At 40.7% G+C, this 72,089-nt stretch overlaps 1 protein-coding gene across 1 annotated transcript; it reads left to right on the plus strand.

Moving 5' to 3' along the window:
- The first annotated feature begins 24,386 nt into the window (after window positions 1-24,386).
- On the plus strand, window positions 24,387-51,174 carry LOC120045894 (inhibitory synaptic factor 2A-like). Its single transcript, XM_038990823.1, has 3 exons — window positions 24,387-25,567; window positions 34,949-35,020; window positions 50,991-51,174. Exons 1-3 carry the CDS (start codon window positions 24,387-24,389, stop codon window positions 51,172-51,174), a joined length of 1,437 nt encoding a protein of 478 aa, XP_038846751.1.
- Window positions 51,175-72,089: the final 20,915 nt, after the last annotated feature.

The raw sequence follows: 72,089 nt of genomic DNA on the forward strand, positions 1-72,089 counted from the left end.
GTATGATGGCGGCAGCATCATTCTGTGGGGATGTTTTTCAGCGGCAGGGACTGGGAGACTAGTCAGGATAGAGGGAAAGATGAACGGAGTCAAGTACAGAGAGATCCTTGATGAAAACCTGCTCCAGAGCACTCAGGACCTAAGGATGTGACGAAGGTTCACCTTCCAACAGGACAACGACCCTAAGCACACAGCTAAGACAACGCAGGAGTGTCTTTGGGACAAGTATGTGAATGTCCTTGAGTGGCCCAGCCAGAGCCCGGACTTGAACCCGATCAAATGTCTCTGGAGAGACCTGAAAATAGCTGTGCAACGACGCTCCCCATCCAACCTGACAGAGCTTGGGAGGATCTGCAGAGAAGAATGGATGAAACTCGCCAAATACAAGTGTGACACACTGCCAAAGGTGCTTCAATAACATACTGAGTAAAGGGTCTGAATAAGGTATTTATGTTCTTTATTTTTAATACTGTTTTGTCATTATGGGGTATTGTGTGTAGATTGAAGAGGGGAAAAATGGATTTAATCAATTTTAGAATAAGGCTGTAATGTAACAAAATGTGGAAGAAGGGAAGGGGTCTGAATACATTTTCCGATTGCACTGTAAGTCCTAAACATTCTTCTTCCTGTTCTGTGAGAATTGGATTTAAGAAATGAATGTTTTCACTGCTAAACAAAAATTTACTCAGCTGCAACTCAAACATGCTCTATTGCTAATTTAAAATGTGTATTCAATTATTAATTAATAATAATAATTAAAAAGAATAAACACAGGTTCAGATTCACCCTCAAGCAATCCAAAATGTAACTTTAGTGGAAAAGTACCAAAACACCTCTGCATTCTTTATTGTGAACATAGCAAAAGAATCAAACAAACATTGTCCTTAAAATCAGAACACATTGCGATAGCTTTTGCAAAGGGAAACTCTACACCATCCCATGCCACAGAGGTTCAGATCATCTGTCTCATTTTTTAACTGTAGAGCCAGAGACAGGAATGGCTGTTGACACAGCTGAGGTTGTAAACAACGCCGTGGTTGTAAGACTATAATGAGTCCATCTGAGGTAGACTCTCTCACCAGAGACCATTACAGTGCTTCCCCACACCCCAAGGACACCAACGCTGTCATCACTGTTGTAAGTGCAGAAGAATGACTATAACATCAACACTGATATCAGCTCCATGGCCAGGGCTATGGAGACGCGTGTCTATACGTAGGAACAGGAATTTTACCTGACCAGGAAAAGGCTTCAGAGTTTTTCTTATTCAGGTCACATAGTCAGGGAAACCTCTGACTGGTTTGTATCACTGCATAAATCATCATGGCAAAAAGCCATTGCTATCAGATCTGAGCTTTTAATCACCAAAATGAAGATTGGCCGGTCATTTTACAGTTTCTGATGTGCCGCAGTTTCCACAAACGAGTTACTGTGTAAGTGTTTCTTCTTGTTTGTTTAAGCAGATAATTATTCCTCACATGTTTACTCCATAAACCTAAACACTAAGTCTGTCTTCATATTCTAATTAGCTCTTCTTGTTCTGCACTAGTGGAATCCTTTAAATGAGTCTAATAACAAAGTCCAACAGCATACCGTGCTGACAAAACTGAGCCTTGATCCTTACTCCTTGATGAGGAACATGACACTAACATGATGAATAGGCAGGCTGACTCTGTGTGTAGAACAACAGTGCCTTCAGAAAGTATTCAACCCTCCGCCTGAATTTAAAATGTATTAAATTGAGATAATTTGGCACTGGCCTACACATAATACCCCACAGTGTCATTTTTTCAAAATGTTTACTAATTTATTAAAAATGAAAAGCTGAAATGCCTTGAGTCTATTAGTATTGAACCCCTTTGTTATGGCAAACCTAAATAAGTTCAGGAGTAAAAATGTGCTTAACAAGTCACATAATAAGTTGCATGGACTTATTCTGTGTGCAATAATAGTGTTTAACATAATTTTTGAATGACTACCTGATCTCTGTGCCCCACACATAGAATTGTCTGTAAGATCCCTCAGTTGAGCAGTGAATTTCAAACACAGATTCAACCACAAACACCAGGGAGCTTTTCCAATGCCTCGCAAAGAAGGGCGCCTATTGGTAGATGGGTAATAATGAAAAAAGTAGATATTCAAAATCCCTTTGAGCATGGTGAAATTATTAATTACTCTTTAGATGGTGTATCAATACACCCAGTCACTACAAAGATACAGGTGTCCTTCCTAACTCAGTTTAATTTTTTACCCATCTTCTAATAAGTGTCCTTCTTTGCGAGGTATTGGTAAACCTTCCTGGTCTTTGTGGTTGAATCTGTGTTTGAAATGAACTGCTCGACTGAGGCACCATACAGATAATTGTATGTGTGGGGTACAGAGATGAGGTAGTCATTCAGAAATCATGTTAAAAATATAATTTCATACAAAGTGAGTCAATTCAACTTATGTGACATGTTATGATTTTTTTTACTCCTGAACTAATTTAGACTTGCCATAAAAAAGGTGTTGAATACTTATTGACTCAACATATTTCAGCTTTTAATTTTTATTAATTTGTGAAGTGTCTAAAAACACATGACAATTTGACATTATGGGGTATTTTGTGTAGGGCAGTGACACAAAACTGCAATTTAATCCATTTTAAATTCAGGCTGAAACACAACAAAATGTGACTTGTTTCAGGGATCTAGGTAAAAAAGGTAAACATGAGTTTTTTTATCAAAATGAGTTTTTGAGCAGAAATGCCTTCTGGAACATGTGAACTTTCATGTGCCTTAATAACAAACGTGTATCCCATCTGTAAATACGAAAACAATTATTAAATTACGAGCCGAGTTGGTTTAGCAACGGAAAAAGACAGGAACCTTCCCGCTAGCCAGGATTAGCTGAGATAACGGATGGGCTGGACATGCTGAGAGATGAGTTTGGCCATGTAGCTCACTTCTGTTTATAACATGAGCTGCTCAGTATGTGTAGGTAGTCCTTTCTAACGCAGCTTTATATATATATATATCATGAACAACTGCAAAAGTGTTGCTAATGCTCTGCACTTTCTGGAGGACAGAGTTTTTAAATCAAATCAAATCCAGTCAAATGTTATTTGTCACATGCATCAAATACAACAGTGAAATGCTTACTTACAAGCCCTAAACCAACAATGCAGTTAAGAAAATACAGCCCCAAAAAGGTAAAAATAACAAATAATCAAAGAGCAGCCGTGAATAACAATAACGGGGCTATATACAGGGGGTACCAGTACAGAGTCAATGTGTGGGGGCACCGGTGTCGAGATAATTGAGGTAATTATGTACATGTAGGTAGAGTTATTAGAGTGACTGTGTATAGATAATAACAGAGAGTAGCAGCAGTGTGGGGGGGGGGGGCAATGCAAATAGTCTGGGTAGCCATTAGAGTATTATGGCTTGGGGGTAGAAGCTGTTTAGAAGCCTCTTGGACCTAGACTTGGTGCTCCGGTACCACTTGCCATGTGGTTGCAGAGAGAACAGTCTATGACTAGGGTGGCTGGAGTTTTTGAAAATGTTTAGGGCCTTCCTCTGACACCGCCTGGTATACAGGTCCTGGATAGCAGGAAGCTTGGCCCTGGTGATGTACTGGGCAGTACGCACTACCCTCTGTAGTGCCTTGCGGTCGGAGGCCGAGCAGTTGCCATACCAGGCAGGGATGCAACCCGTCAGGATGCCCCCGACCTGTCAGTGGAATTCCCGGTGGAAGCAGAGTATGATAGCTACGAAGGTGGAGAAAATGTTGGAGTTTGATTGCAAATATGCGGAGGGAGTCAAAAAGAGAACACACTGAAGAAGTCTGTTGCATAAAACACCTGTCTCCAGATTACATCTTCAAACTAAGGGCAACCATGGCATCCATGACAGAGCGGGAGAAGCGTTTATCCATGTCTATGGGTAAGAGTGTCTAGATACATTTTCAGATATAGGTTTTTACATTTTTCATGAAGTTGTTTTCATTACAAGTTAAAGCGTACTGTTAGCTAGCTAGCTATCGCTAGCTGGCTGGCTCACTTACTAACATTACGTGTATGATCTGTGTAGTAATATTATTAGAATCTCAGTATCAAGGCTCAGGAGAAGACCCAGATGCAGACAGTTTTCTAAGAAACAAAAGTTTATTACAGAAATGAAATGACAGGTCAAGGGCAGGCAGAGAACAGTAGTCCAGAGCAGAGTCTGGAAGGTACAGAAAGGCAGGCAGGCTCAGGGTCAGGGCAGGCAGAATGGTCAAAAACTTGCAAAGCTAGAAAACAGTAACTAGAGAAAGACAGAAGCACAGGAAAAACGCTGGTAGGCTTGACAAAACAAACAAACTGTCAACAGACAAACCGAGAACACAGATATAAGTACACTGTGGATAATGGGGAAGATGGGCAACACCTGGCGGGGGGTAGAGACAAGGACAAAGACAGGTCAAACAGATCAGGGTGTGACACTCTGAGCCATTTGCATTGCTAGTTATAGCCTAATGTTAGCGAGCTAGCTAAATATTACCGACTAAATCTAGTCGGTTAGATTTAGCCTCCTGCAGATTCATGCAGGGTAGTAATGTTATGAATTGAGATGATGGTTAATTGTTTAGCTTGCTAGCTAGCTACATGCCTAAACAAAAGACTCCAGTATGCAAGTCACCATTTCACTGTACCGTTTACACTTTCTGTATCCTGTACATGTGACAAATAAACATTGATTTTATTTTATATAGTGTGTGTTTACCAGAGACAGTAATGTGAAGAACATGACCTGCACCAAAGTCAAATGAGGATATAATGTTAGGCCAACGAGAGGGTGTCCAAGTTCTAAAATTCTCCAGTAGAAGGCCCTACTTTAATTTCATCACACTCACAACTGTAAGCTATTTTCTGTAATTAGCGCCCCATTAATTTTTTATGGCTGCAGGGGCAGTATTGAGTAGCTCTGATTAAAGGTGCCCATTTCAAACGGCCTCGTACTCAATTCTTGCTCGTACAATATGCATATTATTATTACTATTGGATAGAAAACACTCTCTAGTTTCTAAAACCGTTTGAATTATATCTGTGAGTCAAACAGAACTCATTTGGCACAAACTTCCTGACCAGGAAGTGGAAAGTCTGAAATCGATGCTCTGTTCTACTTCCTGCCTATACATGGGCATGATACGTAAGAGTCTACGTGCACTTCATAGACCTTCCCCTGGATGTCAAGAGGCTGTGAGAGAAGAAATTTCGTGTTTATCTTGGTCTGAATTGGAATACAAGCTCTTTGTATGACGTGTCCCTCATTTCCGGTACTCTTGGGAGCGCGAGGTGGACAGTGGGATTGCCTTCTGTTTAGCTGCCGTTATGGACGACTACTATCTCCGGCTCTGATTTTATTTGATACATGTGACCATATCATCGTAAAGTATGTTTTTTCAATATAGTTTAATCAGATTATTGAAATTTTTTCGGGAGTTTTGCCGTGTTCCGTTCTCTGACTTTGTTGACGTTGGAGAGATCTGTGCCACTTGGCTAGTGCGCGTGCTAAATGAAGAGGGAAAGTTGCCGTTCTAAATCCAAACAACGACTGTTCTGGACAAAGGACCCCTTGTCCAACATTCTGATGGAAGATCAGCAAAAGTAAGAAACATTTTATGATGCTATTTCATATATCTGTCGTGGATGTGAACTAGTCGTCGGCGCCCAAGTGTTTCTGGCTATTGTGCTAAGCTAATATAACGCTACATTTTGTTTTCGCTGTAAAACACTTAATAAATCGGAAATATTGGCTGGAATCACAAGATGCCTGTCTTTCATTTGCTGTACACTATGTATTTTTCAGAAATGTTTTATGATGAGTAATTAGGTATTTGACGTTGGTGTCTGTAAGTTTTATGGCTGCTTTCGGTGCAATTTCTGATTGTAGCTGCAATGTAAACTATGATTTATACCTGAAATATGCACATTTTTCTAACAAAACATATGCTATACAATAAATATCTTATCAGACTGTCATCTGATGAAGTTGTTTCTTGGTTAGTGGCTATTTATATCTTTATTTGGTCGAATTTGTGATAGCTACTGATGGAGTAAAAAACTGGTGGAGTAAAAAAGTGGTGTCTTTTGCTAACGTGGTTAGCTAATAGATTTACATATTGTGTCTTCCCTGTAAAACATTTTAAAAATCGGACATGTTGGCTGGATTCACAAGATGTGTACCTTTCATATGCCATATTGGACTTGTTAATGTGTGAAAGTTAAATATTAAAAAAATATATATTTTGAATTTCGCGCCCTGCACTTGAGCTGGCTGTTGTCATAAGTGTACCGACGTCGGGCTTGCAGCCATAAGAAGTGTTAACTTGTAAATAATGATCTTGTTGAGAGTTTCTTTTCCTGTAATTCCTGAATACAAATTAGCTAAAGTTAAGATGTCAGCTATATGATATGATCATCATTATTAGAGTGCAGTACAACTGCAGTATGCTGCGAATACGGCGTTCAAAATAATATTTTTTTTACTGCAGTAATTTTGCAGTGTAACTGCAGTTAGAGTGCAGAATAACTGCAGTTCAAGTGCAGAATAACTGCAGTTCAAGTGCAGTATAACTGCAGTTCAACTGCAGTACACTGCAGTTATTCTCTCTAGAGGACTGGCCACCCCTCATAGCCTGGTTCCTCTCTAGGTTTCTTCCTAGGTTTTGGCCTTTCTAGGGAGATTTTCCTAGCCACCGTGCTTCTACACCTGCATTGCTTGCTGTTTGGGGTTTTAGGCTGGGTTTCTGTACAGCACTTTGAGATATCAGCTGAAGTAAGAAGGGCTATATAAATACATTTGATTTGATTTGGTTAGTCTGTTACCATAAATAAAAATAATAATAATTAAAAATACACTTTTTATTTGCTCTGGGCCCTTTTTTTTTTAAACCTCTTAAGGATCTGACATACTCCTGACATATCCAAATCTAACTGCCTGTAGCTCAGGCATTGAAGCAAGGATATGCATATTCTTGATATCATTTGAAAGGAAACACTCTGAAGTTTGTGGAAATGTGAAAGGAATGTAGGAGAACATAACACATTAGATCTGTTAAAAGAAAATACAAAAGAAAAAAACGAAGTTTTTTTGTATTGTTTTTGTACCATCATCTTTGAAATGCAAGAGAAAGGCCATACTGTATTATTCCAGCCCAGGCACAATTTTGATTCTGGCCACTAGATGGCAGCAGTGTATGTGCAAAGTTTTAGACTGATCCAATGAACCATTGCATTTCTGTTCAAAATGTAGCATCATGACTGCCCAAATGTTTTCAAGTTCATAACTGTGCACTCTCCTGAAACGATAGCATGGTATTATTTCACTGTAATAGCTACTGTAAATTGGACAGTGCAGTTAGATTAACAAGAATTTAAGCTTTCTGCCAATATCAGATATGTCTATGTCCTGGGAAATGTTCTTGTTACTTAGAAATTCATGCTAATCACATTAGTCTACATTAGCTCAATCGTCCCGTGGGGGACCCACCGATCCTGAAGAAGTTTTTTAACAACATAGGAAAAATGAATAACTTAGATTTAGAATTATAAATATTTCACCTAAGGATGTACATCTGAGAGATGCACTTGACAGCATACTTCCTCTCCTCTGAGCATTTGAAAATAGCGGAAAATTAACTGCCAAAACAAGTGGAAGAAACACAATAACGTTGGCTTCTGAACCTCAACAGAGTCCTCTCGCTCCCTAACTTCCCCTTATATTGTGCAAATACATTTTCTCTGTTCTCTGTAACCAGCTCAATGAGATCACTTTACAGCCAGTGTGTGCAGTGGTCTCCAAGGCGCAAACAGTCCCCGTGGGAATCCGACCCTGAACAGTTAAAAACTGACAGTAATCTCCAAGGATAACTCATTTGAATAAAACATACACTCACTAGCCATTAAACCTAGTCAATTTTATCTGGGCTTCAGTCTGATTGGGAGATCTGTTTCTGGGAGCAAGGGAGCAGAGCTTAACAAGCATTCCATTGTGTGGCGTAGTCAGGAAACAGACAATTAAAGTCCAGGTAGCAGATAATGGACCCTATCAGATATGTATGTAGTTGGTGCTGTATAGTAACTAATATACATGGGTTCTAACTTGAAAACCACAAAGACTGACGGAAGGTCCTAAACGCAAGATCATAATTCTTTGACAAGGTGGAAGAACAGATTGCCTGTAGTCTACTGTACACGGTAAACTGGTGCGCACCAAGTGGCACTTCCTTTTTAATATGGAAACTGTCTGTGGCGATTTTTTGACATTATTCACAACATATTGACACAGGTACAACCTTTATAGAATAAAAAACGAATTTCATCAATTACATGTGGAAAACTTATTTGAGTGAACATTAGCAAGCCAGCAGCAGATGAAACAGAAAGTGAATTATCTCATCCCTCTCTCCCTGGTTTTAGTTTGCGGCTATCAGTGTCTAGCTGGCTAGGTTAAGGATATTTACTAGGCCATACCAGTGACAAACGTAGGTATGTTATCGACATATGGCAGTACACAAACAAAATCTAACTCACTTATTTTGCCATCTAGAAAGAAATAGCCACACTAGCTATTATTACCAAATGCTCTTCAGGCAAATCACGAGTGGTACCATTAGTATGACAAGATGATAATACAGATCCTTCAGAAAGTATTCAGACCCCTTGACTTTGTCCACATTTTGATACGTTACAGCCTGATTCTAAAATGGATTTAATAAAACATTTCTCAGCAATCTACACACAGTGCCCCATAATGACAAAGCAAAAACAGGATTTTGACATTTTTGCAAATATATATATATTTAAAAAAAAAATTGAAATAACTTATTTACACAAGTATTCAGACCCTTTGCATTGAGCCAAAAAATGTTGCTCAGGTGCATCCTGTTTCCATTGATCATCCGTGAGATGTTTCTACAACTGAAGTCCACCTGTGGAATATTCTATTGATTGGACATGATTTGGAAAGGCACACAACTGTCTATATAAGGCCCCACAGTTGACAGTGTATGTCAGAGCAAAAACCAAGCAATGAGGTCGAAGGAGTAGAGCTCCGAGACAGGATTGTGTTGTCATGACTACACGTGAGGATCACATTGGGTCAGATCAGCTTGGCAAGGGCTGACAATCACCAGACCCTCTCCCAGACCCTTTACTACCTCCACACACTGGTCAAACATTTTATGCAGCAGAGGACTCCCTGGCTCTCTAGAATTGGGATGGGAATGTCTTTGTATAGAGAGAGGTTTACCAGCCCAAAACTCTAGCATCCAAAAAGTGAACACTGGAACAATATTTCTAACATAAAGAATGTGGGAAATGGTCAGTGGGGACCTAAATAATAATAATGTTGCTTTTCATTTTGTGATGTAATTAAAAACTGTATGAACCAAATACTGTAACTTAGGAAGGACACCCCCTCTAGCGGTGAAGTTTCCATCCAATATGTTTCCTATGTGATATGACAATTAATGAAACTATTTTTTGTAAGATAGGATTATGATTTTAGGAGTCACAAGAGATAACTTCTAATCATATCCTTTGCACATTAAGTAGCCACGCCCCGAGTGAGGTCAGAGAGCTTGTCAGCGTGATGGAACTGCCCTTTTTGACATTGGTGCCTGACTAAGAATTAACAAATCATACCAGAAGACGTGAGACTGTGGTCCACCCGTTGAAATCGTTAGAAACTCTGAAACTCTCAACCTCAACACTAGATGAGAAGATAACCTCACCTGCCAGACCAGGAAACGGGGAGTGTTAGCTACATGTGGGAAATGGTTGAAACAACACAAGATGAAGAAGATAAACTCACCAGACTACCTGAACATGAACAGATTGCAGCTGTCCGTGTAAAGGGGTTCAAACTCTGACTATCCACACAAGCTAAGAACAAGTTCTGAACAAAAACAGCCCATTGGAGACCAGACAACTAAGAAGGACATTGTGACATATGGTGGACAATCAGAGCATATACAAGTGGCATGTACAACGGCATTCAAACACGTAAATACATTCATTGCTTCTTATTCCAAAACGGGTGGCGGTTCGCATGCAAAGTATATGATTATTGTGAAGAAAGTCCTAGAATGTATCCATGATAAATGTCCCTTTTTCTCCATCTCTCTATTTTACTCACCCCCTTTTCCATCTCTGTGTAAAAAGCTGTAATAACTTGGTAGTCCACTAGGGACTTTTGTCTCATATAAGTGTGTATGTGTATTCTGTGTTATTATTTAGTTAGTTAGTAAATAAATGATTAAACCAACTTGTGTTTTACTGAATGATGAGCAACGTTTGGGGTTCCTGCAGATCCAAGAAGGTTACAACTGATCAGAATGAGACTGATATGAGGTAATGATTAATAAGTGACTGCTAGTGATATGTAACTTCTTCTAGAGTTTAATTTGGGAGACGGTAACTCGTTAAACAACTTCTTCCGTGTTGCCCCAAATGCCTGATGAGTTAATAGTTACATGGTTAATTGAATCGGGTAACAATTAAACATAGTTAGTGGATTAAATAAATCTCAGATTAACGAAAATCATGTCACGACAGTGTCAAGGAACAGATCTGGACAAGGGTACCAAAACATTTTTGCAGCATTAAAGGTCCACAAGAACACAGTGGCCTTCATCATTCTTAAATGGAAGAAGTTTGGAGCCACCAAGACTCTTCCTAGAGCTGGACGCCCCGTCAAACTGAGCAATCGGTGGAGGGAGAAGGGTCAGGGAGGTGATCAAGAACCTGATGGTGACAGAGCTCTAGAGTTCCTCTGTAGAGATGGGAGAACCTTCCAGAAGGACAACCATCTCTGCAGTACTCCACCAATCAGGCCTTTATGGTAGAGTGATCAGACGGAAGCCACTCCTCAGTAAAAGGCACATGACACCCCGCTTGGAGTTTGCCAAAAGGCACCTGAAGACTCTCAGACCATGAGAAACAAAATTCTCTGGTCTGATGAAACCAAGATTGAAATCTTTGGCCTGAAGTTGATTTAATCAATTTAATCAATTTTGAAATAAGGCTGTATTGTAACAAAATGTGGGAAAAGCAAAGGGGTCTGAATACTTTCCGAAGGCACTGTATTCATTCAGAAATGGAGGAAGAGAATATCTAGCTTTTTACAACGGGTGGGTATAATCCTGAATGCTGATTGGTTAAAACTGCATTCCTGTCTGTGTCACATTGGTATAAATGGGTCGAGAGACAGGCGCAGGAATGCGTAATAGGGGTTTTTATTTCCCAAATTACAGCGTGCCGTGTAAAGGTACGGAGACGAAGACCCAACAAACACGTATACAAAACACAGGGTAGAAACCCAAACAAAAGAGCGAGGAGTACCTCGAATAAATACACAATCGCACAATGATTATCACACGGGACAAGACCCGTAATCATCTGCACAATATACTTGGCACGAAAGCCAAAACATAGCACAGGTACTCACACGAACCAAATGACATTGTAACAATAATCGACGGGACAATGGTGAACAAAGGTTACACTCATACAATTACTAATCAATGGGAATAGGGGCCAGGTGTGGGTAATGAAAGTTCCGGAGGGATCCGTGACAGTCAGTGTTTATTCTACAAGTTACCACCGGCTAAATCTATGACATTAAAATACCTATTTACTCTGTTCCATCTGACTGTGCGATCCACTGTCTCATCAGTCCAGCCAAGCAATGTATAAACTTGATCTCCACTATACAAAGTATTTAGACATTATCTTACATTTATTTTAGATGTGCAGGTAGCATTTCTCAGCCAGTCGAAATCATGAATTAGATGGCATCAGTTTAATGGATATATACAAAGAAATGTAAATTGAAAAAAGGTAACTCGAAATGAACTGCAGCTAGTTTGCAGTCTTTCCACCTTCAGTTTGAAGTGATTGTGTTAACTGTGTTGTTGGCTAGCTCCTCTGAACGATAGTGTCCTGACGAATGAGCAGATTTTCTATGCCAGGCGACATCACGCTTCATTAGGTCATTGTTATGGATGTATCCAAATACAGTAAATGTCCCACGTGACTGTAATTTAGCCATAGTTGGCTAGCTAGCATGCAAGGCATAAGAACGTTGCGTCCATAGATAAAGAACAAAAAGACTGAACGACTGGGTTGCGTCTCTAGCAACCAAACCGAACAAACGACCAGCCGACTTGGGTTACAACCCTCGATTTGTGTCAGGACTATAGCTTGTGGAAGGATGAAATAGTATGAATAAATTCCTCAAAATAATGTTTTTAGTGAAAATATGTCAACCATTATTTGAATATGTTGGTAACCCGTTGTATAAAAGTGATAATGCACTGGAAAGACAACCCCCGTGCACCCCCCGCATTATCACTTAATTATCAAGCTAACGTTAGCTGCTGTCTCATCAACAAGAAGCAACTGTGACAACATTAATCCTAACATTTAAAAAAATAAACATTCCAATTGAGCAAAATCCACAATATATCCTTCCAAAGAAGGCCTGAGAAGCACCGGAGCCAGGCTATGGATCCGCAATCAGATCTATGGCCTAAGTGTGTCATATCAGTTTAGCCTGCACATGGCAGGCTGTATAGAAAACTCCCCTTTAGCAAAAGAACGGACGAATTACCGCAACTTGCAGCCCCACAATGCGCAGCCCCAGTATATTCCATATTCCGTTGCTAGAATCTGCCATCAGTTCTGTGTAGGGAATATCTTTGAGATGCCCTAACCCATAGCAGATGTCTGCTGGAGATGTCGCATCAATCCACCAGACGAGCTATCCACACACACAGTTTTGGCCCCAGACATTGGGCTCTATACAGTAACATTGACCTCCGTAGTGGCCAAAAATACTCTTTCCCATCTTGTACTATCTAGAATATGACAGCACCAGCAATTAGCTATCAACAGCTGGCAGACATGTCGACATTTGGTTAGTTTTACCTGTCTTACGTAGATGGAAGACATGAGCTAAATGCGGTAGCTCTATAGCTAGTTAACGTTAGCATCGAGGTACCAAGCTAGTTTTTTCACTTACCCTTATCACTTTCATTCTCACTGAAGCCCGTGATAATTCTCGGTTTCTGCTGGTGCAGCTGGCTGTTTGAGATGCTTTAGAAGCCACATTGATGGTAGGGACAACATCTACTTTGAGAAGCAACTTCTTGATGAAGCCCTCCTTCCGTTGTTGATGACTGTGAAAGTTCTCAGGGATGAAATGTGCCCCTCAGATTGACGAGTAGATGTCCAATTTGCCCGCCTCATTCTCACACATTTTAAAGAATCTTTTCATTCACTGTGTGACGTTCACCACGGGGCATTGTGGGATTGTTTCCCGAAGTTAGTGCTGATTTGGAGAAAACCTCAAACCCAACTTTTAGAACAACATTACAATATTATAACAATTGATTTAAGAGTTTGTCATTTGTGAATGTTTTCTTTGGGTGCTCTAAGTTACTATTATATGCATTTCTGGCATTGAGAAATAGGTGCTACACTCCCTTTAAATCAATAAGACAGCAGTCAGCAGATTACCATTCCGCCTCCCCCTCAGCTCTTTGCAAGACAAACGTTATTTGGAAAGCTTTTCTGCAGGTTGCTTACTCAAGCAAAGCACAGGCAAACTTTTAGTCACACTGTCTGAGAGCTCTCACAGCAGTCACTTGTGGTGCCTTAGTTTCTCATTTCTGCTGTATTTCAACATTGTTATGCAGTAGCTTACCCAGCAGAGGAAAACAAAACATACAATGGTGGAGGATTTTATTGTTTTGAAGATCCTTTCCAATCGCATATCACCATCTTGATATATCACATATCACCCTCATGATATGCACACCACATTTCACTGCACAATATCTAGCGTGTATCACAGCCAACTGAGTTAAGTATTTCACAACCCACAGACAGAATGGAAGTATTGCCTGTGCACTTACCTTGAATGCAGAGAAAAATAATAGAACACTTTACACCAATCAAGAACTCAAAGGGAGATGGGCTTTGATATACTGTAGGCGTTGTTTTTCTTGCTAGTATATGCAAATCCCAGTAACATGGTAACACGGCTGCAAGTCAAGTTCTCTTTGTGAGGTCAGCGATCAGCGGTAGACATGCAGAGTTGGATACAATTTATTAATTCTCCTTTTGTGTCCACATCTCTTCCTCTCTTGTTCTCTCCTTCCAGACTACATACTAATACTCTCTCAACTCCTCTCTCTCCCCCAACGTTTCCTCTCCCTCTTTTTCTTCCTTCCCCCTCTGTCTCTTCTCTTCTCCTTTTACAAACAGGGTGTCAGATATCTAAAAGTAACGAGGGAAGGAGACATCCAATTAAAAACACAATGCATTATTATTTCAGAGCCTTCCCCACAGGCAATCTGGGAAGCCGTTCAGATGATATAACAGCTCACCAGCCCCTATGCCACTACGCCAGCTCAGAAGACATGATAAGGAGGTTTTTACTGTTAATGCATGAGCTCACCAGCTGTGGCAACTATGGACTTTCCCCAGCAGCTTGCGCTTTCCCCCTCTCTCACCCTCCCTGGCTCTCATCCTCCCTCTTCCCCTCTCTCTTGCTCTCTCTCTCTCTCTCTCTCTCTCTCTTTCTCTCTCTCACTCACAAACACGCACACTCCCAAATGCACAGGGATTGCAGCAGCAGCGTGAGATGGAGATCTCCGTTGCGTGTACTGTACGAGTGCCTATTGCCGGTGAGAGCAGGAGCACCAGCGGACGAGTGTCAGTGATGCTTGAATGAGGTGAAAGAGAGAGAGAGTCAGACAGAGAGAGAGAGAAGTAGGGAGGACTTCATTGTGGACCTTATGGGGTTGGAGGCAGTTTTTTTTCTATCCTGAACCTTTGCCGATGTGCCACAACTATCCAGCCGTCACTGCAGTGGCTGTCTCTTTGGTACCCTATCCTCTCTCTGGACGGAGCTCTCTATGCCACTACATGAATGGATATGCACCAGCTCAGTGGGAGATCTCTGCTTTCTCATCCTTTGCTCCACTGATTTGTTTCTCAAGGTAAGTGTTTAACACTTAAGTCTGTATAGTAATAACGATAGGAAGTTAATGTAGAAAGATAGGAGAACCTGCACTTAGTGTCAGTTTATCAGCTTTGATTTGTCAAGATACAGCAGGTGCCTGAGTGGTTTGAATGTCTTTGATCTGTATTTGATCTGATATACTGTAGTGGTGTATGTTTGGTTGCTTTATTGTCTAGACGCTGATATGTGGAGGATTCAATGGGGGCATTCTAGCCAAGCAGTAAAAGGCTCACGATTTATCTGGAGAAAGGAATGATGTTGTCTTTATGTTATCTGTTTCACTTTTGGCTGATACTATCTGATTTCCTGTTTAGAAAGTGTAATGAACAGATTACTGAACAAGGAAATGTTCAGATGAATATTCAGTTAGATTTTACATATTGATTTAGTCTTGTAGCATTGATCAATTGTTCTTAAGGGTTGACCATTATTGCTCTTTTCAATGGGCTAACACATGTGATCATTGGCATTGTATAATTTTTAGGGATATCAATAATAGTGCTTAAGTGCTTGTGACAGTGAGATGTAGTTGGTGTTCAGTGTTGAACACATACCATAGCTACAGTAGTGCTGCTGAAAGTACAGCGAGTATCATGAGCGATGGATGTGTTCCTCAAGGCTTCATGTGAGGAGGAGATGAGCATCCCACCTGGGACTCGCAACTTATCATGAGTAATGACGTGTGATCTTGACACTCCCGGCAGAGCACTGCATCACATAGAGGGCAGATCAGATTTTCTCTCTCCTCTCTCTGTCTATTAAATACTGTTTCATAGTCATCCCACCCTTCTCTCTCTATAGCCCCGTTTATACCTGGTGCTAACATGCATCCTCTGTCCTGATCTTGTCCATATTCTGATTGTGCCCAAATTTTTGGGCAGGTGTAGATTATTAAAAGACGCATTGTGATCTGATCTTCCTGACCAGCTCCGGAGGTATTCAGGGATCCAATGTATCTGGATATCGATCAAGTGTAAACAAAGCTGGATGGTCAAGCCATTTAAATCATTATGCAAGCCTCTAAAATAATTGACAGGTAGCACCACTGATGTATTGCATCAATAATTGTCAATAATTCATATTTTTTCAAAATAATTACAAGGAGGCAACAGGAAATCTGGTCACAATGCAGACATAGTGGATGGATAAGAGACACATTTTAATACCATGTGTTGATGTGACACTGATTGGATCATATAGATCAGATCACGAAATCCACATTAGCGCAAGGTGCAAACGGGGCTTCTGAAACCAGTTCAGAGGGTTTGTTCTCCCCCTGCCTCATTTCAAACCCATCTCTGTCTCTACAGAAACCTCTATCTTAGAAACCAGCTTATGGTGTGCCCAAACCATCTTCTATCCTAGGCCCCCATCTCTGTCTCTCTCAGTCTAATAAAATATTGTATTCTCCCTCGGCTCTGTTTTTGAGGAACCAACCACTTAGTTCCTTCATCCTTTTCTGTTGTTGGAGCAATTCAAATGATCTTACTCTTTCTTTGAAACATCAGTAGCTATACCCTCGTCAGTGAGTGAGTACAAAGGGTGGCTCACAGTAACCTGTAAATATGGTACAATTGGGCAAGGAACAGCTACTGTAAGGCATGGGAACATTAACCAATTTGCCATCTCACTCTCCCCTGCTTCCGGGAAACACCCCTCAGTTCCTCACAGCTCTCTCTCCCTTGTAACCATGTCAATGTGTCAGGTGTAATGCACTTCTCCTTGTCATGGCGATGCTAAACTTACTCTTCGGAAGATCCATTTCATAGCACTGGCTTTCAGTGAGCAGATGAGCAAATTGAGACCTTTTTAAAAGCTCCCCTACTCCTCTGTAAAATAAAGTGCTGTGCAGTGATGAATATTTTAAGCCAATGCCATAAAGCACACTGTCTCAGGTGTATCCTGCAGCCCAGCAAGTTACTAAGAATTCACCAGACAGACAGAACCGAGATATGAGGATGTGCATTACTGGGGGATACCTAGCCTATAACTTGGTGGGAGTGTCAAAAAATATATGGTAAGTACCACACATATACCACAGTGTGTAGTATAGTATTCTACAGTATACAAAAAAATAATATAGTAAGTACTAAACATGATCGAGGAATACTGCAGTGTGGAGTATAGTATTCTACAATTTGTTACAGAATTCTATAGTAAGTACTATAATATTCTATAGTAAACTGTAGTATTTTTTCATGTGGGGAAGGCCAGTATGATAATGATAAGAATTACCAATGATAATGATAAGAATTACCAAAAAGATACCAATTCTTACAGATGTCCCCACATCACTCACATTATTCTCAAATCACATATTGTGCAATGGATGGCGAAGTGCTTCTGATTAGGTAAACCTGCATGATCAAACAGTAGATACAAAGTACCCAACAAAGAGTTATGGCCCCTCCTCTTTTGGCATCCTAGATGGGCTTAAAAAAGGGTGCCAATATGCTATGCAACACACACATCTGGCGTGTGTCCTCAGATATTCCCAATTATAAACTGGGTGGTTCGAGCCCTGAATGCTGATTGGCTGAAAGCCGTGGTACTGTATATCAGACCGTATACCAAACATTTATTTTTACTGCTCTAATTACATTGGTAACCAGTTTATAATAGAAATAAGGCACCTCGGAGGTTTGTGGTATATGGCCAATATACCTCAACTAAGTGCTATATCCAGGCACTCTGCGATGCGTCATGCGTAAGAACAGCCCTTAGCTGTGGTATATTGGCCTTATACCACACCATCTCAGGCCTTTTTTTTCTTAATTATCTCTCTCTGTATAATGGGTTTTTCCAAGATGGTGTCATGGGGGAATTTGTGCATTGGGGCAGTCGAGGCTCCTCAGAGGAGCAAGGGGAGGACCATCCTGCATTGGGGCAGTCGAGGCTCCTCAGAGGAGCAAGGGGAGGACCATCCTCCTCAGTGAATCAAATAAATAAATAGTGAAACATTAAAAAAGTTATATTTTTTTGATAATATTGAGAAACACCCTAGGTTTACAAGTAGCTTTTCCTTTTACCATTTAGTTACCTATGCCATATCATATTCTGCGATTAGGTTCTTCAGTAGATAATGCTCATGATCTTTAATCCACAAATAGAGTTGTGAAGTACTGTATGTTATATAAATGAACTTTGTTGTGAAGTTAACACTTTCATGGTGCTGTGAGCAGTGCTCTGACTGTGCCGTACACACTCAGTAAAAAGGGTATGGTTAGAGTACAGTATTGTTCCCTGGGGTACAAAAAGATCGAAATACACATAATGTACCTTCAGAGGTACACATAATGATCTCACATGGTACTGTTTGGTTCCTTTAAGGGTACATGTGTGGCAGTGGAGGCTCCTCAGAGCAGGAAGGGGAGGACCATCCTCCTCAGTGAATTTCATAAAAGTAAAAATAGCGAAACATTAGAAAAGTTGTCTTTTTGAGGTACAACTGTACTAAATATATTCACGTTACCAAAACATTGATTTTAAACACACTGTTTTTCAATGAAGGTCTACAGTAGCCTCAACAACACTCTGTAGGGTAGCACCATGGTGTAGCCGTAGGACAGCTAGCTTCCGTCCTCCTGTGGGTACATTGATTTCAATACAAAAACCTAGGAGGCTCAGGCTCACCCCCTTCCATATACTTACACACTAATTATGACAACTTCTGGAGGATGTCCTCCAACTTATCAGAGCTCTTGCTGCATGAACTGACATGTTGTCCGCCTAATCAAAGTATCAGAGGATGAATATAGGACTGGAAGCATAAGCTACAGCTAGCTAGCACTGCAGTGCATAAAATGTGGTGAGTAGTTGACTCAAAGAGAGAGAACAACAATAGATTTCTTAAAAAATGAAAGAGAAGCGAGAGAGAGAGAGAGAGAGAGAGAGAGAGAGAGAGAGAGAGAGAGAGAGAGAGAGAGAGAGAGGGTGATAAAGAGAGAGCTATCTATTAGTCTATATTTTTACTTTAACTTTCACTTACTTGTTTAGCGTATTCAAACACCCGGCTCAAACAGAGAGGGATGCTATGTTAGCTAGCTGGCTATGGCTATCCAACACTGGCACTCTTCCAAGTCAAAGTACATTTTTGGTTTAATTAATTTATTGCCACCGGGGCCCACCGGTGTAACTGCAAAGCTGCTTTATCACAAGGATGTAGGTTGTGTGTAGTGGTTAATGGTTAGGATACGAAGGTTTGGCTTGGAAAAGTTTTTTCGCCTGGCCACAGACAACTGATGTGTTGTGCACTGAAGACCACAAGCAAAGGGAAAAGGTGAGAGGAGGAGAGCATACAGATGTAAGAAGGAATTATACAACGAGCAAAGGGATCATACTGTTTGTATGTGGCTACTATGAAAGTGAACTGTGTTTGTGTGTATTCATTCCGCCGAATCTATTGAAAAACATTTCTTATAAGGAAGCAAGCGTAATATAACGGGGATAAACTTACCTGAATTTGTCCAATAAAAACTCTTCTTTGCAACTGTTGTACTAATGATTACACTCTAGATCAGCTACATGTAGGCAAGAGTGTGCAAGACGGTATTGAATGTGTCACTGTTTGTCACCTTGACTACAAAAAAAACATCTCGACCTGTGCACCTATGCTGTAAACTTTCAATCATGGGCTAGGTTGTAGCAACGATGGGTATAGGGAAACTGTGAGTATAATGTACTAGCCTAAACCTATCAATGTTACATTGAGCTGGGTGAATGGAATATGAATGACAGCCATCCAATATGCTTAAACAGCACCAACCGCCACTGTGTTGGGGAATTAGTATATGGTGTCACGACATAAATATTACGGATTGTTATGATTTGATGCACTGTGAGAACATGCCTTGGCAGCAGATAGACAGCAAACTGCAAGTGAGATATGGGTTTCCATTCACTGATAATATGCATCACGTGTGCTGTGTCAAGGTCAATGCCATTGATAGTGCTGCTATCAATGCCTCTGTAATACCATTGCTATACAATTTATGAGAGTGGATAGGCTGCATTTTAATCCTACAAACACGCCTTATCAGGAGAGCTTGTCAATCACTACACCTCAAGAGAACCTCTCTAGAAGCATGTTCACATGCTGGAGCTGAATATCGTAAGTCAGCAATGTTATAGATTTGCTAGCAGGGATAGTGATACATTCATATATATATATATATATATATATAACCAGCCAGCTCAGTCCTATGTCCAAAGAACTGACAGAAAACACTAGATAATTATGGCGATGACCACTCAATCATAGCATCTGATGTGGAGTTTTCTATCTAACATTTTTGTATGAAGAACTGAAGGGCAATTGTAACAGACCACATGGTCTGCCAGAGTTCATAAGGAGATTTAAGATTTAGGAGATTTACTTTTGCAATTTTAGAGTCAATGCATTATTCATAATCTCCTGTATGGTTGGGGCCAAACCAGGGAAGGACCTCTGGTCATTAGCAGCGATAGGTAGCCCTGGGAAGTAGGGAGTGAGTAGGAAGAGGAAAAGTAACTGGTTATTCTGAGGAGTTGTGGCGGTGACACATACTCAGTTGTCTTTAAAATTATCATATGACACTCCAGGTTTGCTCAAGAACCTTGAGGGAATGAGGATTTTTTTAAATATACAGTATTTATTCTCTATGTGTGAATTAGCATTTAGCTTCTTTACATGCTTTGGCTTGTGTCTGAATATAAAGTAAGGACAACTTGAGAGGACTTTGTATGAATCTAGATACAATTCAATGGTTTGAGATGGCTAGAAGAATATATCTAAAAAGGCTTCCCTTTCATCTGTAGTCTGAGATACAAAAAAGGTCATAATGTCTAGGCCACAAGGTGAAACACCTGGCACGATTCCCAACACATTCAGTTGGCCCTTTTATCAGCCCTTGTCCAATGCTATCTTAAAACTTCTTATGGCTGCAATCCCGTTAACGGGATGATATGACAACTTCAAACCACAGAAATCTCACAATTAAAATTCCTCAAACATACATGTATCTTATACCATTTTAAAGGTAATCTTGTTGTTAATCCCACCAAAGTGTCCGATTTCAAATAGGCTTTACAACGAAAGCACCACAAACGATTATGTTAGGTCACCGCAAAATCACAGAAAAACACAGCCATTTTTCCAACCAAAGACAGGAGTCACAAAAAGCAGAAATAGAGATTAAATTAATCACTAACCTTTGATGATCTTCATCAGATGACACTCATAGGACTTCATGTTACACAATACATATATGTTTTGTTCGATTAAGTTCATATTTATATCCAAAAACCAAGTTTACATTGGCGCCATGTTCAGAAATGCCTCAAATATCCGGAGAAATTGCAGAGAGCCACGTCAAATAACATAAATACTCATCATAAACTTTGATGAAAGATACATGTTTTACATAGAATTAAAGATACACTTGTTCTTAATGCAACCGCTGTCAGATGTCAAAAATCTTTACGGCAAAAGCACAATATTCAATAACCTGAGAACAGCGTTCCGCCACAAAAGGAAGCCATACAGTTACCCGCCAAATTGTGCAGTCAACAAAACTCTTAAATCTTCACTTACCTTTGCTGATCTTCGTCGGAATGCACTCCCAGGACTCCCACTTCCACAAGAAATGTTTGTTTTGTTCCGTAATGTCCATCATTTATGTCCAAGTAGCTACTTTTGTTAGCGCGTTTAGTACACAAATCCAAACGCTCGTGCAGGTCCAGCTGAACGTCGGACGAAAACTTCAAAAAGTTATGTTACAGGTCGAAGAAACTTGTCAAACTAAGTATAGAATCAATCTTTAGGATGTTGTTATCATAAATATTCAATAACGTTCCAACCGGAGAATTCCTTTGTGTCTATAGAAGTGTAACGACCCTGGGTTTATAAGCGCTGAAATCAACTCTGCCGCTCAAGCATGCTTTTGCGGCACAGTCGATAGCGCGCCGGACCTCGGGCTAGAAGGTCGAGGGTTCGAGACCTGCTCCCTGCCTGTTTCATTACATTGGTGTCAGAAGTGATCAGACCTTGCATCCACGACAGTGCGTGTGCTTGGCCGGTGAGCGCGTTCCTGTAAGACGTAGATTCGCAAGCTAGCGCGAGGACTCGCTCTTTGAAAGTAGGGAGGAGTGTAACGACCCTGGGTTTATAAGCGCGGAAATCGACTCTGCCGCTCGAGCATGCTTTTGCGGCACAGTCGATAGCACGCCAGACCTCGGGCTAGAAGGTCGAGGGTTCGAGACCTGCTCCCTGCCTGTTTCATTACAGAAGTAATGGAACGCAAGTTGATATCATGTGGAATGTGCGTGACCAGGACCTGGCTCTCTGCCAGACCACTGACTTATTCCCCTCTTATTCAGCCCCACATCACAGTAGAGGCATCAGACAAGGTTCTACAGACTGTTGACATCTAGTGGAAGCCGTAGGAAGTGCAAACAGATCCATATCCTACTGTGTTTTCAATAGGCGATGAGTTGAAAATCAACCAACCTCAGATTTCTCACTTCCTAGTTGGATTTCTTCTCAGGTTTTTGCCTGCCATATGAGTTCTGTTATACTCACAGACATAATTCAAACAGTTTTAGAAACTTCAGAGTGTTTTCTATCCAATACTAATAATAATATGCATATATTAGCAACTATGACTGAGGAGCAGGCCGTTTACTCTGGGCACCTCTGTGCACCTTTCATCCAAGCTACTCAATACTGCCCCTGCAGCCATAAGAAGTTAATTAATATTGTGTGAGTGAGAGGACCTGAAATACTGACAGACTCTCTTTAAAACGTTGATAATGGGGCTTCCTTTCTTCCTTCTTTTATTCAGGTGACATTAGGGGTAGTGTGGTAGAATCAGTGTTCATATATTGCCCACATGGACAGAAGGCAATGCTAAGGCTAATACAGGCTCTTGGATAACTCCAAAATATTAATGACTTACATATGATTTTTCTACATAACTTCATAACGTCATTACAGTCTGTTTCATTATAAGCAAATTGTGTGGGGTAGTGCTTTGGACTTTGGACTTATAAGGAGTTTGAGATGAAAAAACAGTATGTCACCAAGCATATCGATGGATCGATTACGTCTCAAAATGATTGAACGTGATTGCGTTCAGAGAAGTGACTTTGCCATGAAGGGCCTGCATTTGTGTAGTAACAAATTCTGCATTTAGGTTTATTTATCACATAGTGTCTCATCGTATAAAGATGATGAACTAGCTCAGCTCTGATACTTCCTTTGAACACAATTTCATTCCCTAAAACTGCTTTCCATGTTAGTCCGTTGGTAATGAAATCTAGTACAAATCTCGTACATTATTCCAATGATACAAAGTCAAACATTATTCAATGCAATACAGCCTCTTAAATACGACAGCTCTGAATGTGGAATATCTATAGAAATCTTTATTTGGCATAAGAAAAATAACATAAAATAAGTCTGTGTCTGTGTGTGTCTCATCTGTGACATAAATCGTGATCTCGTATAAATACATCTCTGGGCCCGGTTGCATAAAACATTTTAAGTTATCTTTTCCCTTAAAGTTTCATTAACTTTAAGTCAGTTGCACAAAACATTTTAAGGTGAATCCCCCCCTTAAATTTAGTGGCAAAGTTAAGGATCCCCATGATTTACCATAACTGCTTCATTCAGTATCGATTTCAATGTAAACGTCATTTGTGGAGTTGAATGTCGCTTTCATCTGCCCTGGTTACAAAAGGAAAACATTAACCAGCTAACTACTTACCTAAACAATGGAAGGTGCACAAACCATGGCTACAAAGCTAGCTGGATAATTAGCTAACAACACTGTAAGCTAGCTTGATATGCTAGAAAGAAATAGAAACAAGTTGAGAAAAAAGTAACTACAATAAACTTGGTTTATTATCTTCTGAAGCAATTTGGTTATCCTGTCTTGATTGTAGAAGTTCTGTTCTGCTATCTCACAAAATACATGTAATCTCTTTGAGGAAACATTTAGTCAGCGAATCAGGCCGTCTCCATGGCAACCAGATACTCTTTCAGCCGTACATGCCTTCAAACTACAGTAAAACCCCTTAAGTATGCTCTTACCTAAGGGAATATTTGAGGGGATCTCTTTAACACCCTTAAACAATTATCTTAGATAAGGGACAATTATTCCTTAAGGTGAACCCTTAAGGGAAACACTTAAGATGTTTTATGCAACTGGGCCCTGACAGTCTAGATGTTAGTTGCTCAGTAACAGAACAAAGAAAATAAAAACGATCTGCTGCCTAAAGTAAATGTACTGTGATTAAACCCCAGCATAATATGACATACACTGTATATTTCTCTCCCTTCTCCCAGAAACCATGGTGAGCAAGGAGAGCAGCAGGGTCGTGCTCTCCAACTCAGAGTCAGATTCAGAGACAGGCCCGTCACATAGCTTGGAGGCACAATACGGTCTTGACGGCAAACAGCAGGTGAAGAAGAGGAACAAAGCCTTACAAGTCCACTTCAAGGATATCTGTGACGCCCAGAACGAGCAGCGGGCAGGGGGGCGAGGAGGAAGGTCCATTTCCTGTAAAGTGGCATACAGAAAGTACATGGCGATGCCTGCGCGGCGCTCCATCCCCAATGTGACTAAGAGCACGGGTGTCCAGACGTCACCAGACCTTACGAAACACTACCAGACTTTCCCCTTCGAGCGAAAGAAAGGACAGACGATCAAACACACGGCCTTGGTGGAGGACTACAAGGGTCAAAACAATGGGTTTTTGAGTGACTTGAAAGGTCAGGAGGGGGCAGTGAGTTTAGAGGAGTGCTCGTCATCTCAGGGTGCAGGGAAGCATGTGCGGCAGACGCAGGCTCTGCTCCACCACAGGGACGACAGCAGTGGCACCGAGGATCTGTTATCCGGTGCCAACTGCGTAGACGGGCGTGCGTGCCCGGACCCCTCTCTCCTCACAAAGGACACAGAGTGCTTTGCAAATGACCCAACTCCCATGGGAGAGCCGGAGAACCAGGCTTCTGGCGTGAGGACCAAACACAAAGTATTATCCAAAGTGGACACGATGGGTGCCAACCCTTCCGCCAAACGCCAGTTGGCAAACTGCGAGGAAGCCTTACAGGACACAAGATCAAAGGTCACAAGTCCTGTTGCCTGGAACTCCCTGACGCAAGTGGAGAGTCTAGGGCTAGGGAGTCCGTCGGTGCACCACAAACGCAAGAAGGCCATGCAGCCTAATGGACAACAGTCTCAGACACTGCCTCACCCCCACAGTGCTGGCTGCTCTGTGGTCAAGGTAAAGGCACATCAGTACCAATCAGGGACTTTACCAGCCCCAAGGAAAACACAGTCGGGCCTGGAGGACCAGGCTTGCCCCCCAGGACGGCAGGGTGCCTGTCAGCAGATAGTGCCCTTACCTGGGAATGGGGATATTAAGGGAAAGCTCCAGGCCATGGAAAACATCATCAGCTCCAGTCAGGAGACCATCAAAGTTTTACTGGGGGTCATCCAAGAGCTGGAGAAGGGCGAGGCTCAAAGAGAAGGGTGAGTTGAACCATCCACCATGCATCAAATGTGTCTAAATTCCTCAAGGTGGGAGTTTGACTCCAGTTCTTACTTCACAGGATGGTGGTTTAAAAATAAAATATATCGATTTTTAAATAATTTTTTTGCGGAATTGCCTTCTTGAACATATGAACTTGTGTCTTGATTACAAACTAGTATTTGATCTGTAAATATGGATAAAAATGTTAAATTACGAGCCTAGTTTAGCCAAGGAGAAAGCACTGAGCTATGTAGGGAGAAAGACAGGATCCTTCCTGGTCAGCCATGATTGGCTGAGATAATGGAGGGGCTGAAGACGCCAAGAGATGAGTCCTGATTGGTCTGTCATGTCACATAACAGAATGGGGGCTTACATGGTCAGTTTATAGATAATCTTGGCTATCACAGATTTTTGGAAAGATATACAGTTGAAGTCGGAAGTTTACATTCACCTTAGCCAAATACATTTAAACTCAGTTTTTCATAATTCCTGACATTTAATCCTAGTAAAAATTCCTGTTTTAGGTCAGTTGGGATAGCCACTTTATTTTTAAGAATGTGAAATGTCCGAATAATAGTAGAGAGAATGATTTATTTCAGCTTTCATTTCTTTCATCACATTCCCAGTGGGTCAGAAGTTTACATACACTCAATTAGTATTTGGTAGCATTGCCTTTAAATTGTTTAACTTGTGTCAAACATTTTGGGTAGCCTTCCACTTGCTTCCAACAATAAGTTGGGTCAATTTTGGCCCATTCCTCCTGACAGAGCTGGTGTAACTGAGTCAGGTTTGTAGGCCTCCTTGATCGCACACGCTTTTTCAGTTCTGCCCACAAATTTTCTATAGGATTGAAGTCAGGGCTTTGTAATGGCCACTCCAATACCTTGACTTTGTTGTCCTTAAGCCATTTTGCCACAACTTTGGAAGTATGCTTGGGGTCATTGTCCATTTGGAAGACCCATTTGTGACCAAGCTTTAACTTCCTGACTGATGTCTTGAGATGTTGCTTCAATATATCCACATAATTTTCCTGCCTCACGATGCCATCTATTCTGTGAAGTGCACCAGTCCCTCCTGCAGCAAAGCACCCAAACAACATGATGCTGCCACCCCCGTGCTTCACGGTTGGGATGGTGTTCTTCGACTTGCAAGCATCCCCCTTTTCCCTCCAAACACAACGATGGTCATTATGGCCAAACAGTTCTATTTTGTTTCATCAGACCAGAGGACATTTCTCCAAAAACGTACGATCTTTGTCCCCATGTGCAGTTGCAAAACGTAGTCTGGCATTTTTATGGCCGTTTTGGAGCAGTGGCTTCTTCCTTGCTGAGCGGCCTTTCAGGTTATGTCAATATAGGACTCGTTTTACTGTGCATATAGAAACGTTTGTACCTATTTCCTCCAGCATATTCACAAGGTCCTTTGTTGTTGTTCTGAGATTGATTTGCCCTTTTCGCACCAAAGTACGTTAATCTCTAGTAGACAGAACACGTCTCCTTCTTGAGCGGTATGACGGCTCCGTGGTCCCATGGTGTTTATACTTGTGTACTATTGTTTGTACAGATGAACGTGGTACCTTCAGGCATTTGGAAATTGCTCTCAAGGATGAACCAGACTTGTGTAGGTCTACAATATTTTTCTGAGGTCTTGGCTGATTTCTTTTGATTTTCCCAAGCAAAGAGGCAATGAGTTTGAAGGTAGGCCTTGAAATACATCCACAGGTACACCTCCAATTGACTAAAATGGTGTCAATTAACCTATCAGAAGCTTCTAAAGCCATGACATAATTTTCTGGAATTTTCCAAGCTGTTTAAAGGCACAGTCAACTTAGTGTATGTAAACTTCTGGCCCACTGGAATTGTGATACAGTGAATTATAAGTGAAATAATCTGTCTGTAAACAATTGTTGGAAAAACTACTTGTGTCATGCACAAAGTAGATGTCCTAACCGACTTGCCAAAACTATAGTTTGTTAACCTCTCTGGCCAACATCCAGTGAAATAGCAGAGCGCAAAAATTCTAAATACACCATTCGTAATATTAAACATTCCTGTAAATACATGTATCTTACACCATGTAAAAGCTTAACTTCTTGTTAATTCAACTGCTGTGTCAGATTTCAAAAAGGATTTATGGAGAAAGCATACCATGCGATAATCTGAGGACAGCGCCCCGCACACACAAGTATTTCTAGCATTTTCCAACCAAGCATTAGCATCACGAAATTTTGAAATAGAAATAAAATAATCAATTACCTTTGAAGATCTTCTCCTTTTGGCAATACAAAAGGTCCAATCTTCACAATAAATGGTCGTTTTGTTTGATAAAATCGATTTTTATAGCATAACACGAAACATTTTGTAAATGGCTTGTGTCATGAATTCCGTCTCCTTCAACTTTCGACAAACTATTCTATGTATTACTCACACTAAACTTAAGTTTATCTCGTCATGGTTGGTTTCATTGCAATCCTCTGTTTGTTAGTAACACAACCATACTTGATGCTTCTTTTTGAGGGACGTATTGACCGAAAGGAACTGATTTGGACACACCAAACAATGACCTCATTGCGCGCCAATGATATGACCAGTGCTTCGTTGATTGACTGTATTTCGGCCCAATGACCACTGACCGTCTTGAAATCTAGCTTGGTAGATAGCCAATGAGCTGAGGTAAACGGCAATATCTAATGGTTATACCCGGAAAGACCAGCTCTTATACGATAGTCGAGCGTAACACAGCCATTCGCCATTGAAATGTCTACCTGAAGGAGCCACGTTGTTTGCGCTTAACAGTATTGAGTCGAGATCATTTTCCGCTATTTTATCGAAATAATTATGGCGAGTAAATCTGGAAAATCAAAGGCAAAGTCCAGGTATACAGATCTACACGATATTATTGACAAAATTGATAGAGAAAGTGACACTGAGTTGCTTGAAGATGAGTCAGATTGTGAGACAAGTTTGGACACCCAATTTGAGGAAATGTTTTTGCACGGAGAGGATGCAATTTTGGACTGGTAAGTACCTCTCATGCCGTTGTTTGAAATTAATAATATCAAATATCATTCATGTGAGTTGTTTTGGAGATATTTTTATTTTATTTGACATATATAAATATATAATCAGTAATGAAATGTGTGAAGTACACATGGTTCTACATTGTTGGTAGGGGGTATGTATGTCTGTGTGTCTGTGTCTGTATATATTAGATATTTTTTTACATGTATTTTATCTAAACATGGAATGGAACATCACCTCACCATAGTGATTGAGGTTCCCTACTCTATATAGAATCTATGTCTGTTTGTGTCTGTGTCTATTAGATATTTTTTACATGTATTTTATCTAAACATGGAATGGAACAGCACCTCACCATAGTGGTTGAGGTTCCCTACTCTGTATAGAATCTGTGTCTGTCTGTGTCTGTGTCTATTAGATATTTTTGACATGTATTTTATCTAATCATGGAATGGAACAGCACCTCACCATAGTGATTGGGTTCCCTACTCTATATATAATCTGTGTGTCTGTGTCTGTGTGTCTGTGTCTTTATTTCACAGTCCCTCCGATTCTGATTGGGAGCCCCCACTGCCAAGGTGCCCATCCCCCACAGGAGCTGGTTCATCTAGCTGGACCCCTGCTGTCTCCGGCTCCACACCTACCCCCGCCCGACCAGGTGTGAAGTCAGTAACAAAGAAGCGGAGGTGGAGAAGAGATAAACCTGCAATCAGAGAGGAGGAGGGTCGTTGGCACTTTGTGCTGGAGGAGGATGTGGCGCAACCACCTCCAATATTCAGACCGAAAAGGCCACCAGGACTTCCGGTGGACATGACCTCAAAGTATAGCCCCATGCGACTTTTTCAGCTGTTTTCCACCTCGTCAGTTGTTGATTCCCTTGTGTTGAACACCAATAAGTATGGTGCTAAGAAGCAGGCAGGCAAGAAATAGCGATGGAAGCCCATTTCCATGTCAGATCTTTTTTGTTACCTGTCAATGGTCATTTACATGGGTCTTGTGAAGCTGAAAACCCTGAAAGACTACTGGAAAACTGCTCCCCTCTATCAACTGCCTTTCCCCTCCACTGTCATGTCATGCAAAAGGTTTCTGACAATCTCACGGGCCCTTCATATCAGTGACCCAGAAGTTGATGAGGACAACGAGAAGAAGCGAGGCACAGCAAGGTTTGATAAGCTCTGCAAAATAAAACCTCTCTACCACAGTGTGGTTGAGGCCTGCAAGACCTATTTTCAGCCCGCCCAGAACCTTTCTATCGATGAGAGGATGGTAGCCTCAAAGGCCAGAATTGGCCTAAAACAAAACATGCGTAACAAACCAACTAAATGGGGTTACAAACTGTTTGTTTTGGCGGATTCTGTGTGTGCATACACATGCAATTTTTGTGTTTATGAGGGGAAGAGCAGTTTTGTGACCGGTAAGGGACTCAGTTATGATTCCGTTATGGAGTTATTCGATTTTCAACTGCTGGGGAAGGGCTACAAACCTTTTGTGGACAACTTCTACACAAGCCCTACCCTGTTCGCAGACCTGAGGAAGCTGGATGTGTGGGCTTTCGGCACCATTCGGACCAACAGAGTGGGCTTTCCGAAAACCAAGGTGAATGACATGCCTAAGCGGGCTGAGCGGGGTACCATGCGATGGATTCGCCAAGATGGCCTGCTCTTTGTAAAGTGGATGGATACCATAGAGGTGGTCATGTATTCCAGTATCCACAAGTCCTTCAATGGAGATCACGTCGTCAGGCGTGTGAAGGGTGCTACTGGGGCATGGACCACCAAAAATGTCCCCATTCCTGCAGCTATCAAGGACTACAACAAGGGCATGGGAGGTGTGGACCTGTCAGACGCGCTGATAGGTTACTACAATGTTCTCCACAAGACAATGAAATGGTACAAGACATTTTTGTATCATTTCATCGACATTGCTGTGGTGAATTCCTTCACCCTCTAGAAGGAAATGGCTAAGAGCTGTGGACAGCCCCCCATCTCACAGCTAGCCTTCAGAGAGCTGCTCATCCAGGAGCTTGCTTGCTACAGCAAGTCCACTGTAGCACCTTCTGTCCCCTCTACCTCTGTCCCTTCTGCTCCTTCAACCAGTGGTGTTCACCTGCCCAAATTCATCTCTGCAGGCATGAATGTGCCTCAGGGCAAAAAGGGCACAGTGGGGAGGCGTCGTTGTGCGCTTCTTCATAGGAAATGCCCCATCACCTGCACCACTTGTTCAGTAACCCTCTGCTTTACAGCAGAAAGAGACTGCTATGGGGCATGTCATCAGAAGCACAATATTGTGTAGAGGACTGAGGGTCTTCACAATATTGTACATTATACATTGAATGTGTGTAAATTTTCATATATTTATACATTTTTCTGTAAAAAAATTTTGGGGTGTGTGTTAGAATATAATTTTAGTATTTTGTATTTAGTTATTTACATCAAAATGTATCACTGTACCAATTCGGCCACTTGGGTACATTTGGACAACTTGTGTGGGACACCTGGATGACTACATGCTCAATGTCATGTAGCTCACTCATTCCTGAAGATATCTGTCTGAAACTTTTCTCAAATCCTGGTGCCCTCTGATGTTCTGCATCGAAATTATCCCCAGCATCATATCTCAATGTTTGGCTTTTCTTGTTCAGTTGAAAGATGATGCAACAACAATAAAAAACAGAAAACGTATGTTTATTTCCTTGTATTTTCTTCGTCCAGATCTATTGTGTTATATTCTCCTACATTCAATTCACATTTCCACAAACGTCAGAGTGTTTCCTTTCAAATGATACCAAGAATATGCATATCCTTGCTTCTGGGCCTGGGCTACAGACAGTTAGATTTGGCTATGTCTTCAGGCGGAAATTGAGAGAAGGGGGGTATCCCAAAGATGTTTTAACAAGAAATTTGTTGAGTGGTTGAAAAACGAGTTTTAATGACTCCAACCTAAATGTATGTAAACTTCCGACTTCAACTGTAGCTATGGAAAATGTTTTGCTACATCTCTCAACAACATTGCTGCCCTGAATTTAGCTGGTGCTATAGACAAAGCTCAGTTGTGAGAGATTGCTTTCTGGAGTAGAATTCCATTCTGACTCGTGTGTTTACATGTCAATTCTTGAAGAGATGGGTGGCGCTAAGAGAGTGTGAACGATGCTGAATGGCCGTAAACAAAGAAGAGCTCTCTAGCAGGTGTGAAAATTGCAGCAAAACTTAAAAGGGCTTTTTCTCAAAATTTGGTATCCAAGTTTATCAACTTTAAAAGCAGCATTACTTTCTCCATTTGCAGTGTATGACATACCATTTTGTACTTTTCAGGTTCAGACATTAACGGGGCCAGTAAAAACATGTTGGCAAATGGATCTCGTCGTGCCAGTAACTTTTCAGAGCATTTTTGCATTCCATTTCAACATTTACCTGCTCTGTTGCAGTCTACCATTGAAAACCATTATAGACTACACACAGAAAAGTTATGCTATTGGTTTTTGAGGTATATGATTGGACACTCATTCAAGCACCACCACATTCCCGCGAGTCACAACTTCTCGAAGGCTCGAGCTGTACATGAGTTGTTGCCTTCACACAGCACACGCAAGCTGTCCAGAGCAAAAAGAAGCACCCATCAATCTACCCGAAGAGCTTATTTATTTTAGGGAAACTTTCAATAGTGAACATACTGTACTAGCAATATGCTGGCTACTGTCGATAGTCTGCTAAAAGAAAGATACAAAAAGACACCTAGCATTCGTCTTGGCTAGCCTACTGTAGCCATGTTGATATCTGTTTTGTCTTAAAGGGTCAGCGTCCTATTTTTTATGTAAAAAAAAAGCTCTAAATTACAGACACTAGTGTATGTTAGAAATAAAAATGAATGAATTAATACAATGAATTAATACAATGCAATTCTAAAGAATAGAGTAATGCGCTCCAATGCGTTTTAAAACTACACTATGACAAGCATTTCTCTACACCCGCAATAACATCTGCTAAATATGTAACCAATACAATTTGATTTGATTTGCTGTCCCAACCAGTAGAAATTCTGTCTGGGCCAGTAGATCTTTGGCCAACTGAGAAAAAAAGTCAACATTGGACCCTGGTCCAAATTTCAATAATCCTAGGATCCTGTAACCAGTCACATATGAAATTAACATAACTGACATACTCAAGTGAGCACTTACATTGTGTGTGTGTGGTTCAGTCATCACTGAGATTTGATGTTCTTGGTAGTCCTGCAGCCCTTCAAACTGCTGTAGTCTAACAGTATGTGTAAGCTAAATTGAGCTTGTGAATACATACATCAAGGCTATCTGTGTCATCTCATTCCAATAGCAAGGAAGTAAGTGGTCTCTGATTGTACTGTAGATATCATTAAGTATATTTTCTCAGTTGTACAGAGGTACTAACAAGTGCATAAAGTTTATGTGCCAACTCCAAAAGGCCAAACCACTTCAGCATTAGACTGAATGCAGAAGGCTGTCTGCTCTGCTCCATCACTAAAATCCAGAGTGGCACAAAGCAAATTGCATTAAGCCTTCGCCACAGCCTCCAGAGAACACGGTACCCCTGATGTCGCTCCTTGAAGCCTAGTTTAAAAGGACCAATTATCAACGCATCATAAAGCACTGGCTTTCATCTCCTCTGAAATATGGGCTCATATGGCCCTTTAGTATGTTTCACCACTATTATTAGAGCCTGCTAGTCACCACAAGGCCCCAGCATCTCAGCTCCCTCCCCACCTTCTCGCTCCCTGCCAAGCCATTCTAAAGCTGTCTGTCTTCAAAGTGATGGTCACAGATTTCTGGTGGAACAGAAAAGTGTCTGAAAGCCAGTCTTATTCTCACCGGGATAAAGGCATTACAGTGTGTGGATGGATTTCTCAGGTGAAAGCTCTGCTTTTAGAGCACACAGTGATGCGGAAGTCAGCGCTATATGGACGGTGAGGATATCTTATTTGCACAGTGAGGACGAGCAAATAACACCGTAGTGAGCCTGTGCCAGCAAACAGTGGCACAGCTTAGAGATGACTTATAGTGTCAGAGCTTAGAGAATGACTTTCCGACACAGTGTCCTCACATAAAGTCATCTGGCCTAACACAACATTGGTACATTGCTAGATTAACTGAAAATACAGTTCAGTAAATACAATTGTAGTTTAGATTTACAGTAGACGATGTCGTGCTAGAAATGTGATGACCTTGATTATGATGGTAACACTCAAATATCTCAACAAAAAAACCTCCCTTCTTTTTGTGTGACTCAAAGAGTTATTGTGTATTCAGGCCCTCAACTCCACATTCAAGAGCAACCTCTAAGGTGACATGGACAGATGAACTTGGTGACCTTGCATTCCCATCAGCAATTTCGATCCATCCAAGACAGATAAGGTCATCCTTATGACATGGTGAGCAGCAGAGTTCAACCCCTCTAGTTCTCATCCATCATCCCCCAGTGACAATAAGCAATTACATGTCCTGGTGGACCCAGTTGCCCCTTCTGCTTTCCAGTTGACCACTCCCTACCAGTGGAGGCTGGTGGGATGAGCTATAGGAGGACAGGCTCATTGCAATGGTTGTAATGGAATAAATGGAACGGTATCTAACCCATCAAACATATGGAAACCACATGTTTGACTCCTTTCCTTTCATTCCATTCAAGCCATTACAATGAGCCTGTCCTCCTATAGCTCCTCCCACCAGCCTCCACTGTTCCCTACACATCCTCTGAACAAAATGAATGAGAAATCCCAACACTGCCACCAATGTATGTGACATGATGGACGGGACTGTTGACACTAGGAGAGTACTGGAGAGATTTATATAGATGCCATCAAATCTCCATGCATGTTCAGTTCACACTTATGTCTGCTAACTGTAAGTATGCCTCAGGAGCAGAATGTACATACAATTGTGCCGAAGATGGAGGAAGCATAGCAATCTAAGTAATGACAAGACAATACAGGGTGAAGACTGGGCTTTAGGGCTCTTTGGAATGCCATAAAGAACACAGACAGCATTTGTCATGTTGATTGTCTTTTGCCTCCCTAAATCTAATTATTTTCTGAATACATTCAGTTGGATGGAGCACAGAGAGATCACATATATTGATTTTTCTTTAGTATTCAATAACATGGTTAATAATGCATTAGTTCTGTTAGAAAGTCAGGCGATAACAATATTATGAAAACCACTTGTATACTGTGTCATAAGGATAGAGATGAGCATATTACATCTAGTGAGCATGTCTATTACCTGACCAACCCAATCTCACAAAAGACTAGCATTATTAACACAAATCCATGTCAGTTTGAAAAGTAGATAAATGAAAATGAAATAAATGCATCATCCATTCTTTCACCTCTCCCCAGTCTTTCCTACCGAACGGGACAGGACACAGCCAACTGTGACACGTGTCGAAACAGTGCCTGCATCATTTATAGGTGAGTACTTGTTTACAGCTTGTTTACAGCTTGAAAGGTCACCTACACCTGCAATGGCACAACATGGCATGAGAGATGCTTATATTTATGTGTGAGGTGATATACTGTAATGTGGCAAACCAAGTGCTAAGAGTCAATTGAGTAGAATGTGTTTTCCGGTAATGAGTAGAATAGAATACTTTACTGAACTCAGAGGATATCATTCTTCTCACTGCATGGTGTTAATGGTATTACATGAAGGGTTAATGGGCGTAGCTCGATTGTGAAACAATAATGACAATTGATAGAATACTTCTGTCAGAGTGAGATCAATTTATTGAGCACCATCCACGTGAATCTGAGGTGGAAATAGATACTAGGAAATGGTGTGACTGAGATCAATGATAAGTTCACTGAAGGAGAAGAGAACACTCCTATCTGAGTCAGATCAATTATGAAAATAAACTTTTGATATGTTGACCTAGCTGTGTGTTGCCGCTTTCCATGTCTGTTGTCTGTAACTTGTGAGGTGTGGAAACACTTTGTTGCTTTTATGAATTTTGTCTTGCTGCTTTTTGTTCTATGTTGCTCTGTCTGTATGCTACGTCTTGTTCCATGCTGCTATTGTCTACATTGTAATTGTTTTTAATAACCTGCCCAGGGACTGCGGTTGAAAATTAGCCGGCTGGCTAAAACCGGCACTTTTACTGAAACGTTGATTAATGTGCACTGTCCCTGTAAAAATAAAATAAACTCAAACTCAAATATCCTATTACAATTATGTATAGACATCCTCAACTGTTATTTCAGAATCTGGTGAGCATTTAAATAGAGGAATGTAGTGAATGTAGAAAGGAATTAACACAAGCTGAATTAGAAGCAGCAAATTGAGTTTAATTTCTAGATGCAGGTTGTGCAGATATAACATTGTCATTGTTGAAGGTAATAAAAGAAAGAAAGAAAACTATAGATGTTCTGACTTCTCCACTCATCTGAGAGATCTAAATGATCCTCAGGCAGGTTGCAAATACGTTCACACTGTGACTCCATTTTTCCCAAGAGTCTAATTCCTTCACTGTAACTTTGCCTTCAGAGACAAGAATAAAAACATCCATCTCAGAGATCGACTCCAATTTAAACAATATACAATATTACAGAATATACTGAAGCATACCATCTGAATCATGCTACTGAGCCTCCAAAGTTTGTCACCATCAATATGTTAGTTGTTTTTGTACCCTAGTGTGCCAGCAAGCACCTTCCATTCAGCAAGCTGCTTCTTCAGCTGTACGGCTTGTTCCAGCCTTACCGGCAGGGAAAGACTCACAAGGGAAAACATCAGATAGCAGGGTTTGTGATGTCACTGAGTTGCAAATAAACACCATAACAGAGACTGCTATAGCAGAGATCTAAATTAAAAAAGTGAACCAATTTCAACAAATATTTTCATGTTCATTTTTTGCACTCAATATCGTCATCTTAGTAAACAACTCATGCTTAATTAAGTACATCCACTTTATCCAATGACAAAACAGCATGCATTTTTTTAACTTTGGCTAAGGGAACTTCTAAATAATTTGACCAGGTATAGACTCTAGTCTAGTCCCCAATTACTAGAGTTGATATTAGATGTTAGAAAAGGTCTCTAATGCTAACAGAGTGACCTGAACATTGACTGGTTATCATCTAGTTGTCCTCTCAAAAGGAAGCTTCTTACCGTGACTAATGACTGGAACATGACTCAAGTTATCACTCAACCAACTTGAATGTATATCAATAGTAATGGATCTGTGACATCCACTTACAGTTGAAGTCGGAAGTTGACATACACTTAGGTTGAAGTCATTAAAACTCATTTTTCAACCACTCCACAAATTTCTTGTTAACAAACTATAGTTCTGGCAAGTCGGTTAGGACATCTACTTTGTGCATGACACAAGTAATTTTTCCAACAATTGTTTACAGACAGATTATTTCACTTATAATTCACTGTATCACAATAACAGTGGGTCAGAAGTTTATATACACAAAGTTGACCGTGCCTTTGAAAAGCTTGGAAAATTCCAGAACATTATGTCATGGCTTTAGAAGCTTCTGATAGGCTAATTTACATAATTTGAGTCAATTGGAGGTATACCTGTGGATGTATTTCAAGGCCTACCTTCAAACTCAGTGCCTCTTTGCTTGACATCATGGGAAAATCTAAAGAAATCAGCCAAGACCTCAGAAAATAAATTGTAGACCTCCACAAGTCTGGTTCATCCTTGGGAGCAATTTCCAAACGCCTGAAGGTACCACGTTCATCTGTACAAACAATAGTACACAAGTATAAACGCCATGGGACCACGCAGCCGTCACACCGCTCAGGAAGGAGACGCGTTCTGTCTCCTAGAGATGAACGTACTTTGGTGCGAAAGTGCAAATCAATCACAGAACAACAGCAAAGGACCTTGTGAAGATGCTAGAGGAAACAGGTACAAAAGTATCTATATCCACAGTAAAACGAGTCCTATATCAACATAACCTGAAAGGCCGCTCAGCAAGGAAGAAGTCACTGCTACAAAACTGCCATAAAAAAGCCAGACTGCGGTTTGCAACTGCACATGGGGACAAAGATCGTACTTTTTGGAGAAATGTCCTCTGGTCTGATGAAACAAAAATAGAACTGCTTGGCCATAATGACCATCGTTATGTTTGGATGAAAAAGGGGGAGGCTTGCAAGCCGAAGAACACCATGCCAACCGTGAAGCACGGGGGTGGCAGCATCATGTTGTGGGGGTGCTTTGTTGCAGGAGGGACTGGTGCACTTCACAAAATAGATGGCATCATGAGGTAGGAAAATGTTGTGGATATATTAAAGCAACATCTCAAGACATCAGTCAGGAAGTTAAAGCTTGGTCGCAAATGGGTCTTCCAAATGGACAATGACCCCAAGCATACTTCCATAGTTGTGGCAAAATGGCTTAAGTTCAACAAATTCAAGGTATTGGAGTGGCCATCACAAAGCCCTGACCTTAGTCCTATAGAACATTTGTGGGCAGAACTGAAAAGGTGTGTGCGAGCAAGGAGGCCTACAAACCTGACTCAGTTACACCAGCTCTGTCAGGAGGAATGGGCCAAAATTCACCCAACTTATTGTGGGAAGCTTCTGGAAGGCTTCCTGAAACGTTTCACCCAAGTTAAACAATTTAAAGGCAATGCTACCAAATACTAATTGAGTGTACATAAACTTTTGACCCACTGGGAATGTGATGAAAGAAATAAAAGCTTAAATAAATTGTTTTCTCTACTATTATTGTGACATTTCACACTTCTTCGGGATCAGTGTCCCTTCCATGGGACGGTTGAGCTAACGGAGGCTAATGCGATTAGCATGAGGTTGTAAGTAACAAGAACATTTCCCAGGACATAGACATATCTGATATTGGCAGAAAGCTTAATTTTTGTTAATCTAACTGAACTGTCCAATTTACAGTAGCTATTACAGTGAAATAATACATGCTATTGTTTGAGGAGAGTGCACAATTCTGAACATAAAAAGTTATTAATAAACAAATTAGGCACATTTGGGCAGTCTTGATACAACACTTTTGAACAGAAATGCAATGGTTCATTGGATAAGTCTAAAACGTTGCACATACACTGATGCCATCTAAATCTAAATTGTACCTGAGCTGGAATAATACATTGTGGCCTTTCTCTTGCATTTCAAAGATGATGGTACAAAAAAAATACATTTTTTTTTCTTTGTATTATCCTTTACCAGATCTATTGTGTTATATTCTACTCCATTCCTTTCACATTTCCATAAACGTCAAAGTGTTTCCTTTCAAATGGTTACAAGAATATCCATATCCTTGCTTCAGGGCCTGAGCTAGATTTGGGTATGTCATTTTAGTCGAAAATTTAAAAAAGGGGTAAATCCTTAAAGAGAAGGATTGCTGTTTTGAATTTTGTGTTGAAGGGGTGGGAAATGGTTGTTAAACATCATTAATGATCAGCTACCAGGTATAGACAACCTAGATGGGAAACTACTGAGAATGGTAGCAGACTGTATTGCCACCACTATTTGCCATGTCTTTAAACAAAAGGAGTGTGTGTGTCCACAGGCTTGGAAGGAACCTAAAGTAATTCCACTGCCAAAAAATAGTAAAGCCCCCTTTACTGGGCTCTAACAGCCCACCAGTCAGTTTGCTACATGTTCTCAGTAAACGGATGGAGAACAAATACAATTTTGTTTTTCAAAGAACAAGTTAACTACTGACTTTCAGCATGTACCGTATATAGTGAAGCGGACTCAACTTGTACTGCACTGACTCAAATGACTCAAAAATTAACAATAAGGCCTCCCGGGTGGCGCAGTGGTCTAGGGCATTGCATCGCAGCGCTAGCTGTGCCACCAGAGACTCTGGGTTCGCGACCGGGAGGTCCGTGGGGCGACGCACAATTGGCCTAGCGTCGTCCGGGTTAGGGAGGGTTTGGCCGGTAGGGATATCCTTGTCTCATCGCGCACCAGCGACTCCTGTGGCGGGCCGGGCACAGTGGGCGCTGACCAAGGTAGCCAGGTGCACGGTGGTGTTTCCTCCGACACATTGGTGCGGCTGGCTTCCGGGTTGGAGGCGCACTGTGTTAAGAAGCAGTGCGGCTTGGTTGGGTTGTGTTTCGGAGGACGCATGGCTTTCGACCTTCGTCTCTCCCGAGCCCGTACGGGAGTTGTAGCGATGAGACAAGATAGTAATTACTAGCAATTGGATACCACGAAATTGGGGAGAAAAGGGGGTAAAAAAAATTAAATAAAATAAAAACTATTAACAATAAGATGATAGTTGGATGTGTATTGTTAGATTTCAGTGCAGCCTTTCAGTGCAGCCTTAGATGTCATTGACCATAATTTGTTACTGAAAAAACAAACTTGTTATGGTTTTACATCACCTGTCATCACATGGTTGGAAAGTTACCGTTAGAACTCAGAGAGTATTCTTCAATGGAAGCTTCTCTAACTTCAGATATGAACAGTACAGTATCCCTCAGGACAGTTGCCTTGGGCCGTTACACTTCTCTTGTTTTAATTTACAAATAATTTGCCATTTGTCTTACAAGAAACTATAATGACAATGTATGCTAATGACTGCACACTCTAAAAAAACTTCATTAGATAGTACCCACAAAACACCTATCTCAACGGCAACAGTGAAGAGGTGATGGATGCAGGACTTCTAGGCAGAGTTGCAAAGAAAAAACCATATCTCAGACTGGCCAATAAAAATAAAAGATTAAGATGGGCAAAAGAAAACAGACACTGGACAGAGGAACTCTGGCTAGAAGGCCAGCATCCCGGAGTCGCCTCTTCACCGTTGATGTTGAGACTGGTGTTTTGCAGGTACTATTTAATGAAGCTGCCAGTTGAGGACTTGTGTTTCTCAAACTAGACACTCTAATGTACTTGTCCTCTTGCTCAGTTTTGCACCGGGGCCTCCCATTTCTCTTTCTATTCTGGTTAGTGCCAGTTTGAGCTGTTCTGTAAAGTGAGTAGTACACTCTTGGCAATTTCTCGCATGGAATAGCCTTCATTTCACAGAACAAGAATAGACTGACGAGTTTCAGAAGAAAGTTTTTTGTTTCTGGACATTTTGAGCCTGTAATCGAACCCACATGCTCCAGATACTCAACTAGTATCTGATGCTCCAGATACTCAACTAGTCTAAAGAAGGCCAGTTTTCTTGCTTATTTAACCAGGACAATAGTTTTCAGCTGTGCTAACATAATTGCAAAAGGGTTTTCTAATGATCAATTAGCTAATCCAAGTTTACAATTTTAAAAGGTTAACACAACGTGCCATTGGAACACAGAAGTGATGGATGCTGATAATGGGCCTCTGTACGGCTATGTAGATATTCCATTTAAAAAATCTGGTGTTTCCAGCAACAATAGTCATTTACAACATGAACAATGTCTGCACTGTATTTCTGATCAATTTGATGTTATTTGAATGGACAAAAAATTGGCTTTTCTTTAAAAAACAAGGACATTTCTAAGTGACCCCAAACTTGTGAATGGTAGTGCATACTAAATAATATGTGTGAAATTTGTTTTGAATTAGAATGGACCATTATCATGCACCTGTATCAAAACAGGGGCATCAACGCACTTAAAAAGCGAATGGAGGATGCTTTTCCCATGGTTCATTTTCATGCCAGCCAGGTAGGCTATACTCCTGTTGTAAGTATAAGCAATTTGCTTAATATTAGGAATGTTGAGAAGTAAATATTGTAAGCCTATAGAAAGTTGATGGGATCCTTCTCTGTTTAGTAGATGCCATCACTCTGTTTTCTCGCAGAATTGCATAGCCTATAGAAATGTTGCTCAACATGAGGTCATGGGCTCTCATGAAGTGTTAGATTAGATTTTTGATTACATTTGTATTGATGTCAGAGTGATTAGAGGGACAATTGAGTGCTGAGTACCAGGCATTTAGCAAGTTTGGTAGGCTACTAATGACCAGCATCAGCATCAGACCTGGGAGAAGTCTAATTACTGTGACTAAATGGTCACCTGGAATTTGTAGGCCTTCATGACTCGTGACCGCCGGTGTGGGTTTTCACCAAGGATCTCTCTGTACTTTGCTCCGTTCATCTTTCCCTCGATCCTGACTAGTCTCCCAGTGCCTGCCAGTAACAAACATCCCCACAGCATGATGCTACCACCACCATGCTTCACTGTAGGGATGGTGCCACGCTTACTCTAGACGTGATGGAATTCAGGCCAAATAGTTTAATCTTGGTTTCATCAGACCAGAGAATCTTGTTTGATTCCTTTAGGTGCCTTTTGGACAACTCCAAGTGGGCTATCGTGTGCCTTTTACTGAGGTGAGGCTTACGTCTGGCCACTCTACTGAAAAGGTGTGATTGGTGAAGTGCTGCAGAGAGGGTTGTCCTTCTGGAAAGTTCTCCCATCTCCACAGAGGAACTGGAGCTCTTTCAGAGTGACCACCATGGTCACCTCCCTAATCAAGACCCTTCTCCCTCGATTGCACAGTTTGGCCGGGCGGCCAGCTCTACGAAGAATCTTGGTGGTTCCAAACTTCTTCCATTTAAGAATGATGGAGGCCACTGTGTTCTTGGGGACCTTCAATGCTGCAGAATTGTTTTGGTACCCTTCCCTAGATTTGTGCCTCGACACAATCCTGTCTTGGAGCTCTACGGACAATTCCTTCGACCTCATGGCTTGGTTTTTGCTCTGACATGCACTGTCAACTGTGGGACCTTATATAGACAGGTGTGTGCCTTTCCAAATCATGTCCAATCAATTGAATTTACCACATGTGGACTCCAATCAAGTTGTAGAAACATCTCAAGGATGATCAATGGAAACAGGATGCACCTAAATTTAATTTTGAGTCTTATAGCAAAAGGTCTAAATACTTATGTAAATAAGGTATATGTTTTTAATTTTTTATAAATTAGCAAAATTTCTAAAAACCTGTTTTTGCGCTTTGTCATTATGGGGTATTCTGTGCAGATTGGTGAGGGCAAAAAATGTATTACATTTTAGAATAAGGCTGTAATGTAACAAAATGTGGACAAAGTCAAGGGTTCTGAATACTTTCCGAATGCACTGTATATGGACCCCAGGCAGAGTAGCTGCTGCATGTGTAGTTGCTCATGGGGATCCTAATAAACTAAACTAGAAGTTAATCTCCATCTTAACCTGAGTTAACCTAATCAGTACCTAATCAATGAATGTTCTCATCCAGACAAAGCCTCTCATTTTGTTCAGCCCTGTTCTCTTGTGGCGTGCGTAAATAATGCTTCATGTAACAGCCATTGTGTCAGACTAAGGAAATTGACATGCAGGAATGATCATGATCAATGATGTTTTTTCTTGCAACTTAGTCTCATGAGCGATATGTTCCATTTTCTTAAGCGATGATCTATAATCTGAGATAACTAACAAATCACATTTGCTAGTACAGTATCTAACTGAAGACTAATATGGTATGAAAGAGGATTTGAAATGATTCAATTCCTACCATAAAGGCTGCTATGAGTCACATTGCTTCGTGTAGTCTGCCTGATTTACAACCTATGTAATCTAATTAGTTAATGTATGAGCCATTGTGTGCTAACAAAGTGATTACAGCTGTTGATGTCTCACAATGATTCAACAAGAATGCTCCTTCTTATTTGTGATGCTATGCATTTGGTGTGATATCACTATGGGATTACTTCAAATAAACACAGTTTCCACACTAATACAAGAATGCATGTCATAACAGGAAAAAACAGAACAGATACAGGATATAGGTTTTTACATGTGGGTAATACTGTATGTATGTAGGCAGCCTAATGTCCTTTGGGTATGTGGAGTATATGTACTAACTAACAGAACAAACGGTGTGTTGAAAAACACTTGTAATTCTGGGAATATAAGAGGGGATAAACATATCTACACACTTTGCTCCTTTATTCATGAACCTTGGTTGGAGATATGTAAAGATGTTACATGAATTATGAATAGCTTTGCTGCAGTAGAGGTTGATTGTAAGTGAAATCCTGAAGTGGTGTTTGATGTAAGTCACAAGGTCACATAGAAGGAAGCAAATAATATAGTGTTTACCAACACTGCAGATGACTTACAGTGCATCACACCATAAACACTATTGGGACAGAGATACATAAATCAAACAAACAAGGACTAACTAAACAATATACAGCCAGGAAGGATAAAGGGCAGAGAAGGAAAACTGCTTTGATAGAGACAAAAATATTCTTATCTTTATCAATGCACTGATCACAGAGAGACAACAGGTTTACGCTGACCCAGGTCTAGAATGCATGATAATTATGCTCAAAACTCGTGATTATCAATAGATAGCTCTCAATCCTTAAAAAGGAAAATACATTTTCCACTGGAAGTGCCAGGATGTAACCTAATCACAGCCGTTCCATGAAAAGTCTATGCAAATGATTCATTTTGTTATTAGAAAAAGGCCTGTGGAATATATACAAAGGAAATGATTATCATTCCATCTGTGTTCAATAGGTTTTTCAGCTCCTAAATGGTGTGCCTCTGCGTTTTTTTTGACTGTCCTTGAATAGGACTTGGGAAATGAAAGCAAGACGACCATCTATCAAGTGCTATCTGTCTCTGCCAGCGCAATGGGCAGTAAATATATCAAAAAACTTTGCAAATGATCTTAGTTCATTTTTTTCTCTGCAGTATCCCCTTACTCCATCTTGCTGATTTACAGACTGGATTGAGTGTCACACCCAATCCCCCAATATATATTTTTAAAGTCTACAAGGCGAATGATGATTCTTTCTACGAGTGTTTACCATTTTCTTATATCATTAATTTGATCTACTTCACATGTTACAGTGTATACTTTATGTTTAGCCATTCATTTGCTACTATTCTTTATTTTCTGGGATTTTTGTTGATTTCTTGAACTGTTACGTTAACCCATTTAATCCCGAATTTTTCCCAGACATGAAAATATCCAAATCAAGTGCCATTAGTAACCCTTTGAAGTAATCAATCATTCTTTTTTGAAATTTTAATGGAAAAGTAGGTGAAAAAGTGTGTTTTATGGTCGGTCACAATTGTGACCGGTGGGATAATGTTACGTATACTGAATTAACATATTTCTCCTATGCAGTTATCAAAGTTCTTATATATCCCAACCCAGTTATTAACACATTTAAAACTCTGTCACTAGCAGTCCCCAGCATTGCCACTAGAATGCCCCGTCACATTCTAGTGTGACTATTTTACACATCAAAAACCATTACACTACATCGATATGAACACTGAGAGCAAAGACAAAAAAACAACCATCAATGTATTTCAACATTGTTACTTTATTGTAACATTGTTACTTTAGTGCAACATGTATTGAAACATTAATATTGTAACTTTATTGTAACATTTGAACTTGTACTTTAGTGCAATATTCATTGTAACATTGTCATTGTGACATTTTAGTGCAACATTCACTAACAACTGTATAGCAGTCATGTGATTCATTCCCACTGAACATAAAGGTAGCATTTAGGATAGAGGTAGCCTGTAGAATATGCATTCAAGTAGAGGCCTACACTGAACAAAATACAATTATATATATATATATATTTAAAAAGCACCACTGCACAATGAGTGCTTATATATATATATATATACAGTATATCATAGAGTTAGGCTTCAGAACCAAGTGCAAAATTAGTTTGTGCATCACTATTTTGAACTGTGATCAGTCAGTCCTACTGTCATACAGTATGTCTTGAATCAATTGACCTTCTTTTCCAAAAACATTTCAGTCATTTTGATTGTCTTTTTCGTCGACTTTTCTTTTCTTCCTAGAGTCCGTTGTACTGCTTCTCCTCACCCTTTATCGACTTTTCTATTTTTCTTTTATTGTCTTTTTCAGCCCTTTTTCATTCGATCTTATCTCCGTTTCTACTGTCCGTGGTATATCTTGAAGCACTCAATGTGCAGTGGCGCTTTGCATTTCTCACATGCATAGCTGGTACGTTTGTCACAATGACGACTTCTCTGGAACCGGTGCATCGTCTTGATTGGCCAGTGAGAAGTTTTGTCATATCTTGCCTGATCTTCAACAGTAGCAGTCAGTAAAGATCTCCTTCCGTGGCTCAGTGGTTTCGTGCCAAACTTTTGCATATTTGGGCTGTATACTATGTGTTTTGGAATCACATCAGTGGCAGGCCTCTTCGATCGTTTGAACACTTGTAGAGGCCCTTGGCTCTTCTGACTGGACCCTCTGGCGGGTAGAGGCCCTTGGCTCTTCATTATCAACAATGGAGGGGGGGGGGGGGGGGGGGGGGGGGGGGGTCATCATCACTGATAACGTTGTTCCTGTCATGATCTGTTTGCATATGTTCAGCATATGCATTCAACAGCCTGGTTGGCAAATGGCCTTTCCATAGTCCCTATCTGACCCATCGCTATCACAATCACTCAGGACAGCATCTTTCTCATTTTGAGGGATAACTGCAATGTTGCATGCCTTGTCTGGGCAGTCACCTAGATCCAACATATCCAGAACTTGACTCAAAGTGAAACTAAAAGAAAGAACAGAGTAGAAAGTTAGGTAGAACAAGACCTATGTCTGTGTATAACTATGTGTATACCTAGATGCACTGTGTTATCCCGCCGGTCACTATTGTTGCCGTCAACATGTTTACACATTCTATGACCACACTGAACAAAGTTGAGTAATTGCAAATGAATGTATCAATACTAGACACCTTAAAGATGATGTGTACCAAAAATCTTTGTCCTAACTTTATGTTAACATACTTTACTAACCTTTTGTTTGAGAGCTTTGATGCAGTCATCCTCTTCTCATGGTGCAACCAGGAAGTAAACAGCTCAGTAAACAGTAAACAACAATTCACACTAAACATGTGACACTGCACATCTTTCATTGAGACCCTTTATTCTTTCAATATTTGCTGGAAATACATTGATAGATCATTCAGTAACATTTTTAGAGCCTTATAACTGAAAACGTTTTTTACGATTAAATAGGTTAAGACTGTGGCTTTCAGCGCTAGCTATGTGAATAAAAATAGATATCCAACCTAAAATGGACAAACAGTAGAGGTTTGAGTAGACCATTCTTTGTTATGACAGGCCTATTCCTGCCAGGGCCTGTGGTGGTGACTCATAGTGCTGATAGGGCTGCCAGCAATAATCACCTTGCTGGGCAAACCATTCTTTGCTTCCACTTAATGAGCTGGCCAGGATACAGTGAGCAGAATTAAAAAGAGCTGAACTAAAAAAAAAGTCTGAACCAAAAGGCCAATTATTCCTCAAACTTGGACAGCAACTGCTCATTGCCAAGATTAGCAGCAGCAGAGATGTGGCCTCTAATTCCGAACAGCAAGTCAGTTCCAATATGGCTAATCAATCCAGGGCTTGGGCTCCAAGCCCTACCCAGCATTCAACTCCCGCCTGACACTCCCAGCCCCTCCCTCTTGTATACTGCAGCATCCAGTGCATCACTGCTACTGATACAAACAGAGCAGAGAGAGGGACAGGGGGGATGGAGAGTGAGGGAGATGAGAGAGAGAGCATAAATGCCTCACTGCTGTAGTCACATCACATCCCATTGAAAAGCAGGCTGTGGAAACAAATGCAAAAAACCCCTGAGAAAACAGTGGACGTAGAGATTATGGCCCAGAGTGTCTAACCTCTGCTCCATACAGTTCCCAGCCATGCTAATGTCCTTCTGGAGCTTAGGGCTCTATTCAGTCTATATCTGAAGTGTTACTGATTGCGCAATAGAAATGTAAAGGTAATTTCTGATTGAGCCGACATATGCAGTGTTTACCATGAATGCAGTCGCCGCCAATTTGGCAACATTGCCTTTAAATTTCAATCACGCTGTAACACTGAACATCCGCGATACGTATTGAATAGATCCCTTAGACTACTTAGTATGACTCTGCAGTAACATCAACAGTAAACAGTCCAGGGTCTTTGCCCATATTCCATACTAGGAGAGCACAGATGAAAAGCCTGATTTCTGATGCACACCCACATGGATTGGGTTACTAGTTCTAGTTACTAGTTACTAGTTACTAGTTCATAATGCATAACATAGGTACAAGAATCAGAATTCAAAAAGAAGGTGAGGGTTGAATCTTGTTTGCAGGGATTTTTTACAAGGCTAATTTTAGGCTAATAATGACTTCACAAATCAGTGCTAATACAGTTCCTGGTTGTATGAGTTGGGTTTAATGAAGATGTTATATAATTACTTTTAAGAGCAAGTAGCTAATTAGGTTAGCGTGTATGCCCCCTGCTTTTAGCAAAGATGCAGTAGTTTCATTGGTGTTGAGAGGGCTTGTAGTATCGCTGTGTTCAATAAAGTATGTGTCTGTCATTCTGTGTGCACATGACTGTGTTACTGTAAGGTAGTCAACCATTAAATAGAGCTGGACCTTAGCTGACATTTTAACAAAGAACGTACTATCAAAATGGCACCTTGTCAGTCAAAGATATATATGTTCAGTGGTTCCAAGTGAGTAATTTGTACTCTGGTGATTTAAATAAATAAACATAGGCAATTGAAGTATATTAGTTGGATATTTTTTAAATAATTTATGGGGGGGGGGGGTGCCTGCACCATTCATGTCAGTAGCCCAGAAGGAAAGACAAATAAGGAGCATTGTATAATATACTGTATTCTGGAGGTGATATGGGAAGGGGAGAAAATATTGAGAACATTTACATCTTCATTTAGTAGATTATCAGAATAAAACCTACAGTAATAGTAAAGTAATGTGGTACCAAACCATCAACATTATAGAATTAGAAACCAACCGGAGAAGGAAGACAGTGAGAGCATGTAGGAGACAACATCTGCCATCACCACCCTCCTATGATGAACAATCATTAAACAATGTTCACTCCACCGGGATCACAGCTAAACAATCAGGCACCAGTGATCACACACACAGCTATTCACAGACCGTAGCTAAACAGATGATTCATCTGCTTGTGAATGATTGAAAATGCTATACCCCATCTCTAGCTGTCCCAATCTGTTGGCAATGAGATGATCTGAGATCTGTGGTCTTTGTTTACTCAGTCACCTGCTCCCCAGGGCCACCCGCACAGCACAGTGTGCCTCTGGCTCCCTGATGAGCCAATTGTCCACAGCATACAGTAATTGCAGCTCTCTGCCAAGTGCTTCATTGCTTAATAAGTGCCAAGACCATTCCATAGTGTGCTGCGCTGTTGTGCTTTGTGCTGTTTCCTAGCGAAAGCTTGGCATCAACAAGAGCCCTGAAATGCTGAGCTTTCAGAATGGCTCTAGAAATACTGGGTAATAAGAGGACGTCTTCTGTACATATACAAAGCGTGCAACTCATTTCAAAGTTGTGGCAATTCAATCTTGATGGAAGTAAGAAGCAACTGATCGATGTAAAATCTCGACAACCCAAAACAGAGGTACAGAATGTGCTGGCACATACTACGTCATTGAAGTGCTCATTATTTCACAATTCTGTTTTGGGGGAAAAGTTCAAGTATTAACTACCTGTATATATTCAAGATGCTATTTATAGTCACGTTTATATTCCTGTAATCAGACCTTTATTGATTGATTCAATCCTCTGCACCGCCAAATTCCTGTCTGGCACCATGTATCATTTTCTCTGAAGGTTGTCATAGTCGAATAACTGACACTTATCTTAAGGGTAAGGAGACTTCCTATGATTCATTCTGTCATTTTTGAGCAGAGCATCTCCTTCAGAAGACTAATTGGACTGCCTGTCATGCCGGTGATTGTGAAAAGGGCTTATCAGGGCATTGTACATCCATCTGTCTGCCTACACTGTGTATACTTATGTTTGACCTTGGAGGGTTTAATGTAATTTCAGAAGGTTTGACTCCTCTTTAACTTCCATCTGTTTGACTGGCAAAAACATGCCGCTTCAAATTGTTCTACGCTTTCAATAAAACAATTTATCAACGATAAATAAGATCAGTCTTAGACAACATTGTGTGATGAGGTTAATGTTACTTGCCTGTTGGAAAATTAAACTTTCTGCTACTGCTACTATTCTACTGTTGCTTCTAGTACTGTACAACCACACATTGCAATCTTCAGAGAATGGATGTTTTTGATTAAATTGCAGAGGCCTGGAAAATATAATGGGGGAAATATTTTTTGTCAACATGTATTAAATTGGCAGTCAGGTTTGACAGTATGAATCCTACTTTACTCATTCCAAAATAGTATTTTCCATATTTATTACACATGCCAATGATAATACGTAAATAAATAGATTAACTTAATCAATAGCTATAGATGTAGTACGTCTAGGCCTGCTTGTGAATGATTTCATTTGTTTGGGATAAAGCTCTGTGCTTCTCCCAGCAGTGAGATATTTAGAATCAGCGCCCGAATGGAATCGGATGATGGCAGCCAGGGATTACAGCAGAGGATGAGGAAATCAGACATCAGAAACCACCCACATCCCGACTACTAGACGGACATACTGTATCATGTTAGGGAATACCCTTCACTATGCACTGAAACATACAGATGTTCATACTTTTTATATACATTAGTCTGATGTCACATCCAGTACATTTCAGAGTTAGACGATATTATTTGTGGTGCTATGAGAATTATCAGACTGTACTGTGCGCTTCCCAAACAATCCATCTGGAGTCTATGGCTAGCGACTGCCCTGGATTATCAACGGACAAATTGAATGCCGGCGAATTGGCAGTACTCCTGAATTATATTATTAACTTAAAATCACTTTTATGGGATAAAAATCCAATGTACCAGATTGTGCAGAGTCATGGTTCATATTTGAGCTGCTTCATTCATGTTCAATTTGTGATACACACAATTAAGACTGGTTTGAATGTTATTCAATCTCTTAAATCCTGGTACTCTAAAAGCTAAAACAAAATAGGATTGAACCATCTTTCCACAGTAGCTTCTCTAAGAGAAGGAAAATATCACAGAACATTTGTAGCACCATAATTGGGGAGTATTAATATGGAGTTGGTCCCCCCTTTAATGCCATAACAGCCTACACTCTTCTGGGAAGGCTTTCCATTAGATGTTGGAACATTGCTGCGGAGACTTGCTTCCGTTCAGCCACAAGAGCATTAGTGAGGTCGGGCACTGATGTTGGGTGATTAGGCCTGGCTCACAGTCGGCATTCCAATTCATCCCAAAGGTGTTTGATGGGGTTGAGGTCAGGGCTCTGTGCAGGCCAGTCAAGTTCTTCCCCACCTATCTCAACAAACCATTTCTGTGTGGATCTTGCTTTGTGCACAGGGCCATTGTCATGCTGAAACAGGAAAGGACCTTCCCCAAACTGTTGCCACAAAGTTGGAAGCACAGAATTGTCCAGAACATCATTGTATGCTATAATTTAAGATTGTTTTTTATTATATGTTATTGTGTTAACTCAATGTTATTGTGTTGTTTGTGTTGCAGTGTGGAGCTGGACTTCAAGCAGCAGGAGGACAAGTTACAGCCCCTGATTAAGAGACTGTGCCCCTTGGACAACTCTCAATACCCTGCTCTGCCTTACCCCCACGAGGTGTTCACTTCAACCCCCAAACGCAAGTCCAAGACAGAGTCCAAAAAGCATGGTCGCTGGAAACTCTGGTTCCTTTAACTTAGGGAAGAACTTGGCTTTTGGACTGGCCTTTTGGATCTGTTTTTACACATCTACTATCTTCCCTCAAAGGGATCTATCACAACAGTAGATGTTCTGCTCCAGGGAACGGATAATCTGATAACAGTAAATCATCTAAATCAGGATTCTCAGTTGGAACTGCACTGGAAATCAATGGGTGATTTTTTTTAAACGATCTTAGCTCATGGAGGTTTATAGTCTGCCAAGTCTTCAGTTTTTGGTTCAAAACCGGAGAAGGTTAACTTATACCCTGGCTAAAGGTTAGCAGAACTACATGGTGAGACTGGATATATTTTTGTCATCATGAAAGGTAGCCCACAATATGAAGATGGATATTATTTATTTACTGGGCAAATGTTTCTCACACTTTTTAAAAATGATTTCCAATGGCACACCTTTTTGGTCTCTGCTTGACCGAAAGAGGAATCCCCATGTGGAAGGCCTGTTTCTCTAAAAATATACTTAAATCGTACATCAGCCTGTTGGAAAAGCACAAACATTTGGAGACTGAGAACATCATGGAAGAAGAAGTTATATACAGTACATTACACTATATTAGTGAACCGACTCTACATGAACCCTTCTTGCCTCTTCTCTCCAGTCTTGAGAGAGCCCAGTTACTCTCTCTCCCCTTTCTTTCCCTTTCTCTCTGTCTCGCTCTCTCTCTTTCTCTGCACACAGACATGCACTTCAGGAGTATGTAAAGGAAGATTGGGATATATGGGATCCTAGACTGCTTTGTTTTTTTAGAAACAGGATATAGTCAAGGTTATAGTTCTCCTCGAAGCTGTTCTAATCCATCAATGTGCATAAATAGGTGTTGAATCCAAGCTTTGACTATTGCATATAGAAAAAATATAGACTTATTTTAACATATTAAAGTTTGTTGATTATATTATATAACACATTAAAGTTTCTTATTACTGTGTTGTTCAACATGCAGCAGACTATTTTATGAAAATATTATTGAATTTCAGTTGAAAAAGTAAGCATGGTTTTGACACTTCTTTCTCAATTCACATGCACCAAGCTGTCATTGCCTTTCACTTACACATAGGTTAACATCTCACTAACTTACTCTAACCCACAGAAAGGAAATGTACTGTAAGGACAAGACTAAATGCATCACTATTCTCTCTGGAATATGCATTTCACATTATAAACTGGGTGGTTCGAGCCCTGAATGCTGATTGGCTGACAGCCGTAGTATATCAGACCGTATACCATGGTTATGAAAAAACATTTATTTTTACTGCTCTTATTAGGTTGGTAACCAGTTTAAAATAGCAATAAGGCACCTCGTGGCTTCGTGGTCTATGGCCAATGTACCATGGCTAAGGGCTGTATCCAGGCACTCCGTGTTGCGTTGTGTGTAAAGAACAGCCCTTAGCTGTGGTATAATGGCCTTATTGCTTAATTCTAACTCACTTGGCTCAACTGATCATCATCACAGACCATATGGTCCTTCACGTGATGCCATAATTCTGCAACTCACCAATAATTTTGATTAACATTGATCAGCACCGAACACCTTTGATTACTATCTCCTATATGATTACATTAGGGGTGAAATCAACTCACGACCCAGAAGAAGCAATCCATGCACTGAACTTACAACAATAAAGAAGGGCTATTTACAGTATACATAAGCATGTAGGGTATTCAATCTTTATATTTCTAGGCCTTTGACGAATAGTGACTTTGGATCAGATGGATTCATTTGATGTAGCAACTTAAACCATCCACTTATTGCACCTAATATTTATGGATGATAATTTCAATCTCACATAAAAAAGTCACGCTGACAGCAAGTGATTCAATCACACATGTGTTCTTCTTGACTGGGTTACCAAGTCCTTCAATATTACTGTACAGATGTAGGAAACTAATTTGAGCCAGTTTGCTACTGAAGGAAAATACACCTGCAGAAACAGGCAATGTGAATTATTATGTCGATTATAATTAATACATTTTTTTGTCTGGGTTGATAGATTTTTCATTAGGGCAAATCAAGTCTGACATTTTAAAGTGGAAATTACAAACTTTAGAAGCCTTTTTAAACCTCAAATACACAACAAGTGTACATTTCTTGCTGTGCAGGAAAGTTCTCCGCAACAAAACAGTGATCAAATTAAGAGCCTACATCTGTAGCATATTGAAGGACAGACACATAGCTATACCTTAAGGAAGTGCAATTCATTGATTTGCAATATTATGCATTTTGTACTGTTTTTACCTTAAAACAAATGCATTTTCAATAAAACCAATATAATTATATGAGGTGTGCTGACATTATTCTAAGGTATACTATGTGAATTGCAAGGCAGTTCAAAATCAAAAGAAATCAACCAAGACCTCAGAAAATAAATTGTAGAACTCCACAAGTCTGGTTCATCCTTGGGAGCAATTTCCAAACGCCTGAAGGTACCACGTTCATCTGTACAAACAATAGTACGCAAGTATAAACACCATGGGACCCCGCAGCCGTCACACCGCTCAGGAAGGAGACGTGTTCTGTCTCCTAGAGATGAACGTATTTTGGTGCAAAAAAGTGCAAATCAATCACAGAACAACAGCAAAGGACCGTGTGAAGGTGCTGGAGGAAAGAGGTACACAAGTATCTATATCCACAGTAAAATGAGTCCTATATCGACATAACCTGAAATGCCGCTCAGCAAGGAAGAAGCCACTGCTCCAAAACCGCCATAAAAATGCCAGACTACGGTTTGCAACTGCACATGGGTACAAAGATTGTACTTTTTGGAGAAATGTCCTCTGGTCTGATGAAACAAAAATAGAACTGCTTGGCCATAATGACCATCGTTATGTTTGGAGGAAAAAGGGTGAGGCTTGTAAGCCAAATAACACCATCCCAACTGTGAAGCACAGGGGTGGCAGCATCATGTTGTGGGGGTACTTTGCTGCAGGAGGGACTTGTGCACTTCATAAAATAGATGGCATCGTGAGGAAGAAAAATGTTGTGGATATATTGAAGCAACATCTCAAGACATCAGTCAGGAAGTTAAAGCTTGGTCGCAAATGGGTCTTCCAAATGGATAAATCCCCCAAGCATACTTCCAAAGTTGGGGCACAATGGCTTAAGGATAATAAAGTAAAGCTATTGGAGTGGACATCACAAAGCCCTGACCTCAAACCTATTGAAAATATGTGCGATCAAGGAGGCCTACAAACCTGACTCAGTTACACCAGCTCTGTCACGCTCAACTTATTGTGGGAAGCTTGTGGAAGGCTACCCGAAATGTTTGACTCAAGTTAAACAATTTAAAGACAATGCTGCCAAATACTAATTGAGTGTATGTAAACTTCTGACCCACTGGGAATGTGATGAAAGAAATAAAAGCTGAAATAAATAATTCTCTCTACTATTATTCTGACATTTCACATTCTTAAAATAAAGTGGTGGTCCTAACTGACCTAAGACAGGGACTACATACAGTATTTAGACCATCTGAGAACCAATTGGTACATCAACATGCTACTGTACAGCTCCTAATCCATGCTCCCTTCCCTGTCTTGTTGATAAAGACTCCTAGCATGAACAGGGCTCAGCTGCAGTGTTGGATTTCTTTGAGGTCTGCCTAGTCACTCTCAGAAGTCTCTCTCTCTCTCTCTCTTTCTCTAAATGTGATTGGCTCACTCTCTGGCAGGGCCACAACTGGCATGCCCTGAGGTTGGCCAGTTTCCAGCCTGCCACTTGCTGCCCAGATGCCGTCAGCTTGGACGACTAAACTCAAGGGTGTAATTTCCCTCTCTCTACCTTCCTATATCGCTCCATCCCTCACTTCCCCCAGCTACAGTACAGTGAAACCATGGTTACCATGGTGAAACAGGTTAGATCATTGACACAAGCTCAGTGGCTCAGGTCCCTAAGAACCATTATAGTGTCTGAGTTAAGCTGGGCTTTTTTACGTGTCACCTTTCCAAGCAAAAAAAAATGGAATAGAAAATCGCCCTTCATCATCCACATCCCCACAACTGGAGGATAACGTCGGGCAATGATGACATGTCTGCCCATCCTCGCTCTATCCACTACCGGGATATCTAGGGCTCTATTCAATCAGATCTGCTTTAGCCGACATCCGCATAGCGGTTGTTTTTACAGGTTCAGAGGTAGAATTACGTTAGAGCTGTCCAATCCACAATTGGCTCTTGGCATTATACCTAAAGCAAACATTGCCATTGGCTGCACAGAGTCGCATTGAGAGAAATCCCATAGAGCCATTACAAGTTTGGACACCGTAATGTGAAATGTAATTTAGGGACATTTTTTACAGTCAGCATCACTCCATCAAGGGAAATATAGTATTCTTTCTAACAAGGACATCTACATATATTTCAGGATGTTGTGTATCCCTGGAAATAATCAGAATTAATGTATACATTACAGTTCTGAAAATATAGCTTTTTGGGGAGGATAAATTGATCCGCGGGACAGGGTAAATTCATCCGCCAACAAATTTCTGTACTGACTAAAATATGACCACTAACTGTTTAAAACTTTATTTCCCCAAAACAATTAAACACTATCGCATTTTGGTCTTTTACATTTTTTTAAGCATATTTTAACACAGGCAAAACTTTTAACATAAGCCATGCACTTTAATTTGCTCAACTTGCCATTGACTCAGCCATTGGCTCAACTTACCTGAAGGCAAACATTTTGACTATATTAACCCACACAGCTACAAGGATGCACTTTCATGCTAGGTTTAGGACCTCATATTGAAGCTTATAGAGACCCAAGCTGATGTATAGAACAAGCTTAATGTTATCTACTTTGGTTTAAATACAAGCATCATGAAACCTCAACACAATAAATTAATTAATTTGACTTGGTGAAATCAGTTATTGGGACCAAACTTCCTTGCCACTTTTTCCATGTGGTTTCTTCCTTCACAGACTCGATGAAATTATGATCGCTTCCTAATTATTCGGTCAAATTATGCATTTTGTGTATGGTTTCAATTTTAGCGTAATTATTTCTATAGCTTACACTTTCTTGTTCTGGACTTCTGACGCGAGTAGGACGTGTGTGGTTTTGTGACAATGATCAAGAGCAGCGGCTCACCAATTTGACAGCTCCAATGCAGTTACACCTCAAACACCTCCAAAACATCAGCTAGGAGGGTGTCGGCTATCGCCGGTTAACGCTTGATCTAATTGAATCTAGTCATAAAGGCTACTGGATAAGGGAAGACCTCTCAAACTGCGTACTGATGTTTAGAGTTGAAATGTGAAGCAATGCTGAGGCATGTTGCCAACTGCAGTTTACCACATCAGTAAAGGATTTGTATTGGCATCAGCCAGGTCTCCTATCCTGTTAGTGTCCTGTGTACATCACAGTACCATTCACTTTCAATCTCTTTTACCAAGCCGACCCAGTACCGTGACCACTACTGCACAGAGATAACCATAACACACATCAGTGAATAAACATTATTTTTTGGGGGCCATTTGAGACCACATACAAAAGCATGGCTGGTAAATCCATGTGGTCTATCTACTGTACGCCAGCCTACATCACACCGAAGGGTTTCTACTCAAGCATAGAATCCCTTAATCTATGAATCCCATAACTACTGGCAGGTTAAGATGCACTTTGGGTAGAGTTGGAGCCCCACAATGGAAGTAACAAGGCAAAGTGGTTTACAATTCAAGACCTATGACAGAAACCACCACTATAGTGTCACACAACAAAGCATCAATATTTTCCATTTCTGTCTGGTATGCTTTTTTAAATTTGTATTTAACCTTTATTTAAGTTCTTAAGTTAAGAACACATTCTTATTTACAATGACAGCCTACCAGGGAACAGTGCATTGTTCAGGGGCAGAATGACAGATTTTTTACCTTGTCTGCTCAGGGATTCGATCCAGCAACCTTTCGGTTACAGGCCCAACACTCTAACCACTAGGCTACCTGCCGCCACCCTTATGCTAGTGTGGAGATGAATGTCTTAGGTTGTCATTTTCCCACAACCATAAAGTTGTGTTGTTAGGTCATAAATAACTGGCATATAAAGCATTTAACTGTGTCGGCTTAGTTGATGGCACTTCATCGTTTGCTTGGTTATTCCTAGTAAAGTAGATCATTTTACACAAATGCACCAGGCAGTGTTGGAAGTGAGTCGGCCCTTGCCAGAACTTGATTTCCAACTAGTTTGAGTAATAATATTTAGAAGAACTATGTAGTGTTTTAAGCAAGAAAACTGAAGTTATAGTCAAGCATTGGATGACACTGGAAACCGGCGGCTCCAGGCCACTGCCCTTCCTAAAGAGTATATGTGATGCCACCCAGAGAGCACTGATCTCACAGACATGACTCACACACAGTCAACACTGATAAGGATACATCACTATCTTTTGGTTACATATACAATATAGACATATGTACAGTACCAGTCAAAAGTTTGGACACACCTACTCATTCAAAGGTTTTTCTTTATATTTACTAATTTCTACATTGTAGAATAATAGTGAAGACATCAAAACTATGAAATAACACATATGAAATCATGTAATAACCAAAAAAGTGTTAAACCAATCAAAATATATTTTATTTTTGAGATTATTCAAAGTAGCCACCCTTTGTCTTGATGACAGCTTTGCACACTCTAAACATGCCTTAAAACAGCTTGGAAAATTCCCGAAAATTATGTCATGGCTTTAGAAGCTTCTGATAGGCTAATTGACATAATTTGAGTCAATTGGAGGTGTACCTGTGGATGTATTACTCAGTGCCTCTTTGCTTGACATCATGGGAAAATCAAAAAAAATCAGACCTCCACATGTCTGGTTCATCATTGGGAGCAATTTCCAAACGCCTGAAGGTACCACGTTCATCTGTACAAACAATAGTATGCAGTATAAACATCATGGGACCACGCAGTCATCATACCGCTCAGGAAGGAGATGAGTTCTGTCTCCTAGAGATGAACGTACTTTGGTGCGAAAAGTGCAAATCAATCACAGAACAACAGCAAAGGACCTTGTGAAGATGCTGGAGGAAAGAGGTACACAAGTATCTATATCCACAGTAAAATGAGTCCTATATCGACATAACCTGAAAGGCCGCTCAGCAAGGAAGAAGCCACTGCTCCAAAACCGCCATAAAAATGTCAGACTACGGTTTGCAACTGCACATGTGTCACGATCGTCATGGGAAGAAGTGGACCAAAGGGCAGCATGGTACGTGTTCATTCTATTTATTTATTTAATGAACACCGACAACAACAAAACAAAATACGAACGTGACGTTCTGCAGGGCAAAATAACAACCAATGCAAAAATAAGAACCCACAAATGAAAGAGGGAAAAAGGACTGCCTAAGTATGATTCCCAATCAGAGACAACGATAGACAGCTGCCTCTGTTTGGGAACCACACTCGGCCAAAAACAAAGAAATAGAAAACATAGAAATAAAGAAACTAGAATGCCCACCCTAGTCACACCCTGGCCGAACCAAAATAGAGAATAAAAACCTCTCTATGGCCAGGGCGTGACAACATGGGGACAAAGATCGTACTATTTGGAGAAATGTTCTCTCGTCTGATGAAACAAAAATAGAACTGTTTGGTCATACTGACCATCGTTATGTTTGGAGGAAAAAGGTGGAGGCTTGCAAGCCAAAGAACACCATCCCAACTGTGAAGCACAGGGGTGGCAGATTCATGTTGTGGGGGTGCTTTGCTGCAGGAGGGACTGGTGCACTTCACAAAATAGAAGGCATCATGAGGTAGGAAAATTATGTGGATATATTGAAGCAACATCACCCAAGTTAAAGCTTGGTCGCAAATAGGTCTTCCAAATGGACATGACCCCAAGCACACTTCCAAAGTTGTGACAAAATGGCTTAAGGTCAACAAAGTCAAGGTATTGGAGTGGCCATCACAAAGCCCTGACCTCAATCCCATGGAAAATTTGTGGGCAGAACTTAAAAAGCGTGTGAGAGCAAGGAGGCCTACAAACCTGACTCAGTTACATCAGCTCTGTCAGGAGGAATGGGCCAAAATTCACCCAACTTATTGTGGGAAGCTTGTGGAAGGCTACCCGAAATGTTTGACTCAAGTTAAACAATTTAAAGGCAATGCTACCAAATACTAACTGAGTGTATGTAAACTTCTGACCCACTGGGAATGTGATGAAAGAAATAAAAGCTGAAATAAATCATTCTCTCTACCATTATTTTGACATTTCACATTCTTAAAATAAAGTGGTGATCCTACCAGACGTAAGACAGGGAATTTTTACTAGCATTAAATGTCAGGAATTGTGAAAAACTGAGTTTAAATGTATTTGGCTAAGGTGTATGTAAACTTTCGAATTCAACTGTATGTTTCGGGCCACGGCAGAGAGATGGTAACTCTGCAGATCCACCAGGGCAGACCAACAGCAGTCATAGGACAAAGTCACCTAGAGGGGGACAGCCAGTCGGAGTCTCTATCAGCTGGCAGTGGGAAAGATGCTGTACATGGAGAGATGCAGAGGAGGAACGACCGAGGAGAAATTAGGAGAGTGAAGAGGTCAGATCAGAGGGGAGATACGCTTTGGTTAGAACCCAAATTGAAATATCACTGAAAATTCACTTGACTTTTATATAGAAAGAGAGGCTTATCTGGTCAAAATGGGGCCATACCAGCATTGTCGTCATGACAGATGCCCAGTAGAGCATCAAAGCATTGTATGGTGGAACTCTGTGCAGCACTTCCCCCTGACAACATCATTGATTCATCCCCCACACAGCAGCCCTCCTGAAGCATGGGGTTATCACTCCATCCACGACAGCACTATACAGTTACACTATATATACAAAAGTATGTGGACACCCCTTCAAATTAGTGGATTAGTCTATTTCAGCCACACCCGTTGCTGTCAGGTGTATAAAATCGAGCACACAGCCATGACATCTCCATAGACAAACGTTGGCAGTAGAATGACCTGACTGAAGAGCTCAGTGACTATCAACATGGCACAGTCATAGGATGCCACCTGTCTAGAAGCAACAATGGCTCAGCCACGAAGTGGTAGGCCACACAAGCTCACAGACCGGGACCGCTGAGTCCTGAAGCACGTAACGCGTAAAAATCATCTGTCCTTTGTTGCAACATTCACTACCAAGTTCCAAACTGCCTCTGGAAGCAACGTCAGCACAAGAACTGTTAGTCGGGAGCTTCATGAAATGCGTTTCCATGTCCGAGCAGTCATATACAAGCCTAAGATCACCATGTGCAATGCCAAGCGCCAGCTAGAGTGGTGTAAAGCTCACTACCATTGGACTCTGGAGCAGTGAAGTGATGAATCACTCTTCACCATCTGGCAGTCCTACAGACATATCTGGGTTTGGCGGATGCCAGGAATACGCTACCTGCCCGAATGCATAGTGCCAACTGTAAAGTTTGGTGGAGGAAGAATAATGGTCTGGGGCTGTTTTTCATGGTTCGGGCTAGGCTCATTAGTTCCAGTGAAGAGAAATCAACGCTATAGCATACAATGACATTCTAGACAGTTCTGTGCTTCCAACTTTGTGGCAACAGTTTGGGGAAGGCCCTTACCTGTTTCAGCGTGACAATGCCCCCATGCACCTAGCGAGGTCCTTACAGAAATTGTTTGTTGAGATCCGTGTGGAAGAACTTGACTGGCCTGCACAAAGCCCTGATTTCAACCCCTGTGGGATGAATCTAGTGGAAAGCCTTCCCAGAAGAGTGGTGGCTATTATAGCAGAAAAGGGGGAACCAAGTTCTCCGAAAAATGATGTCCCCCCCCACCTCTAAAACCAAAGTTGCGCCCTTGCTGAAGAGATCACAAAGACAGAAAGAGACAGAAGGAGAAACAGGGTTACAATGAGAAAGTCAGAGAGATACAAAGTATGTGAGAGATACATAGATAGAGCCAGATAAAGAGAAAGAAAGACAGAGACACACATCTACTTTCCTGTATTCCTGAGCTAGCAACCCTCTCCATCAAGAGAGAGACCAGGAAGAAGCCTTTACAGGTTTCTCCCCCAGGGAAAGAGAACAGTGTATCCAAGTTCCTATATTCAAAACCACATGAATATTGCATGGAAACCACATAAAAACAGAACCGAAAACAGGAATTTACAGGAGATAAATTCAAATGTACTTGTCATGATAGTGTATCTGTCATATTCACCTAATCTTCATGTCCCTGAAATGACAAGTTTAAGAAAGAATGTCAATCAGTGGAGGCTCCTCAGAGGAGGAAGGGGAGGACCATCCTCAGTGAAATTTCATTTAAAAAAAAAAGTGAAACATTAAAAAGTTATCATTTTTAAATAAAACTACATTAAATATATTCATATGTCACCAAATAAATGATTACATATTTATTTTGCGATGAAGGTCTACAGTAACTTCAACAGCACTGTCTGTGGCAGCACCATGGTGCAGCCAGAGGACATTGACATCAATACAAAACATCAATTGACATCAATACATTGACATCAATACAAAACCTAGGAGGCTCGTAGGCCTCACTGCTTTCCATAGAATACATGGTAATTATGACCACTTCCGGAGGACGTCCTCCAACCAATCAAAGCTTTTGCAGTATGAATTGACATCCAATCATAGAAGTAGGATCAGAGAATGAACCTATTGAGTATTGGGATTATGCCACAGAGCATTATGGGGGTTCTATGTTGAGGATTTGGTTACATAGTTGGATAGAGATTAGGAGTGAAAGGTGATAGTTGAGCATTTTTTGGTTATTATTCAATTCAAATGAGTTTTTCAAATTACAGTAGACTGAATAGGTATATTATAAATAGTTTTATTGGTTTTAGAACTTTATTTTTGTGTCCAGTTAGTGCAATTGCCTTGCTAACGTACCAGCGCGAGTGTGCAGTTTTCTGCGCCAGAATGGTAAAATAACCAACGCTGCCGAAAATGTTGTGGACTTTTTGTTGAAGAACCCCTTTCATTCTCTGGCGTACACGGAAAAGGTGCGAATTAAAAGCGAGTGTCGACCTCCACCTGAGATCCGTTTCATGAAGAAAGATGAAAAGGTGAGGGCGTTCAATATCACCTGGTATCAAAAGTATAGCTGGTTAACAATGAGCCTTTCATCAAGCCGCCTGTATTACTGATCTTGCCTGCGCTTTTGAGCATGCAATAATTTGCTTTTAGAGGACACGATGAGATGGAAAGTTCTTCCGACAAGGGCACCCTCAAGGAGCTTGCCGAGGTAATTGAACGTTACGATGCTTTACTTGCTGAACATATCAAACTTTCGACTGTCTTTTCTGGGATGTCGAAAACAATTCCGAATGATTTGATATCTTCCATCGCATCATCCATTAAAAGATTAAAGCGAGTTTGACGCAGCACATTTTTTCGTGTGTGCTCAAGTAGACTTTACACTTTCCTCCGGTATTTATTTAGCAAAGATGATAACACAAGACACAAGGAAAAACTCATGATATAAATGTTGCAGCAGCCTAGGCTACACCTAAACATTAGAAATCTGAAATGGTGTATGGGATGAAGACAAGACTATTTTTCAGTCTAATCAACTGTAGGCTACTAATAAGAGCAGCTGCATACAGCCTATGCGCCATGTCCATCTGGTCAGGGTAAACTAATTGGTAATGTTATGTATTTATAGTCCATTTGTGTGTCAAGAGAAAATGTGAATGTGATCAAATGTAGTTTATATTCAAAATTGGGCTGGCTAGGCTGCCTATACCCTTTCAATTCAAAATGATAAACTGGAATGAATGAATCAACATAATAGTGATGACGGATGTGAGTAAATGTTTTACAAGGCCTACAGTTGCATAGGCCTGCATAATGCAAACATGCATAAAGCAAGCTCAGCCCTGTGAGTTCTATTGTCTATCAGTTGTTGTATCTGTGTCTGGGTAGAGGAAATCCCCCTCCTAATCTAGTCTAAATGTAATGTATATGAACAAGTATAAGGTTTCTGCAGTTGACAGGGTTTTCATCCCCCCAGGGCCAGGAGTTTTTTCCAGTTTTTTAAAATCATGTGACCTGATTAGGATAAACTGGTCCCATCATATCCCATAAAACCTTTTTACAACTGATTATTCACTGTCATACCTTATAGGGTCCAGAGTTTTCCTAGTTATGTTAACATGTAAGGAAAAACTGGATGATCAGGGCTTTATTCAGGAAAGTTTCTTGGGATACTTTGATGTGTCAAGTGGGCGAGATGCTGTGTTTGACTTTATGAATTTTGAGATGTCTGAATTTAAGTTTATAGAGAAAGTCATTGTCCAAACCTACGATGGCGCAGCTGTAATGGAATGTGTCTGCTATTTGTCTGCTATAAGTCCCCTCCTGTTCCCTGATTAAGAGGTGATGACTACTCCACTCCACTCCCATTGTCAACTCTCTCCTGACATGAACTGAAGCCACGTCTCATGTGCCCGCTCATCCACTGGCACATTGAACGTTTCCCCTCCAAGTACTGTGAGTACCCCTATACATTTTCTCTAATTTCTGTATGTAGAGTCAATCACATACGCACACACAATCACATTATTACACACCAATGATTTTACTCCTTGCTTGGACTAACTCATTCTTAGCTCTTTTGTCTAACTGTGTAGTGTGTTGTGTTATTGTGTTTTGTCTTCCCAGTCAAATCCTGTCCTGCGCTGGTCAAGCCTCTGAACACCTCAACTCATGCCCTCATTCAATCACTGCTGTGGTCCCTTTCCAACACTGTAAGTAGCCCTCGCATTCCTGTTCCCCATAATATGGTACTATAAATGTCTTCATTAAATGCTTTAGGTTAAAATAATTAGTCTTTGACGATTTTTGAAACACACTTCATCGTCTCTGTGCGTTACGCTCCTATACTGTGGGTCACCCATCCTCCTCAATGTTTCAAGTCACCAGCCTCCACTGATGTCAATACATTTGTTTCCTAAACAGTACATGGTCCTGTGGTGTTAGTAGAATTGATGGTAGAGGATAAGGGTGTAGTGGCATTTTGGGTAGGGGTTTAAAGGAAAGTGTTCAAGGGGGTAGAGTTATGGGGTAGTGACAGACCAGGGGGTAAGGTTCTAAGGCCCAGCTCACCCTGTAGGTGATTTAGTCTCCATTTGGCCAGAACAGAGTCTGCATAGGTCAGGATGGGGGGCAGGCCGAGTCTCTGGGAGACCAGCCAGTAGGGCAGAGCCAGCAATTTGGGGAGAGTTTAATCAACACAAACAATGCCAACAATCAATGGGACATAGTTCAAGTCTGAGGTTAAAGTTATGCTGAGCTGTTTTTTACCTGGGACGGCAGGTGTTGCACCTCCTGCCAGACATAGACCAAGGTGAGCCAGCCTCAGCTTCCGATGGCCCTTCAGGTGATGGGGACTCAGCACGGGCATCTGTTTACAACAATGTGTCTGTTAGTATGGGGTCTATCAGCAACACTGGGACAATCACAGACATCAGCATGGCCATCACAAGCCCAGACACATACAAAGTCACATCACCGCTGAAGCCAAAATCAACTGTATTTGATTGTTGACAGATACATGTGGTTTCTCACCTCTTTTACCAGGTGTCGTAGCTGATGTGTTTGGATGAGGGGTGTGAGGTTGCTGGCCAAGTCCATCCATACCCGGTAGTATTGTGGAAGGTCTGTCTAAAATAGGCAAAGGTCATACAACTAGATATGAGTGTACACTGATTTATCTGTGCACTATACACAAAATAAGAACGTTTTGTGCTCTAGAAGTTCAAAAGTTCAAGCAAAATATATGTTTTTGGCTCTACAATCGGAATGTACTGTAAGTTAATAAGGTGTGATGGGATAAAAATATCTAAATTTGAGAGTAGAACTTGATCTAATGTTGACATTGAGCACACTCTTTCCCATGTAAGTCAGTAGAGACCAGAACATACCAACTGTCATGTGCTCACAGCTCAGTGTGTGCTGGAGGGAGAAAGATTGATAGGTGTCCATATAACATTAATCAAAGCAAACCTATTTATCAATTTTAAACCCTGGTAGCACATGGTATTTGGGGATCAAGAGTCACTGGAGGAAATACCATGGGTCACTGAGACTGAAAATAATTCCAACCTTCTCATATTATTGCTGCGGAATCTACAGACTGACATTACATGTGGAGGGAAGTAGGTCCTCTATGTTGCTTTTCATATCTCAAAACCAAAACCAGGCAGTTATTTGAAAGATGACTTAGGGGATCTAATTTGTAGAGAGCAGAGAAATCAAGCTTGCTTCATCAGCAAAACAAAACAGCCCTTAAAGGAAAATGTACCGATATTGTAATAAATAAAATGCCAACAGATGAAAACCTGAAGTCTCACCATTAATATAATTCTGTTAACAGTAATGGCAGTCATTTTGAGACATTTTCTGACAACATGCTGAACTCAAATGACATGTATAAAGTTTGAAAAATATCCCTTACTGCTGGCTGCTGCAGGAGGAATCCAAACTCCTAAAACACAAAGAAACAGTCCAGGTCAATCTGCAGTGATGTGCTGGTGTAGCTTTACTGTATCTATGTAAATCTATCACTCACTTACACTTTATGTATTTACTATTATTGAACACATCCCTTTAATCATGATTTCTGACATTTTTAAGTCCAATCCTAGAATGCTGTGTACAATATCATGTGACACCAAGCAGTTCCTCAAATCTGGGATAGGATTTGTGTGCGTTTCCCAGAATTAGGAACCTTATGATTGTTATATTGGATTTAGATTAAAAATGAAAAGAGAGACAGCTTGTCAAGACTAGACTGAATTTTAAACCTGACCCAAACGACTTAAAAAGTCAAAGACATCCTTACAGCTCATGAAATAATAATGGACTGCTTCGGAACAGCAAGCTTTAAAAGCTAGCAGTCGCCCTGCCCCGCCCCCTTTGGTTACTATTGCAACCTCGGACAACAATTTCCCGGAAAGCCCAATTCCCCCTTCTAACCACTGGTGAAATCCCCTCACAATGATCTCAAACTGTGTTTCTAATACACAATTAAATTAAAAAACAGACAACCCTTTGCTTATCTGGAAACGTAGGTATGTTGTGGTGGACTATCTAGAAGAAAAAAGAAACGCACACCTATGTAGGCGAGGTGCTGGCTAGCGGAGTAGAAAACTAGAAAATAAAGGAGAGCCGCACACTCTAGGAGCTCAGATGCAAAAATATTAAATTACCAACGTTTCGACAGGCAAGCTGTCTTCATCAGGGTACAATGTTGTGGTGGACTGTCATTACAATTGCTTCACGGAAACCTGGTAAAATTATGTTTAGTGTGGCTAGCCACGGAACGGTTCTGAATTCACTGTCAGCGTGCAGTCAACGCTATAACTAGGCAGGTTCTGTCAACACTAACTAAGCACGGAAACCTGCCTAGTAAAAGTGTATTGGTGATTTCTCGAATATCATCAAAATAAATCAATCACGGCACAGTTTTTGACTCATTCAGCAGTTTTTGCCTGATTAAGTACAATACATTGGAAATTAATGTTGGAAGTTCAATTTATATTCCTAAACTTAAGTTGAAAATGATGTCGCTGCTTCCTGTTGACAAGACATTTTGATAATACCTCCCAAACAGTTTTAAAGTGTCCTAATCAATAACCAATATGCAAAAACAGTTTGATGTATTGAAAACATAAACATAAAATGTTCTCTCTACATATAATCTCAGCAAAAAAAAGAAACGTCTTCTCACTGTCAACTGTGTTAATTTTCAGCAAACTTAACATGTGTAAATATTTGTATGAACATAACACGATTCAACAACTGAGACATAAACTGAACAAGTTCCACAGACATGTGACTAACAGAAATGGAATAATGTGTCCCTGAACAAAGGGGGGGGGTCAAAATCAAAAGTAACAGTCAGTATCTGGTGTGGCCACCAGCTGCATTAAGTACTGCAGTGCATCTCCTCCTCATGGACTGCAACAGATTTGCCAGCTCTTGCTGTGAGATGTTACCCCACTCTTCCACCAAGTCACCTGCAAGTTCCCGGACATTTCTGGGGGGAATGGCCCTAGCCCTCACCCTCCGATCCAACAGGTCCTAGACGTGCTCAATGGGATTGAGATCCGGGCTCTTCGCTGGCCATGGCAGAACACTGACATTCCTGTCTTGCAGGAAATCACGCACAGAACGAGCAGTATGGCTGGTGGCATTGTCATGGTGGAGGGTCATGTCAGGATGAGCCTGCAGGAAGGGTACCACATGAGGGAGGAGGATGTCTTCCCTCTAACGTGCAGCATTGAGATTGCAGGCAATGACAACAAGCTCAGTCCGATGATGCTGTAACACACCGCCCCAGACCATGACGGACTGTCCACCTCCAAATCCATCCCGCTCCAGAGAACAGGCCTCGGTGTAACGCTCATTCCTTCGACGATAAACGCGAATCCGACCATCATCCCTGGTGAGACAAAACCGCGACTCGTCAGTGAAGAGCATTTATTGCCAGTCCTGTCTGGTCCAGCGACGGTGGGTTTGTGCCCATAGACGACGTTGTTGCCTGCGATGTCTGGTGAGGACCTGCCTTCCAACAGGCTTACAAGCCCTCAGTCCAGCCTCAGCCTATTGTGGACAGTCTGAGCACTGATGAAGGGATTGTGCGTTCCTGGTGTAACTCGGGCAGTTGTTGTTGCCATCCTGTACCTGTTCCGCAGGTGTGATGTTCGGATGTACCGATCCTGTGCAGGTGTTGTTACACGTGGTCTGCCACTGCGAGGACGATCAGCTGTCCGTCCTGTCTCCGTGTAGCTCTGTCTCAGGTGTCTCACAGTACGGACATTGCAATTTATTGCCCTGGCCACATTTGCAGTTCTCATGCCCCCTTGCAGCATGCCTAATTCATGTTCACACAGATGAGCAGGGACCCTGGGCATCTTTCTTTTGGTGTTTTTCAGAGTCAGTAGAAAGGCCTCTTTAGTGTCCTAAGTTTTCATAACCGTGACCTTAATTGCCGATCAACTGTAAGCTGTTAGTGTCTTAACGACTGTTCCACAGGTGCATGTTCATTAATTGTTTATGGTTCATTGAACAAGCATGGGAAACAGTGTTAAAACCCTTTACAATGAAGATCTGTGAAGTTATTTGGATTGTTATGAATTATCTTTTAAAGTCAGGGTCCTGAAAAAGGGATGTTTCTTATGTGCAGCAATAGTATTCATAATACTTGTTTTTTTTTCACCAAAAACCCTGTTGTTTTGACAAGTGACAATAAATCACTCATCTATTATGGGGGAGATGAGGTTGCACATCCTGTTATAACTAACACAGCTCAATCTGGGAATAATGTGTACATCACTGGTTAGAGGACAACATGTAGAAGACAACTTGCTACATTATGAAGTGTTGCATTTAGATTCAAGTGGGACACCAAGTGTAACGCAACACCTTTTTGTTGACCACTTCCATCAATATCACAGCGAAATTAAGTCAGTTTAAGATTATAGTATACAATTTAGATTATAGTATACAGTATGTTGCCTACTCAAACTATTGCAAAAATGACATCCATTTCTCAGTTTAACCATTCCCATACAAAAAAGTAATATATGGCCTAATACAGTTGAAGTCGGAGGTTTACATACACCTTAGCCAAATACATTTAAACTCAGTTTTTCACAATTCCTGACATTTAATCCTAGTAAAAATTCCCTGTCTTAGGTCAGTTAGGATCACCACTTTATTTTAAGAATGTGAAATGTCAGAAAAATAGTAGAGAGAATTATTTATTTCAGCTTTTATTTCTTTCATCACATTCCCAGTGGGTCAGAAGTTTACATACACTCAATTGGTGTTTGGTAGCATTGCCTTCAAATTGTTTAATTTAGGACAAGCGTTATGGGTAGCCTTCCACAAGCTTCCCACAATAAGTTAAGTGAATTTTGGCCAATTCCTCCTGACAGAGCTGGTGTAACTGAGTCAGGTTTGTAGACCAACTTGATCGCACACGCTTTTTCAGTTCTGCCCACATATTTTCTATAGGATTGAGGTCAGGGCTTTGTGATAGCCACTCCAATACCTTGACTTTGTTGTCCTTAAGCCATTTTGCCACAACTTTTGAAGTATGCTTGGGGTCATTGTCCATTTGGAAGACCCATTTGTGACCAAGCTTTAACTTCCTGACTGATGTCTTGAGATGTTGCTTCAATATATCCACATCATTTTCCTACCTCATGATGCCATCTATTTTGTAAAGTGCAACAGTCCCTCCTGCAGCAAAGCACCACCACAACATGATGCTGCCACCCCCGTGCTTCACGGTTGGGATGGTGTTCTTCAGCTTGCAAGCCTCCCCCTCAGACCAAAGCCTCAGACCAGAGGACATTTCTCCAAAAATGTACGATCTTTGTCCCCATGTGCAGTTTCAATCCGTAGTCTGTCTTTTTTATGGCGGTTTTGGAGCAGTGGCTTCTTCCTTGCTGAGTGGCAGTTCAGGTTATGTCGATAAAGGACTCGTTTTACTGTGGATATAGATTATTTTGTACCTGTTCCCTCCAGCATCTTCACAAGGTCCTTTGCTATTGTTCTGGGATTGATTCGCCCTTTTCACACCAAAGTACGTTCATCTCTTGGAGACAGAACGCCTCTCCTTCCTGAGCAGTATGACGGCTGCGTGGTCCCATGGTGTTTATACTTGTGTACTATTGTTTGTACAGATAAACGTACCTTCAGGCGTTTGGAAATTGCTCCCAAGGATGAACCAGACTTGTGGAGGTCTACAATTTTTTCTGAGGTCTTAGCTGATTTATTTTCAGATTTTCCCATGATGTCAAGCAAAGAGGCACGGAGTTTGAAGGTAGGCCTTGAAATATATCCACAGGTGCACATCCAATTGACTCAAATGATGTAAATAAGCCTATCAGAAGCTTCTAAAGCCATGACATCATTTTCTGGAATTGTCCAAGCTGTTTAAAAGGCACAGTCAACTTAGTGTATGTAAACTTCTGACCCACTGGAATTGTGATACAGTGAATTATAAGTGAAATAATCTGTCTGTAAACAATTGTTGGAAAAATTACTTGTGTCATGCACAAAGTAGATGTCCTAACCGACTTGCCAAAACTATAGTTTGTTCACAAGAAATTTGTGGAGTGGTTGAAAAACAAGTTTTAATGTCTCCAACGTCTCCAATGTCTCCTAAGTATATGTGAACTTCCGACTTCAACTGTTTAAAAAAAAAAAACTCAACATATTTTAAAATATATGAACATATATTTTTATTTATTTATTTCACCTTTTATTTAACCAGGTAGGCTAGTTGAGAACAACTCATATATAAACATGACATACATTTGAAAACATATGATCATATATTTAAAAAATATATATAAATCTCACACCTACCATACAAAACATACTAATATGGGTATGTATTTTCATCATGAAAAATGTACTTGGAACGTTTTCTTTTTTGAATGCATTTATTGCTTTGAAATGTGTTCCAGAATTTATATGTTTACATGACATATATTTAAAAACAATATCAATCTCACATGTAGGGATCAATTATTTTCGAATTGCATTTAGTGATAGTCAGCCTTGACTGCTTTTTCATATCTTTGTATCTACTGTAGATGTTGCCATTTCATTTTTGAGATTAGATTGAGATGGTTGTAGACTATTGTAAGGTTATTATTTGTTATGTTCAAGTTTTGAAAGCGCACAGAGACCTAAGTATGAATGATCATTTTCATACACTATAGTTGTGGTTGCCCATAAGGTTGTAATCACATTGTATTTATAAAACTTGTTTTAGATATTGTTGTAATCAATGACTGTATATGGTTGTAATCCACTATTATTTTGTGTCTGAGTCCTCCAAGGATTTCCATTGGGAATTGTTTATGCCTGTTGACAACAGCAGGGGCGAGGGAGTACAGCCGTTTGCATCTCCCCTCAACAACACTGGAAGAAGACTCCTGTGACAACACTACCATTTCTCCTACTCTCTTTTTTCTTTGTTCTCTTAAACAGGTATGTGGTATACACAAGCATAGAATCTATAGAAAATGTTCGCGTTGAAATGGTTATCTGAGTGATACTTACTTTTTCTGTTGAAATTGTAAAGTTTAAATGTGGAAATTGATCGAGTGACAACTGTTAGGGATCTTGACATAAAGATGACGGTTTGCGGCTAAGCAAGGCTAGCCCATAGAATAACATAAGATAATGGTGCCATATAATATTCTGGTTTGAATTTTATTGATTTATAGCTCCTCTGAGGTAATATTGTTGTTTCTTTTCTACTCTGTTTATACGATCTTGGCCCTGACATCTTCCCACCCAAATGTTATATATTACATAGTATATATATATATTTTTTTTTTTTAACTGTATACGCTAATGCTAAGTTAACTGCGCTAATGCTAGCCTGTCAAGCCTATAGGGTTGCTATTAGCTTAGGGGCTACCATTAGCTGGCTCAGTATTTAAATGGCTGTACTGGTTTATGGTTAATTTAAAGGCATTTCTATTGAAACATAGTACATGGTTTTAATGTGATTTAAATGTGAACTTTGTCTGAGGTGTCAGACTCGACGACAGTTGCTGTCCATTGAAGCACTGCCATTCGGTGCTTAACATTTTTGTCCGGGGCTTAGCGAAGGGTCATTTGGTGTTGGGAATTCTATTGTAGGATCTGTGCCTCTGAGACATGCATCCAGGACTATACCAGGTGGTGTCAGAGGAAGGCCCAATACATTTTCAAAGACTCCAGCCACTCAATCCATAGACTGTTCTCTCCGTTATCGCACGGCACACAGTATCAGTGCATCAAGTCTTGAACCAGCAGGACCCTGAACAGCTTCTACCCCCAAGCCATTAGATTGCTAAACAAGACTGGTAAATAGCTAATCAAATGGCTACCCACTGCTGCC

Source organism: Salvelinus namaycush, chromosome 4 (assembly GCF_016432855.1).
Source record: "Salvelinus namaycush isolate Seneca chromosome 4, SaNama_1.0, whole genome shotgun sequence".
NCBI classification, from domain to species: Eukaryota; Metazoa; Chordata; class Actinopteri; order Salmoniformes; family Salmonidae; genus Salvelinus; species Salvelinus namaycush.

Coding starts and splice junctions, on each gene's coding strand:
- LOC120045894 (XM_038990823.1), top strand. CDS start 24,387: ATGGTGAGCAAGGAGAGCAGCAGGGTCGTGCTCTCCAACTCAGAGTCA. Junction 25,568..34,948: donor GGCGAGGCTCAAAGAGAAGG/GTGAGTTGAACC, acceptor ACCTCTCCCCAG/TCTTTCCTACCGAACGGGAC. Junction 35,021..50,990: donor AGTGCCTGCATCATTTATAG/GTGAGTACTTGT, acceptor TTTGTGTTGCAG/TGTGGAGCTGGACTTCAAGC.